The following is a 72,089-nucleotide window of genomic DNA, read 5'->3' as shown; positions in this document are numbered from 1 at the left end:
AAAAAAATAGGAACAGTTATGTTCATGGGCAAAGTTGCCATCATGAGCCCTGGCTCTGAGGCATTGCTAAGAGACAACTTACAAGGGTTAAACGTAACTGCACTACTTTGGATGACTATTATCAAGAAGCTGCCATAGTAAAAACAAACCAATGATTAAAGGTTACAAGAAAAATCATATTGAAAAGGAGATTAAAAGAATTGCAGAGATAGATAGAAACAAATTAATGATAGATAGACCAACACACTCTAGTAACAAAAAACAGATACAGAAATGTGAACATGCCTTTACCACTAGGTACAACACTGACCACTTCAAAAATCAAAACAGCGATTATGAAATATTGGCCTACTCTTCGAGAGGATAAGATCATCAGATCCGTTTTGCTAGAACGACCTTCCATTATTATTAAAAAGAATCAAAATCTTAAAAATAAATTAGCTCCACGTTACGGGATTAAACATATTGACAAGACAGAGAATCACACTTCGGATAAAGGATTCAGATACTGCAGAAACTACAAAGCATATAATAAAATCTCTATGTCTATGGTAAAGAACTTCACTAGTAACAGGGAAACAATACACAATCAAACACAAAATAGATTGCCACACGGATCACGTGATATATTTATTACAGTGCCATGTGGCAAACAATAAGTGGGCAAAACAAAAAGAAAACTAAAAATGAGGATCCTAGAACATTTTGGAAACATCAGAAAGAAGGCCATCAACCACACAGTCCATGTACATTGCATGATAGCATGTGAAAGCATCCATTGTATGTGCGATTATAGGCACTTAACTCTTTTTAAAGACTTCTGCTATCAAGTACACCAGGGGATACATGGTTATTCTTTCTAACCCTTATGTCTCAGTGCAGATAGCTAGCTACATAACGAGTTGTTATTTCTAAACTGTTTGCAACATTGTTTTATCAGTTAGATACTTCTTAGCAATAGCCACGAGTTATGCACAGCTTGTGAGGGCAAAACGCTTTGTAAATAGGTAGGCTGCTGCTTTTTATTATTGTACATATTTAGTTTTCCACTTTTTTTTCACTTGTTTCATTATTATTATTTTTGCTTGATTTTCCCTAAGAGGGATTAATAAAGACATTTATTATTTTCACACTACTTTTCCAGTTCATTTATGTTCTAGAAATGGCACTCTTTTGCTATACATAGATAGAGCAATTTATTTTGGGCTATCGAGTCTGAAGTTGGTTAACCCACTCCGGTCTCGTTTTAAGCTACTTCAATCTCTGGGTTATGCCTTAATACCCTACAACCAATACAACTCCGATGAGGAATCTTATTGGTCTCTCATTGGTGCTGTTTTGCTCCTACATTGCAATTCCTGTTCACACTTTAGTTGGAATGAATTCTCCTTCTTTGGAATAGAATATATTCAATCACATTGGAGAGGAGGAAGCAGAGAAGACAGGCTCACACAACGGGAGACCTTTTGGATCCATCAGTTGGGTTCTCTGAATCCAGGTGGTCTCAAAGCAGACATAGACATAGTGTGCTTTCTCTAATGTATTATTCACATACAGGGCTGATTTCCAACAAGATATTCTTTTTAAGAGATCTATAACCCGTTACAATGGACCTTTAAAGTTTTCTTTATATATAGATTGTTTGGATGCAATATTTATTCCCTAAGTGGTTTCTTATATTTAAAAAAAAGTTTTTTTGTTATTAAATATCCACACTACATCCACCAATGTGAGGGGTTCAGGTTCTGTGGATATATATGCTTTTTATGTTTTTATGTGTTTGCATGTTCCACATTTATTTAGACAATTATGTAGTAATACTCCTTAGTATTATAAAATATGGTAATCAAAACATATCAAAATACATATCAAAATATACCATATAAGTACCGTAATATATCTTTGGATTCTCATTAATATTCATACTCTCTATTCTATTAACGATGAGACTAATTATTATCAATTATTATGTTTTACTATGTGTGATGTGTGATGGATGTATATTTATATGCACTGATTTTGAGCCTTGCAGGCTTTCTTACAACTTCAATCACGTTTATATCAACATATGACTGGTAATACACATTACCGAAGGTGGAACGCATAATGGCCCCAGTTGGAACACATGCGTCACCTGGAAGTGAAAACGGGAAGTGACATGCTGGATGTGACATCATACATGTACAGCACCCACGAAAATCCACTTAAAAATCCTCTGAAACAGCTGGACAGTGTGGAAGATGCCTCCTGGATCACCTATGGGAAGAGGTGACAGCCATATATAAAGAAGGACCGGGGAGGGCAGGGTTATGCTGCTATTTTGTCCTTTTGTTAGGATATTTTATATGTACAGATTTATTTTTATTACTGGGTCCCTGAGGAAGTCGTATGTAAGATGAAACGCTTAGGACCAGATTTGTTTTTTATCTTTTATACTTATACAAATAAAGCAGATTATTTTTACCATTTCCTGCGTCCGGACACCAACCAGCTGAGAGGGAATTCTGGATATACCCCCAAACATCTAAGGGGAGGCACCCTGAAGCAATCTTGCTATGTACATCTTGTGAGTTCAATTGATATTGGCGCAGTTTTATTGTTTATTTACAGTATCACACTATTGTACTGTTTTTCTTTCTCAGCTATACTCCTCAGCTATCCATATACACACTCTATTTGTACGGGATAAGCTCTGGAACATCCTGAGAGGAAGCTTTTATATTATAACGAAAAATTAGTAACAGGCATGCACAGCACATTGAAGAGAAGCAGCGTGCAGGGGACACAGTGACCGAGGCGATCATCTGCAAAAAAGCTACTGAGCTCCTGGAGGTCATGGTTTCAGAGGGCTACCTACCTCAGCAGGTCTTCAACTGCGACAAGACTGGGCTTTTCTGGAAGAGGATGCCAAAGCGAACCTTTGTCACGGAAGAGTAGACCTCATTGCCTGACCACAAGCCGATAAAGGACCATCTCACCCTCATGTTCTGCGCCAAGCCTCTGCTCGTCTACTATTCAGAGAACCCACGGGCCTTCAAGAAACACAAGGTGAACAAGGAGCAGTTGAGCGTTTGGGGTGGTCCAGCCTAAAGGCTTGGGTCACACGCCTCTTGTTTGTGCAGTAGGTCAATATGGTTTTTGGTCCTGCTGTCAAGCACTCCCTTGTGGACAATAACCTGCCGATTAAGGAATTGCTGCTCATCCTTCAGGCCTCGAAGAAGGCTTACTGGAGAATTTTAACTTCATCATGGTCATGTTCCTTCTGCCTAACACCACCCCACTACTCCAGTCAATGGACCAGCAGGTCATCTCCAATTTCAAACAACTCTACACAAGGGAGCTTGTCCGGTGATGCTTTGAGATGACAGATCGATCAAGCCTCACCCTCCGTAAATTTTGGGGAGACCATTTTGACATCGTGAGCTGTCTGCAGATTATCACAATTGCCTGGGCCAGGATCAGCCAGAAAAAAACGAAATTCTGCTTGGTGCAACCTGTGGCCAGACTGTGTTGTTACACCTGCCTCTGATGCATCTGCACCTGCACCAGAGTCAACAGTGTTGGAGGAGATTGTTTCCTTGGGGAGGACCATGGGACTGTAGCTGACTGAGGAGGAAGTCTGCGAGCTGGTGAAGGGACACGACCGTGAGCTAACCACTGAGGACCTGGTGGAACTGCAGAAGGAGGGGATGGAGGAGTAGATCTCATTTGAGGAGGAGAAAATAAGTGAGGAACAGCTCTCTTTCTGGGAACTCAAGAAGGCATGCCAAATGTGGGTAAACCTACAGACCCAGATAAGGCTCTAGCCCAGAGACATGTGAACAGTTTTGACACCGACATTATGTTTCCTTTCCAAGGGATGCTTAAAAGGCGCCAGAGGCAGCAGACAATGGAAAGGTTCCTACAAAAACAGCCTAGACATGAAGGAGAACCTGCTAGTGTTAATGCTGCCCAGTTGCTCTCCTCCTCCTTGTCAGGAATAGGGGGAATCCTAACACAGAGTGTAAGTAAAGTAGTAACATACCGGACCTAAGAATGGCCGGACTGATGTTACTGAGAGAAAGAAAATAAACAGGACGAGCCGAGGTCAGGGAAGCCAGAGGTAGGACAAAATGAGAATAACAAACCAGGTCAAATGGATACCAGAGAGAAGAATAGTCAAGACAAGCAAAAGTTCAAAACCAGAAAATGTACCAAGAATATAACGCGCTATCAGGACCAAGAGGAACCACAAAAGGGCAAAGATCCTAACTCATGGGAGCCTTTATATATTGTGACTTGATCTGTCTGGGATGATAACCATGCCCCCAAAACGTCATTTTTCGGATGTTTGGATGATTAATGACATCATTTGGCTTTGCCCCCTTTTTCGCTGCATTTTGGCTCCGTCCCTTTATTGTGGCCGGCGTGAAAATGACTAAAGTTGCTGGAAGATTGCCAGGTCATTTCCCCAGAGTCCTGCAGGTGAACTCCACTGTGACCAGACTCCTGAGTCTCTACAAAAGGTACCCTGACACTCCTCTTCCTAAAAATTGTTGAAATTGTTTTGAAAAGGTTTTTAAATGTTGAACAGTTGCAGTTTGCCATGTTTTTCATGTTGAAGTGTGATTGATGTAGAGTTGAAGTGTACTGTACCATGTTTGAAAACTTTTGATATGTGATGCTTTAAAACTTGTAGTTGGATGTTTGAAATGTTATTGCTTGATTAATCATGTCCCTGTGCAGTATTTATGCCATTAACGTGCACTTTATGAAGAGTTTGGAAAAGATAAAATACTTTTTTTTTTTACTTCCTCCGGAATGGATTAATTGGTTTTCAATGCATTCCTATGGGAAACCTCGTTTTGGCTTACAAATTTTTGACAATCCGAATAGTCCCGGAGAAAGCATTAAATTAGTAAACCAAGGTACCACTGTGGTCCCACTAGGTGCAAGGATATATTTTTTTTAATGCAGAGCAAACCACAGCTGCATCTGATAAATAACTAATAGCATTGAAGTTCCTATAATTTTGCACAGTTCAAAGATTGGTACTATGCCAAGGTGTGTATAATTTTGGAGTAAAATTAAAAAAATAAAAGAAAGAAAAAAGACAACAAAATTTAGTAAATGGATCCAATACAATTCCGCAAATATTACGTTATCTACATTTACATTCTACATTGTTATACATTTACAAATCAGCTTGTCCCATCAATGTTTTTAAATGAATCATTTATTTTACCTTGGGGACATTAATCAGGGAACAGCTGCATTAACTTATAAGTCAATAAGAATTGCAATTTCAAAACGGTTGCATGCAACTGAATATAAGGTTGTTGACTTTTTGTTTTCATGGCTCATTCAAGATACAAAAAAGTTGTAACTTGTAACAGTTGTCTAAAGCTCTGTTTTCTAATAACAAAAAAAACATTGTGGTCATAAAACTGCTCAAGTCTATAACCAATAAGACTCTATTGACAAATGTTAAAGGACCACTATAGTCACCTAAATTACTTTAGCTAAATAAAGCAGTTTTAGTGTATAGATCATTCCCCTGCAATTTCACTGCTCAATTCACTGTCATTTAGGAGTTACATCACTTTGTTTCTGTTTATGCAGCCCTAGCCACACCTCCCCTGGCTATGATTGACAGAGTCTGCATGAAAAAAAAACTGGTTTCACTTTCAAACAGATGTAATTTACCTTAAATAATTGTATCTCAATCTCTAAATTGAACTTTAATCACGTACAGGAGGCTCTTGCAGGGTCTAGCAAGCTATTAACATAGCAGGGGATAAGAAAATCTTAATTAAACAGAACTTGCAATAAAGAAAGCCTAAATAGGGCTCTCTTTACAGGAAGTGTTTATGGAAGGCTGTGCAAGTCACATGCAGGGAGGTGTGACTAGGGTTCATAAACAAAGGGATTTAACTCCTAAATGGCAGAGGATTGAGCAGTGAGGCTGCAGGGGCATGTTCAATACACCAAAACTGCTTCATTAAGCTAAAGTTGTTCATGTGACTATAGTGTCCCTTTAAATGCCATCATTAAAAAAGTGTCTGGCATGGAATCGTAATGTTTCTTCTTTTTCACAAGCATGTATTTAAAAGAAAAACATAAACTTAAAGAAAAAATGGTTATCTTTAGAATAAGTATCCATTTTCACGTGAGCAGATTCTAATGGTATTTTCTTCAAAGAGATTGATAAAAAAACAGCCAGCACTAGTCTCACTCAAATTACCTAAGAAAAAGCAGTGCAGAATTTTCTGTGACCTCTTCTGTATCCTTCAACATTTGATCCATATCTATAACAGCTTTGTGATGGTTTGTTGCCAGACAGAATTTTGTTTGCGACAAAGAATCTTAAAAAGTATGAACAGGTGTTAGAAGATATATTTTTACTGTTAATCTTGTTTTTGACTAAAAACAGCAATTATTATCCTAATAAAAATTGGCCAGCAGTATATAGTGGATATGTAATTTTGTGAAAAGAATAAATAGATAAATTTTAAAAAGTACTAAATTGCTCCATATTTCACATAAGACAGGTGTTTTTTTTCCCGAGCTTTCCAAGTTTTCTAATTTTATTTTTATAGCAGATTTTTTTTTAGTATTATAAAATTGAGAAATTAGACTATGATACTTGTGAAGCCAGAATATAAAGTTTATATTGTGGTTTAAATGATAGAAATGTGGCTGATGTCATTAAAATAAACCCATGTTTTTCTTTTGTCAGACCTTACTCAGCTTATATGACAGTTATATCATTAAAGTAATTTAATGAATTTCAGTTATATTTACTGACGTGTTAACGTTTTAACATGCAGAAAGAAATACCAACAATGTTGCTTAAAAATGTTTAAATACGATTGGGGTGCACAGTCTACACCAATGTTTTCTGTGGAACCCTTTGACATAATGCGCTAACAACGTGGAACCCCATAAAAATGGTATGCTTGGATGTAGTGTTAGCTTTTAAATGTGGATGTACATTTGTGTGTAGTATTAGTGTTTGAGTGAAGGGTGTGTTTGAGTGTTTGCATATTAATGTGAAATTTGAATCCAGGGGTTTTTGTATGTAATGTTGGTGTTTGCAGGAGTGTATTTGCATGTTGTGTCAGTGTTTGATTCCTGGGATATATGCACATATACGTGTTTGATTGCTGGGATGTATGCACATATGATTGCTGTACGTATGCCACGTACATACATACTCAAACAAATTAACACACAGACACACATATAAAATCATTGGCACATACACACACATTCATATACACACAGACACAAAGATACACACCTTGACACATGCACAGACCTTGACACACAGATACACACTGGCACATACACACACACACACACACACACCAATACACACATACTGACATATACACACAGACACTCAGATGCACACAGTGACGCATACACAAACCTTGACACACAGATACACACATACTCTTTGACAGACACACATACAAACACATATACACTCACTGACAAGCACACATACATTCTCACTGACAAACACATACACACTCACACAATCACTGACAAGCACACATACACTCTCACTGATAAGCACACATACACACACTCACTGACACATTTACACTCTCAGTGACAAACACACACACACACATTCCTTGACAAACACACATACAAACTCCTTAACAGACACACACACCTCCCTACCTTTGGGAGTGCTGGCATGGAGTCTCTATTTCCCTGGGGTTCAATGGGGTTGCTGGGCTGAGCGGCTGGCGTGTGGTCCCTGGGGTCCAGTGGGGATGCTGGGCTGAGCGGCTGGCGTGTGGGCGCATAGTTAGGGCGGCAAAGAAGCACTGATCTTCCTGCTTAGCTCCCTTGCGCGCCTCTTAATGATGCCGGGGCTGGAGTGATGTCAAATTCCGGCTCCAGCATCACTGCGGTGCGCTTGAGGGAGCTGAGCAGGGGAGTGCTCCCTCGCTACCCATCTCAATTATCAACGGCAGCCATTTTGTTTCCCGAAATTGCGGCGGAACCCAATTTGGAAAACGCTGGTCTAGAAAATACTCAATAAACAGAAATAATCCTGTCAACGTCACTATTACATTCACTTAACAAGCCATACTGCTTAATACACAGTCGTTAATGTTGTTGTACTACAATTACATACCTCCCAACTTTTCAAAAAGACAAAGAGGAACATTTTACTCTTAAGGGTGTGAGTGGAGGTATGACCAGGGGTGACGCTTTTCTGAGAAATTTTAGGTGAATTGCTAATAACAATTATTACAATTAAATGTAATTTAGAAAAAGAGCTCTGTTATACACTTAGGCACACCAAAAATATGGAGCTCCTAGAAAAGAGGGACATTGGGATAGAAAAGAGGGACAAATGGATTTAGGCCCAAAATAGGGACTATCCCTCCTAAATAGGCACACTTGGAGGGTATGCAATTAACATAATTCATTGCCAGCCAAAGAAAAGCAAAGAATTATGGTATTTGTTTTTGGCCAACAACCTCTAAGACCTTGAAGGTTGACATCCCTGATTAAGTGTGTTGGTTGTATAGTGAGTTATCCTACTCTATGTGCAGGTACAGGTCCCAGTATGTAGCCCACTGGCCACAAGGGCCAGTAGAAAATTTAGTAAAATTTTTAATGGGGTACCAGTGGTGCTACAGATATATGAGATGACAGGGTAGACACAGGGTAGACACACAGAAAAAGAGAAGCATGTCTTCAAAGGACAACTAGCCCAAAGGGTAAGGTAACAGATTAGGGAAGGCATACTGTGCATAAAGGAGTTAGAATGCTGCCCAAGCAGGCACATTGTTACAGAGCTGATGCAAGCATAAGTGAACTGAAGGAGAAATGCATCAGAGCAGTGTATTGGATTACAATGAAGTATCCTGGCTGTTCTGAATTTTAATATTTGTACTGAGCATTTGCAGTCAGCACAAGTCCTATGGAAAATTCACTTCCCATTGATCCTCTGTCATGGCCAGAGGGAGCAAGAAGTAATCTGTGTATTAGAGGACACATATCTTCAGCTTCTCCATAAACACCAATGAGAAACCAGGCAGACCTCCAGATCACTCACCTTCCTGCACCTCCTTACTACAGTAGAGATAAGAAAGAGAGGAGAAGGAAGGTGACGGATGTCATTACAATGCATGCGAGTGGCTAATGTATACGTGTGTGTGTATGTATAGCTAGGTATGTGTAAATGCAGGTGTGGAGTACATGGTCATAGCCTGGGCCTAGGACAGACAGTATTCTAATTACATTACTGCAGAAAGATCAAACATGATATTTGAAAATAATTTAAAATGAAAGACCACTTAAATGTATCTAATTTTTACTTGAAAGTGTGTATTTAAACATTCAATAAACCAGTTGCTGTTTTAAAAAAAATCACACTGTGCTGGGTTTGTTACAACTAAGTACTAACATTGAACTAGAGCACTATAGGGTCATGAACACAAACACGTATTCCTGACCGTATAGTGTTAAATCCACCAATTAGGTGGTTTGCGCCGCCCCTTGCCCCCTTAGAAATATTTAAACGTACCTTACTTCAGCTCTCCACGTGCTTGAAGACTCTGGCCCCACCACTGATCAACCTCTTTGGCTGACATCATCAGAATTGATTATCTCAGCCAATCTAATGCTTTTCCACATTGCATTGGCTGAGATCATCAAGGAGGCGGGGTAGGGGTGGGGCCAAACATCTCCCTGGCCAATCACCATCTCCTCATAGAGATGCATTGAATGAATGCATCTCTATGAGGAAAGTATGAGGAAAGTTCAGCATCTCCATGGGGAGGAATGGCCACTTATGGTAGGGTTAGGGGTAGGGTTAAGGGAAAGGTTAGGCTTAGGGGTAGGATTAGGGTTGGGGGTAGGGTTAGGGGTTATGGTTAAGGTTAGGGGTTGGGTTGGGGGTAGGCTTAGGGGTAGGGTTAGTGTTAGGGGTAGGATTAGGGAATTGCCGAAGTCCTGAATTCCTGAAGTGCTGAATTCCTGAAGTCACAAATTGCCGAATTCCCAAATTGCCCAAGTCCCAAACCGAACCGAAGTGCTGAACCGAACCAAAGTGCCGAATTGCCGAAGTCCCAAATTTCGGAAGTGCCGAACTGAACCAAATTTTTTGACCATGCACATCCCTATTTTCTAGTGATCATAGTGTTCCTTTATTTTTTAAGTACTATTGTCAAGATAGATGTGTAAGATGTAATAGCAAGTTAAAGCTTAAGGCTCACATTATTTTTGTGTGTTTCTTTTTAATTCTAATCATCATGACTGTTTTATGTGTACTTTATATTCATATGAAAAATACACATATACTGATAATTGATTAATGAGCTGATCAGCTTGTCACTCACAGTTCTTGCTGCCACTGAGAACCCTGAGAATATTTTTTAGACAATATGAATTCTACCATGGAATATAAAAATAAATTATAATAGACAATTGTATTAGCGATGTTGTAAAATAGTGAAGTAAGCCATTAAATTATAAAACTACATACTGTAGACAGCAAAACATATGATTTGATTATCTTAATGCAATTTTAATATGTTAGAAGATTAAGCATTCTATGGCATTTCTCTTGCAAAATATATATAGACATCAGGAGACGGATGTGCAGTTTGATTTTCTGTCTCAGAAACCGACACCTCAAGCTGAGCGATATTACATTACATAATACAATGTGGCCATTTCTTAGTCCTAATTGTGTAATTTATATCTATACCTTTCCTCATATTTGCTAATACCTCCATTGCACAGAAACAGTTTTTTCCACTCTACACAACAGGTTCTTTTATAACTTTCATAACTTGCTAGGTTCCTTCATTGCACATAGCAGGTTCCTTCATGATAACCAACATGCTCTATACCATTACTCTGTCTGATGAAAAAGTAGGTGCAGTGACTCGAAATATATCACAAGGTTTTATTGCTAGTAAAGAAATCCTTGAGCAGTAATTATGACAAAACATTTTAATTTATCCAACATAAAATAATAAGAATTTGTCACAATTCCCATGACTATCAGGTATACTAGCAATTAAAAATTTAGAAATTAATTTAAAAGCTCCCACAAGCATTGCAAATTATACAGCACACACTTTGTTCTTAAAATAAATATTACTTTGCACACTCAGCAGTTTTCAATTAATATTAACACTCATTTTATTAGCAGCTGCAATCTTAGAAATTGCTTCTTCAATCATACTCAAGCATTTTCCATGTGTGGCGACCTTAACTCAACTCATTATAAAATAATAATTTATCAATTTATCAATATAGTACCAAGAACTAAAACGGAGCCATTAATTTTTGTGACGATCCGCAGTGTACTACAAATTAAATTTATAAATGCTTACTTGACAATATAGCACAGACAAGGAATGATAACAATATGATTCATTTTATGCAAATTGGTCTTTAGTCCATGGTTCTTTTCTATTCGTGTGGAATATTGTTGCAATTTTTTAAATAAAAATGTATAAACCATTCTAGTACCATTCTCACTAAAGGATTTTTCACAGACATTTTCAGCAAGAATTGAGGAGGCTTTAATCTTGAAAGTAGAATACAGAAGAAATTGTATGTGTGTACGTATTTTTGGATGGATGGATGGATAGCTGGATGAACCAGCTGATGGACACCACTGAAGACAATATAGGCATTTTTCTTTTGGTATGGTAGTAGCTGTGAGCAAGCCTGGACTAGCTTTTGGTCGATCCTTTAACGTGTCCAGTGGGCAATGATGGCCAATGGCCAAGGCCAACTAGGGAGATGAAAGGATTTCCCCATCTAGCCCATGAAGGGTTACTTCTAATAGAGCTCAAAGAATGTGCTTTAATGCTCCAATAGCTGGTGGGGACATCAAAGAAAAAGTTAATGTTACTGGGAGCATGTGGTCTGCAACTCCGACAAGTGCAGACTGCTTGTATTGCTCTTGTGGCACAAGCTTCAGAATCTCAGAGCATTGATGTGGGGTTTTCATTGTAACTCTCTGAACACTGATACTTTACTCCATAATGAGCATCACAAATGGTCCACGGTCCACCGGTGGTGCAGATGACATGTTCCTTCCACTGAATCAATACCTCCCCCCCCCATCCCTGGGAAAAAGTAAGCAAGATGAATGGGGCAATATTTTTTTTCATTTAGATTTTTTAATGCACTCTTTCAAGCAAACAAACGTCATAACATTCATCCCCAGATTATACCACAAACAGCCTCAAACCACATATATAAACACACACGCGTATGTTCACACCCCACCCATCTGTATCTATTCTTTGCTCATTTCACTAATTTAACTAAGGGGAAATAAATCTTTCTTTGAAACATGGCATCATTTTAAAGTCAACAAAGTATATTTTGTACTTTGTGCTTGAAAAAGAGACAGTAAATTCATAAATGCAAATGTTTATAAAAATCGGCCTGAATATAATATTGTTAAATAAGCTTTTCAAATTTTTTAATATTTTTTTGATAGACTTTTAAAATGATTTAAGATTTTTAAGAATATTTCCATATTTAGATTTTTATATATATTCGTGTATATTTATATGTTATATATTTATTGATATTTAAATGTATTTATTTTACGTATTAAATCTTTTTAAAAGCTTATCCAAAAATTTGAAGGCCCTTTTTTTCTATATTAATATTTATTTGTGTTATGCTGTTATAGATGTAAAAAAAATAGAAACATGATAACAACAGTGGTTATCTGCAACTGTGGATGTTTTATTACAATCCTGTAATCCTCAATACCATGGTTCAATAAGAGAGATGGGAGTTGCTGCGGAACCACAGATGGATTACAGCTAATTCAAACATTTGATTATATCACATATATTTCAAGCATATACAGGTTTGATGCAATTCTAGTATAAATTGTGGATCTATAAACAGCTTATAAAAAAATCCAAACTCAGTAGACTCAGCTAAATATTAGCCAATGATGAAGTTCAAAACATAGCACTTTTATAGGGCAGCATTAACCTGGGGAAATTGTAAGATCTCAATGGCTTTAAAATCCAATATATTTTACCGTAATGCTTCAGAAATTGAACAAATAAAACATTCAAACGGCAATATATATTCCAAATGATCTTACTAGGAGTATGGAGCATAATCTATCACTGAATGAATTTTACATAGCAAAAATGATGAGCTAAATCTATTAAATAAAGGGTTGCATCTATATGAAATGAGTGGGTAGAATTGCTATATATATATAGCCACTATGAAAAGTGGCAATAACTACAAAACATTATAAATGTATGCATTCAGCACAATTTAATCAATACATTTCAAGCAGTTTATTATATTTTGTGTAGTGCTTGTATATGGGATATACTGATTCTGTAGAATGCTTAATATGAATTTACTTCGATCATAATTTCTGTCTGTGCCTGAAATTCAGATTAAATCCACGTGTTTCATCTAAACAAAAAATCTCTGAACTGAATTTGTATTGAATCAAATTAGACTACAACTGACTTGATTAATCACCAGCATTATGGCAAGTCGCACAGAAGTTACACAAAAAATAGTTTCAAACTAATTTGTAAATATTTTAAAAATTAAAAAAATCGCTAGTTGAATATGTTATCTGCTGGCAAACTCATTATTAATATAATAAATATTAAAGAAAAAATTGTTAGATGAAGGGGCATATATTAGCTTTGGTTTACAAGTGACTATTGGTGGGGAATGTGCTAAATTTAGGTAGACATGTATTTTGCGATGTCAATATATATAGTTTTTCTGTGTGCAAGCACAATTAAACTCAAAGACTACAATGACTACATTTAATACATACAATACAGACCTACAATGTCCTCAGCCCTTGGCACAGGATGATTCAAATGCATATGCAAGAAATACAATAGCTCGTTATAAAAATATCATAACAATGATGAAAATAACTGTGTTTTTTTAAAACGGCTAATATCTTCTGACAATATGTACATTTCATACATTGTAGAAAACAGTATGTTCGAACTGGAGTTCAATGCTGTTTACATGCTGCCAATGTTAATGTTCTCTAATAATGAATCTTGTTCTTTATACAAATTCAATAGAGTATTCCTGTTTTCTTCAGGTGTTAAAAATTCATTGCTTTAAAATGGGGCATGGAATTTCTCAAAAATGAATATTTCTATTATGTTTCCAAGTGTTTGTATTCCAAGATTTTTTTGAAACAAAAAAAGAAATAATAAACATGAAACCAATAGGACCTGCCAAAAATGGAGTACATTGATGTTGTGGCAATGTATGGGATATGGAAAAACTGGTGAGTATAAATGCTCAATATGTGCTCAAATATCAAACAAACTGTTGGTGAAATAAGTCCTCACTTAACGCGTTTCGCCAGAGGCTTTTTCTAAAGTGGATACACTTTTGAAAAAGCCTCTGGCGAAACACGTTAAGTGAGGACTTATTTTGCCCACAGTTTGTTTGATATTTAGTTTTTTATTTATATAGCTGTTGTTTCCAGCTTTTTACTTAATAACCCTACTATACAACATCACATGTGGAGTACATCCTTTATACAGCCCTCGTCACCCTTCCTGTTCCTTCATATTCACCAGTTCTTCATACCAGAGCAGGACATTGCTCTGTGTGACGTAAGTAGGATATTTCCCTCCATATATATATATATATACTATACCATTGGATTTTCTGTTTTGCTTTCTTCACATATACCTACCTCATCCTGAAAACAAGCTCCAAAGACCCTCCACTTATATCCATAGATGGGGATTATTCCACCTGGACCTTCATAATAGAGCTGGGACAGCTCTAAAAAGTGTGAGTGTGCACTTTTGCCCATTTGTACTTCCTTCAATAACATCAACTGTACTGCACCATAATCTATTTCTTGCTTTGTACTTTTAGATTTCTATACTAGGAACAACATCTGTATCGTAGATATATATATTCTTAAGCACTGATCATCTCCTGTCTGTTATCTTTATTATGCAATGTATGATCATATACTGTAACTTAACCCCCATTATTTTTGCCTAGATTAGGTAAAATCTAAAAAAAAAAAACTAATACTATCTGTGAGCTTTGAAGTTGCTGTTTAGTGGATGCGTAAGTGTTCTGGATCTTGTGTATTGTATTAAATAATAAACATTATATGTTTAAATTGTTTTTAATATTATATCTTTAATATATATATTAAATATATGTTGAAAGTGGAACAACACCATGTTTACGGAAGGGTCTGGCGAACATATAATTAGCCTCCTAATGCTTTCCTATGGGGATTGGCTTTGAATTGGCTGAGATAATCAAGATTGATGATCTCAGCTTAGAAGGTGGAGCAGCAGTACTGAGACCAGCACACTGTGGGATATAAAGTAAGTCATACTTTCAGGGCCGGCCTTAGGGGTGTGCGAGCTGTGCGGCCGCACAGGGCGCCATGGAGCAGGGGGCGCCGTGCGGCCGCACAGCCGATTTAAAAAAAAAAAAAAAAGATTTTTTTTAACTTTTTTTTTAAATTTGCAGCGGGGGCGGAGCTTACCGTGCGGCGGGGGCGGAGCTAAAAGCGCAGGAAAACTGCTGCAGGGGAAGCAGGAAGGAGTCCCTGCTTCCCCACCAAACAGTCACCAGCAGCTGCACTGCCTCCACAATTAACTCCACAGGTAACTGTGTGATTGTCAGGTGAGTGTGACTCTCTGCCTATGTGTATGACTGTCTGCCTCTGTGTGTGTGTGTGTGTGTGTGTGTGTGTTACTGTCTGTGTGTGTGTATGACTGTCTGCCTCTGTGTGTCTGTGTGTATGACTGTCTGCCTCTGTGTGTGTGTCTGTGTGTATGACTGTCTGCCTCTGTGTGTATGACTATCTGCCTGTGTGTGTGTGTGTGTGTGTGTGTGTATGACTGTCTGCGTGTGTGTGTATAACTGTCTGCCTCTGTGTGTATTACTGTCTGCCTCTGTGTGTTTGTCTGTGTGTATTACTGTCTGCCTCTGTGTGTGTGACTATCTGCCTGTGTGTTTGTGTGTGTGTGTGTGTGTGTGTGTATGACTGTCTGCGTGTGTGTGTGTGTGTGTATGACTGTCTGCCACTGTGTGTCTGTGTGTATTACTGTCTGCCACTGTGTGTCTGTGTGTATTACTGTCTGCCTCTGTGTGTTTGTCTGTGTGTATTACTGTCTGCCTCTGTGTGTGTGACTGTGTATGACTGCCTCTGTGTGTATGACTGCCTCTGTGTGTATGACTGTCTGCCTCTGTGTGTATGACTGACTGCCTATGTGTGTATGACTGTCTGCCTGTGTGTGTCTGTGTGTGTCTGTGTGTATGACTGTCTGCGTGTGTGTGTGTGTGTGTGTATGACTGTCTGCCTGTGTGTGTCTGTGTGTGTCTGTGTGTATGACTGTCTGCGTGTGTGTGTGTGTGTGTGTGTGTGTGTGTGTATGACTGTCTGCCTCTGTGTGTATGACTGTGTGTGTGTCTGTGTGTATTACTGTCTGCCTCTGTGTGTGTCTGTGTGTATTACTGTCTGTGTGTATGACTGACTGTCTGCCTGTGTGTGTCTGTGTGTGTCTGTGTGTATGACTGTCTGCCTTTGTGTGTCTGTGTGTGTATGACTGTCTGCCTGTGTGTGTGTGTATGACTGTCTGCTTGTGTGTGTGTGGATGTCTTCCTGTGTGTGTATGGCCGTCTGACTCTGTGTGTGTGTGTGTGTGTCACATACAACCAATACACGCATATCACACACTGTTAATATACCCATTACAAATATCACACATAGCATACATATCACACACAGTCATCACACCTACTATCACATACACAGACAACACAAACATAGCAGCATACATGGATGACAGAGGGGGGGGGGGGGCGCTGTGAAGATTTTTCGCACAGGGCGTCTAAATGCCTAAGGCCGGCCCTGCATACTTTTCTTACCTTTGCAGGGCTGCCCAGACATCTAACAAATGAAAATAACACTATAGTGTTTCTTTAAAGGATGAACAAATCAGTGAAAATTTTAATTGTAAAATATTCTGTTTTATCCTATATTCATATGCTAACTATGCATTCCACATTTTGCAATTATGTATGTTAGTTCTTAGGGTAGTATAGTGCAGTGTATGGGTTATATATCCTATTGCTGCACGAGGTTAATGACATTTACAGTACTGGGCAGCAGCTATTTTAGATGCTCTTTTTAAAATTTCACAACCCACACATGTGAAAAATGTACCAAGAATACGACAAATTGTATTCTTTTTATTTGATAGAAATAATTATTTGAAAACAGTTGGTAACAAATGTAGACAATGGCATAACTACCAGGGGGTGGGGGTGGGCGGGTATGGCTGTCCTGGTTGCAAAAATCAGTGAGGCTCCGCACAGCACCGGCAATGTGATGGATTGACCTCCCACAAGCACAAGCCCATAAGTGCATGGGCCAACCGACGTTCATCTTTGATCTGGGGCCCAGTCAGACCTCGCACCTCTAACAGTACCACTGGGTCCCCTGGTCTGTGTGATGCCACAGCGCTGGGAATAAGTCTCTGCAAGTCACTTCCTTCCAGCTTACCAACGAGCCTCATGGGAGAGGGGATCATCAGAGAACCAGAAAGGAGGGAGATTCAGAGCTAGGACCCGAGATAAGGCAGAGCCTGTACATGACCCAGCCAGATGACACTGGGAAGCCACCCTCCTGCACAGGGGTGGCTGTAAATATATAAAGTGTTATCTTTGTGTGTATAACTTTGTGTGTGTATATGTGTTATTTGTGTGTGTATATATATATATATATATATATATATATATATGATATTTGTGTGTATATGTGCTGTGTGTTTATATATGATGTTTTTGCGTATGTGTTCTCTTTATGTATATATGTGTGTGTATATGATATTTATGTATGTGCATGTATCTGTGTGTATCTGTCAGTGTGTATCTGTATTTGTATGTGTCAGTGTGTATCTGTGAGAGTTAGTGTGTGTATGTATGTATGTATGAGTCAGTGTGTATCTGTGCGTGTGTGTCTGTATGTGTTTCAGTGTGTATGTGTAGGGCAATGTATGTGCATACATCCCAGTAATCAAACGCCTAGTCTACATACAAACATTAAAAGACAAACACTAAAAACAAGTACACCACTGCTTTCAAACAGCAACAGTACATACAAACATACAACTGCAATTAAATGCTAGCAATGCACACACATACATACATTTTCTATGGCATTAAGAAGTGTTTATTCATAAATAATGTAATGCTCTTTATTTAAAAATACTATAGTCTTTCCATATTTTGAATAAGACTTACAATCAGATGGACAGGGTGAATGGGGGCTGGGAGGTGATACATGGGGGATGCACAAATATTGTTTCTGCCCCGGGGGACCGTAACTCTGGTTATGCCACTGATTGTAGATTCATCAGTGTTTAGAAGCAGTGATTTTCCCCATCAATGTATGTCTTTCAGATATCCCAATTACTCAGTGTCAGTCATATTACGGGAAACAAACAGCAGGAGATTAAAAGCAAGTAATGTAATTTATTATAAATAAAGTAAAATCCTACATTTATGCTTAAAACTATCCACGCAGGGGGGTGGGGCTTGACTGCCATGCACAGAAGACGCAGTGGACTTGAGCTCCCCATGCAACTTATAATTTAAGTGCTTTTGATGAGTTTAATACCCTCTTTGCTGACAATACAAAAATATGTAGCAGGGTTGGTGTTACAGGAGGGATAAGCCAAATGGCAAATGATTTAAGTAAACTAGAAAAATGGTCAGAGATGTGGCAACTGACATTTAATGTGGATAAGTGTAAGATAATGCATCTTGGACGTAAAAACCCAAGGGCCGAGTACAGAATATTTGATAGAGTCCTAACCTCAACATCCGAGGAAAGGGATTTAGGGGTAATAATTTCAGATAAAAGTAGGCAGGCAATGCAATAGAGCAGCAGGAAATGCTAGCAGAATGCTTGGTTTTATAGGGAGAGGTATTAGCAGTAGAAAGAGGGAAGTGCTCATGCCATTGTACAGAACACTGGTGAGACCTCACTTGGAGTATTGTACGCAGTACTGGAGACCGTATCTCCAGAAGGATATTGATACTTTAGAGAGAGTTCAGAGAAGGGCTACTAAACTGGTTCATGGATTGCAGGATAAAACTTACCAGGAAAGGTTAAAGGAACTTAACAAGTATAGCTTGGAGGAAAGACGAGACAAGGGGGTTATGATAGAAACATTTAAATACATAAAGGGAATCAAAACAGTAAAGAAAGAGACTATATTTAAAAGAAGAAAAACTACCACAACAAGAGGACATTGTCTTAAATTAGAGGGGCAAAGGTTTAAAAATAATTTCAGGAAGTATTACTTTACAGAGAGGGTAGTGGACGCATGGGATAGCATTCCAGCTGAAGTGGTAGGGGTTAACACAGTGAGGGAGTTTAAGCATGCATGGGATAGGCATAAGTCTATCCTAGACTTAAGATAAGGTCAGGGACTAATTAAAAGTAATTTGAAAATTGGGCAGACTAGATGGACCAAATGTTTCTCTTCAGTTACATTCTGAACCTGGCAAAGTCATCTGGTATCTCTTGGGCAATATCGGTGCTGTTTCCAAGCCCAAATACAAGTACCGTAGTACAGTTGCATCTTTCGTTTGGTTGTGGCCTGGTGCATTTTCTCAAAGGGGGAAGCGGACAATCCCTCTGACCGGGACTGCATGGACTTTCCTGTAATCACTAGAGCCCCATACTCCCCCATCTGGGTTGGTGGGTGTTATCCCTGCCCCCACTTGTGAATAGTAGTGATCATCTTGACAAAAATCTTGAGCTGACTTGTACCCCCACCACACACATTTCCCCACCACACACACTGCCCCCACTGTATCCCCAAACACACACTGCACCCCCATACACACACTGCCCCCACTGTACCACCATACACACACTTTTCCCCCCCACACACACTGCACCCCATACACACACTGCACCCCCACACAAACACTGCACCCTCATACACACACTGGCCCCATACACACAGTGTTCCCACTGCACCCTGTGTATACACTGCACTCCCATGCACACTCTTCACCCCTAGTTCGGACAACTGTATGAGTTGTTTTTTCTAAACTTAAACCTCAGTATTCAGGTTTAATTGCCGTGTAGGTACTTTGAGGAAAAAAGTTGATCTGTATTGCGGTTGGGGCACTCGGGCTCAAAAATGTTCTTCATCACTATGATACACAGTACATGAAACTAGGCATGCTTAGAGTGATGTGTGTTAGAATCAGGTATCAGGTATCATAGGTAAATGATTAGGTGCTGCAGTGCAAAACACACATATGCAACATAATCAGTGAACCAGGGTGCCTGTTCTGTAAATTGTATCTGTACTAATAAATCAAGCATAATGTATACACATGCCAAACTAAAGCATACTTAGGGCAGTGTATATGCTGACCTGAATAATGCCCCCATATCACAAAGCTTCCCCCCTACAGCAAGAACAAAAAGTGACAATCAAATAATGTGCTCAAAAAAACGTGATTAAAATGAGGAAACCAAGTGGCCCGACGCGAGTTTCAGCACCAATAATGAGTCTTCGTCTTGCAGGAAAAACCCTATAGGATCATGAAAAGGTATATGAACATCATAACAAAACATTATTATATTTAATAAGATGGTGACAGGTTCCATTTGGGAATGTAACTTTAACTAACCTCAGGAAGCAAAATATAATAAATTTTCTTAATAACTGATGCAAATGTAATATGTACAATAGTACATCACCTTAACATCACAACATAGAACTTGGAAAACATCTGCCTTGGGTACAACAATTTTAAAAGATAATGTTTCTAAAAATTCAAAGAATGCCTTGCTTATTATGCAAATGAACACAGACAGGCATTATATTTAGTCCATATTTCTGCAGGCACACTTGGCAGTGGACCACTGATTTAAACACAGCTTGTTAAGTCAACTAATGTAGTTTTGGATCGATCAAATACATAAATAAATAAATACATAAATGAAGCTTAATAGAAACTGTTACATATGTAATAATGTTATTGGCATTAAGTGGCATAGCTAAAATTAATTTTAAATGTTTAAGTGATTGCATGTAATACTACATATAATCAGCTAACCATGTCATATGTTGCCACAATTACATGATGTGGACAAAAAACCCTCCATAATGATTAATTACCTGAATATACCCCTTGGGTGAGAACGTATCATTTACCTGGAGGTTGAAGACAGAGTGGATGAACTGGGAATATAAAGCTATTTTTAATACACATTCCTTATGTTCTCTATCTACTTGCAATGTCTATTAACTGACCATAAACATTGAACACAAGAAAAAAATGTTGGATTTTTTTTTTCTTTGCTAAACATTTTTTTAGTCTTTTGCTGAGTTGTGTAACAGGCAGAAATGAAATGTTGTGTTATTTATTACCCCCTTCATGGATGGCTGGCTTTCTCTCTTATTAGAACATTTATCAATGTGTTTTCTCTTGGGGACACTCCTATCAATAGAAGCCATGCTTGGTATCTGCTGATTTTGCTTCAGCACACTAAATATTAAAGTGTTTCTATAAACTTGCAGATCACACACAATTTTCTTTAAACACTGTCTATACAGTTTCTGCCGATGATATGAGTAATTCTATTTTAACTTGGCTACCCATGAATTGACAGGCTTTTGCCTTTTGATATAACATGTGTTATATTTAGTACGCATTGCATTAACAAAAAAATGAAAAATAATATATATTATATAATAGAAATATGTATATTTCTGAGAACATTCTTAAAGGACCACTATAGGCATGCAGACCACTTCAGCTCAATGAAGTGGTCTGTGTGCCAGGTCCCCTAGTTTTAACCCTGCATCTGAAAATATAGCAGTATAAACTGCTATGTTTACACTGTAGGGTTAATCCAGCCTCTAGTGGCTGTCTCCCTGAGTAAATCGCACTTATTTGACACTGGACATCCTCACAGACCTCCAGCGTCTAAAAAGATCCCCATATGAATGCATTGAATAATACTTTCCTATGGGCAGGATTGAATGTGTGCGCGCCTCTGGCCGCACATACGCATTCGGCTCCACTCGGGAGCTGATGTTGAAGGAGGAGGAGAGGTCACCAGTGCCGAAGGAGCCCGGCGCTGGATTAAGGTAAGCAAATAAATGGTTAATTAACCATTTGTTCGCCGCGGAACGGGGCCCTTATCACTGTCTAGGTGACTAGGGCTCTCTAGCATTAGGAATACATATTTGTATTCCTAACGCTTTAGTGTTCCTTCAACAAAATTATCTAATAATATTACTATTAACTTTATTTTATTGTCCAGACAGGAGCATACATTTCTCAGGTGTACTAATGTGCAGGCTAAGTAAATTACACCAGCACTGTACCAAGCAAACCTATCAGCCTTTCATTCTTTTGTATATTTTTGAAACTCTAAGTTTTTAGTATTTCACTTTCCATTAATTGAAAGAGATTTGACATGTTCCATAACTGCTATATCTCACAGTAATATTTATGGTGTTAAGTTGTTTCATAAAAATCAGGGCTCTTCCAAGCACCCAAACTTTCCTACAATTGATTCCATTCTCCATAGTCTATAATTACCATTCAAGGAGGGATGGCTTTGGATGAACAATAATAGTTCACGCTCCAACATTAGAACCCCAACACATACCAATTTTGGACATTATTGGCTGAGAGTATTGGTGCTTAGAGTGTTCATTTAACTCAAAATTTATTATAAAACATATAAAAAAATAATACATTTTCTCAGTTTTGTGTATACTAATTCCAACACAAATGGTGTAACTAGTAAATGTAATCATTTGTCTTGAATTGGGAGATACCTAACATTATTAACAGTCATGGAAGCCAAAACAATAGCACAAAAGTATATATTTTTGAAATACCTAACTGTTAGATCTGTGAGCCATTTTATCACCAATCTCTTTATACGTTTGAGTTTTCAAGTCTTATTGCTGGAAAAGCAAATCATTTATTTTCAGCTGTATCTCTCTCAAACAGCAATCCACTTCATAAATATGTTTTAATTGTACTTTTAAATTGCATGGCCTAGTTGCAGGCTTAATTTCAGTTTCCAATAGAATATTGGCACACTGTTTTTGTTTCCACGTTAAAACACCTCTTCACCTCTACATATAAGGGGCCTTAACCCCCTTAAGGACCAAACTTCTGGAATAAAAGGGAATAATGACGTGTCACACATGTCATGTGTCCTTAAGGGGTTAAAGGGACACTCCAGGCACCCAGACCACTTCTGCCCATTGGAGTGGTCTGGGTGTCAACTCCCACTACCCTTAACCCTGCAAGTGTAATTATTGCAGTTTTTTATAAACTGCAATAATTACCTTGCAGGGTTAACTCCACCTCTAGTGGCTGTCTACTAGACAGCCGCTAGAGGGCACTTCCGTGTCCTTAGCACACGCTGTGTGAGGACCTCCAGCATCGCTCATTTCCCCATAGGAAAGCTTTGAAAAGCATTTTCAATACTTTCCTATGGGGAGCTCTAATGCGCATGGGACATCGTCGCTGCCTCAGGTAAGTTACTGAAGGGGTTCTCACCCCTTCAGCAACTGGGGGTTGGTGGGTGGGAGAGAGAGGGGACCTGCAGTGCCAGGAAAACGGATTGTTTTCCTGGCACTGGAGTTTCCCTTTAACCCCTTAAGGACACATGACATGTGTGACATGTCATGATTCCCTTTTATTCCAGAAGTTTGGTCCTTAAGGGGTTAAATGAACCACACAAAAATAAAATATTTCACCATACTTTACAGTTGGTACTGCTCAGTCAGACAGGTTTTCCTGGCAAACCATGTGGCTTATGTTTGTAGCTCAGTTGTTGTTACTACTAGATGTTTCCAACGTAAAAGCACTAACAATGGACTGTTAAAACTTTAGAAGGACAGGCATTTGATGACCTGACTTATTGGAAAATGTGTGAGTGTATGTGTGAAAAGTCATATCTTCACCATCTTTGAAAAATGTATGCAAATGCATTCTTACTGGATTGGATTTAAAAGCAAAATTACATTTCTTACTATAGACTTCTTGGTAAAACAAGTAGTTCACTCGAGAACTTATTGAAGCCCATTTCTGTTTGATTTCAGTCTGACTCTTTCTGCTGTAAATGCAGTGGCTCCAATCTCGCGCAGCCTTAATTAAATCCACTAAGTTGTTATATCCCAGCGAGATGGGGAAACTTGAAACAGAGGACTTCAGAAGCTTCACTTAGTAAGCCGATTTCAGACTTAGAAAGGGAATCTATCATTAAAATTGTTAGAACCCTACTTATTTACCTTTGAACACACATTTAAACTGTGTAATGCAATATTCTATTCAGGGCCTTACAAGTCCCAATAGCCAGGGAACCGTGATTAATAGAAATATTACAGCTGGCACCTTGTTTTACAGAGAATAAAGCATAATGGATGTACGGTATCTCTCTATGATTCCTAGAATACAAATTTTGGCTACTAAATTGATCTCACTGGTTTATAGGTTGCTGTGAGGAAATCCCACTCTTTCACATATTGTTTAGATTTAAAACTGCTGTCTTTTTCAAATATCCGATTTCATTAAATTTCACCATTGTTATCTCTTCTGAATTACAAGTCTAATTTCAGTTTTTATTAACATGTTTAAATTATTAACATGTCGAACATATTTCTGGTGGTATTTTTTGGGCAAAATTAGCTTAACTTTTAAATAGGGTTTTACTGAACTGATTCCATTATTGGAACTTGACTTTTGGTTCTTTGTTTTATTTTAATAGATACTTTATCCAATTGATTTTTTTATTACTTCTAAAAAAAATTGCAAATTCTGTGAAGATTACAGAAATAGTAAAAGTAATAAAAGAAAGTACGTTAACTGAAATAAAAGCGAAAAAAAAGCCAATAATTATATAACAAATGTTTTAAAGAAGTAACTGAAAAGCCTTAAATAAAAAAATGTATGTAAAATATTGTGACTATATACATATATTTACTTGTCTATTGTATTGTGACTCTTTACTCTTTGCTGACACTGCCCCGCTGCTTTCATTTTCTGAGGTTGTATACAATAATTTTCATGATTGGCTATAACTTCTCTTCAAGGGCAGCCTGCATGTTTCAGACCAGAGGGCATGTGCAACTGATGACAAAAAATAAGGAAAAAATGGGCTACATGTGTCCAAAAGAGACAACACACCGATAGCAAATTAATGTCATAATATGCAAATTAGCTATATTGTGCTCTCAATATATATTTTCTATTCAAATATGTTTTATTGAATATTTATGTTATAACAAAATAAACATCATAAGAATACAATGAAACTAAGGGAAAGGTTAAAGAAGAAAAGAAAGGGATATAAAGAAAAAAAAACATTTCTCACACACTAAATGTTAAAGAAAAAAACAATATTCACAACAAGCAGACCCTCAGTAGGAACTTTATATCACTGTACCATTAGTATATGTAAAAAAAAAAAAATGTAAAAACAATCCACAAAATAAAATGGGGAATAAAAGAAGTATATACAAACCAAAGTATGCCTTGGTAGGAGAAAAAAACAATAAAAGGAAAAAAACTATTTTCAATATTAATTTTCTAATGCTCAGAATTTACAAAATAGTCTACACTATAGCAATCATATTTAGAGTTCTTTACTTACGTATAGTTATAGCTCTTAAATGAAAATGTACTAAAAGCCATATGGAAAATTTACTTAACTGTATAAAATAAAAATGTAGACGTGCACTTTAAGGATCATTATTTTTAATTTATATCAGTCTTCCACAAACTATGCCTCGACTGTTACATTTGGCATAATGAAAGGAAAATAAATGGGTTGCAAACTGATTTGATAAAGGAACAGTTTAAAATGCCAAACATGGCTTTTGAAGAGACTTCCTGGAGCCAGGATTTCTGAAAATACATTTCTCTTATCTCTACAGTCAATTGGATTAACATTACATTTCTTGAAGTACACAAAAAAGCACTTGTGTCATTTTAAAACAATTATTATGTACACATAAAAGAAGAGTATGACCAATTACAGATTGAAACTATAAAGATCAGAGCTGAATTAAGGTTGCCCTAGGCACAGTGCTAGATCTCCTCATAGAGCCTTAGGTCATGTTACCGTGAGTCGTGTGTGTCAACTGAGTACTGTGTGTGTGAGAGTTTGTGTTGTTGATGAATGTTGTGTGTGGAAGAGGCTGAGAGCTGGATGGGAGGGTTGAGTTTGTTTGTGTGTGTGCTGGTTGAGTGTGGTGATTGCATTTTGTGTGTGTAGGGGAGTGTTTTGTGTGTGTGTGTATTTTTCTGTCCCACTTCCCCTTCTGCATACCCTTCCAAATGGTCTAATGGAGGGTGAGCAGGATCCCTGGTATACCAGTGGAGGGTGAGCTGTATCCCTGGTAAACTAGTGGAGGTTGAGCTGGATTCCTGGTGGATCCCTATCGTTTGTACTGATATCAGGTACAGACCACTTTATGAGAACTCTCGAGGTTCCAGTGCTCAGTAACTGACTCTGTGTGCTGGCTGTGGTGCTCTCAGTCATCGAGAAGCACCAGGTGTACTGTGAAGGTGCTCTTACAGTGGTTTGTGCCTGATATTGGTACAGACAACATTGCTCTCTTAATGAAGTGAGAGAGAGCAGGGCCATGCAAAGAGATCTTGTGATCTCTCTATAGGCCCAAGAAGTTTTATGCTTAGACAGGTAATCCAGCTCTGCAAAATATGTCCTTTAGCTGGCAGAATGTGACGATGTGAATTGTATTCCACTGTACCTACATTCTGTTTGTCCATAAATGTGAATTTTTCTTTATTTACGTGTAAGAAAAATGAGAATCTTCTTCAGTACTGTATACCAGTAGGGACTGGGAGGTGTAGGGTGATAAAATATCCCTTTTGGACTTTATTGAATTACCCCAACAGTGCCTAGAGACGGCAAGGAAACTTGCATTATAGCCCAAACTGTGCTTTTACAGCTTGACATATCAATTCAAAAATTATTATTGTTTGCTTTTGTTTAAAAAATAGCAGCCAATGTTTAGTCCGTTTCTGGTTTATTAAATATGACAGTTGCGTTTGCACCGAAAGAATCACTGTAAGTCAGTTGAATTCGGTAAGAGAGCCAACTTAAAAATACTTGACAAGAATCTCAGTGTATCCATCTTAGTAAATTACGTTAGTGAATGAATGAGCAAATAAAAACATAAATTAACATTAAAGGTTTTCTCCTGTGATTTCAACTGACATTGGCAACATTGGTTGCTTAAATGAATAGGATCCTTTCACAGGGCCAGACTGTGTGCAGCAGATTTTCTTTTCATTATCTACTTTTACCATTCCAAAATTACCTATGATTTTCGATTAAGGTACTATATGCTTTAGTACTTTAAGATGAGAAATATAAATATATTGATGTCATAATTTCAGGCAACTTGCTAATATAGCAAAAAAATAAAAATAAACTACTCATATATATATATATAAATATATATATATATATATATATATTATTTTGTAACCTGTACATTTGCTCAGCAATGTGACCTGTATATTTTTCAATGATAACAAAATGCTTATGCATAAGCAGTATGGTTACTATAGTTGTCATGGTAACAGTGCTGCTTTCTATAGAAGCTCAGTAGAACATCGCAAGAAACCATTAACAAAAGCAGAAATACATTCTAATGTAACCAAAGCATGATTGCTTTTACTGACATGTAAGGACTTAATGAATATTTCCTACCACTAACTGAACAATTGATGCAGATCAATTTTTGTAAAGCCAAATAAGTTGTAGTATATTTAGATGACTATTACAACAAAGGTCTGTGATATTATTGCTTGAAATGTGATACCTTAAATAGACCCGATAAGCACCAGCACCACCACAGCCTAGTGCAATCATCAGGATTGAGAGTCTCAGCTGGGAAAGCAGGGCAACCGTGGCAAGACCAGTGTGCTAAGGTAGTAAAAGTGGGCAATTTTTTAAATTCTTTTTTTATTTTTTTATTCTGGGTGGTTAATAATCTACAGAGTTAAGGTAACACTATAGAATTAGGGATGCATGTGTGTATTTGTAATGCTATATTGCACCTTTAAAATAACAAAATAAATCAATCTCAGGGTCCTTTGCTTAAAAACTCTGTTACCAAGCTGAGATAATTCATTCACATTATCTACATTTGCTAAAAGAAACTCAGCTTCATCTCTGAACTACCCATAGGATGCGATTGATGCTAGTTTGACTATGTTAAATATCTCTTCTAGCACTATAACCACCTGCAGTTGACCACATCCATCTGTAATTGCATAGGTCCTGTTTCTTCCCATGCCATTAGGTTAAAATGGATAGATATCATATTTTTATGGTTGCCCACATTTATTGGTTGCCTACATCGAAAGCTCTGTTCCATATCATTGGCTGTTAGTTTAGAATTTTAGTTTTTTAGTTTTTTTAAAAAACTTTTATGACTCTAGCTTTAGTGCAAATTGGAGTGGCACTAATATTTCTTATTCATAAAGTGCATTTCAAGCACTCCCACTCTTACCACCTTCACCATAAAGCAGCTTCTCAGAAGAAGTGTTGAGCTACGCATTTCTTTTCTTTTTTTATATCTTTGTTTCCACACAGATTCATCTGACTACAGATCATTGAGTACATTACCTACTGCCTCCTGGCTGCCATGGAAACAAAACCAGCTTTCCCAATTGCAATCTCTCCCTCATAACAGAATAAAATAGTTTATATAATATAGCACAAATTTTCATTATTTTTCTTGTTGTCAACTTGGCGACATCAACTTGGCGTGTTTAGAGTTTATTATATAACACTTTATTTGAAATCTCAATCTAGTATTTTTTTATTTTACATGAATTAAAATATTACAGACGGGACTCACCCTTATACTGAGCTTTTTTTCAATATAAAATTATTTTTTTTCTTAACGACCTTTCCTTAGTGTTGCAGTGCTGTGGGATATACTTGTTCTATATGAATAAATGATAGTTATAATTCTAAGAGAACAGAATATGAAAGTGTTTTTTTTCACTTACAAGGTTAAAGGGATTCTATAGCGTTAGGAATACAAAGTGTCTTCGGGTCCCCATTTCCTCGTGACCCCACCCCCCTTGCTTTACATAAAGGGTTAAAAAATTATTTATTTACTCACCTGATTCCAGTGCCTGACGTCCCTCGGCACTGAGTCAGTGCTCTGCCTCCTCCAACATCAACCGTCGGGGGGACCTAAAGCACATGCACGGTAAGTGCCACTTATCTCAATGCTTTCCTATGGGGATTTCACTGAAGCTGGATGGCCTCATTCAGAGTGTGAGCGTCCAGCATCAGTTAGGCGACCCTGAGTCCGGTAAACTCCTGAAAGCGCCTCTAGTGACTGTGTGGTAGACAGCCGCTGAAGGCAGTCTAAATGCTGCAATGCAAACAATGCAGTTGCTCTAAAATGCAATGTTTTACATAGAAGGACTAAGTGGGACAGGGACATTGCACCCAGACAACTTCAATGAGTTGAAGTGGTGTGAGTGCCTATTGTGTCCCTTTAAGCATTATTAAATTGTTTTGCCTTGATGTCTAAAATTACGAAGTTTATTATTATTTTTATTTTATGGATATTCTGAAGCATTATTCAACCATTATTGAAACGATAAGATAAGCATGGCATAATATTAACATAATTGCCAAACTCATGCCCCGTAACAAGTTATAACCAAAAGGTTAAAAACACAAATGATGCGCTATGGTAAAATATATTCAAAGATATCATTAACTGAAGAGCTATTACTGTAGTGAAATCCCCCCCCCCCTTTCTATAATAACCCCAATTTAATATGTTTTAGATAAACTTTTATAATGATTTAATATATTGAAAACTATTTTAATAGTTTTATATTTTTAAATATTTTTATATATGATGTTTTTTTTTATATTTTAATATTCTGAAGAAAATATTTTAAAAGTTTTTCCAAAAATATTAAATACTTAGAAAAATGCGATGTTTTAAAATGACTGGTCGAAAACATGTTGGCCTTTTGTTTGCGTGTATATATTTATACATGTATCTAGGATTATATATACCGTATTTATCGGCGTATAACACGCACCGGCGTATAACACGCACCTCATTTTTAGAAGGAAATTCCAGGAAATTTCCCCCCCTCCCATAGTATTCCCCCCTCATCCCATAGTGCCCCCCCCCTTTCCATAGTATTCCCCCCTCATCCCATAGTGTTCCCCCCTCATCCCATAGTGTCCCCCCCTTTCCATAGTATTCTCCCCCCCTCCCATAGTATCCCCCCCTCCCATAGTATTCTCCCCCCCTCCCATAGTATTCTCCCCCACCCCCTTCCATAGTATTCTCCCCCCCACCCCTCCCATAGTATTCTCCCCCTCCCCTCCCATAGTATTCTGCCCCCCTCCCCTCCCATAGTATTCTCCCCCCCTCCCCTCCCCTCCCATAGTATTCTCCCCCCTCCCCTCCCATAGTATTCTCCCCCCTCCCCTCCCATAGTATTCTCCCCCCTCCCCTCCCCTCCCATAGTATTCTCCCCCCCTCCCCTCCCATAGTATTCTCCCCCCCTCCCCTCCCATAGTGTACTTTCCCTTGTCCCATAATTACTTACCTGTCTTGAAGCGTGGGCCGGCTACACAGCGTGCACCGCGGTACAGGAACTTTAATTTCAGGTTCCGGTTTCCGGCGGGACTGAAAGGAAGTGTGCACAAGAGTGCACACTTCCTTTCAGTCCCACCGGAAACCGGAACCTGAAATTGAAGTTCCAGTACCGCGGTGCGCGCTGAACACCGGCCCACGCTTCAAGACAGGTAAGTAATTATGGGATATCGGCGTATAACACGCACACACGATTTTTCCCCTATTTTCAGGGAAAAAAAGTGCGTGTTATACGCCGATAAATACGGTATATGTCTATATGCGTACATGCAATGAAGGACACTTTGACAGGTATCTAGGATTTGCTAATCTCTCACTCTGAAAGTATGAATGGTAGTATGTTTGTTATGTATATGGACTGTAATGCAGGATATTGGTTGATATATTCTGATATAAAGTAGCAATATTTACTTCGTACACTATGTGAAAACAATTATTGATTATACATATTGTTAACTAGAAGTAAGGATTGCTAATTTATTAATGTCTCACATGATGTTGTTTGTTTGTAAAAATGAAAAACTTTTTGAATAAATATTATTATAAAAAAAAATGTATCCAATAATATTAAATTGAGGCCATTATATGGAGCATTTTGATATTCTATTGCATACACTCTGTCTAATTATTTACAAAGCAGACAGGTTCCTGTCAATAACATTGAAATAATATTACTGTTTTACCAGCAGGGCATTATAAAAAAGAGCTATATGTTAAATGCTAAGTATATTTCATTTCATAATATTTGTCCCTGCAATTTTCCAATAATTTTTCATTTATACATAGGTTATTGATTTTGGTCCATTGCTTTTTTTCTGTATGATCTTGCTTAATGTCCCATGTGCCGTCAATATGTTTCGTATTTCAAAACATAAACTCTTTTCCCATGCACATCATGTATGCTAAATGCAACACATCTGAAATGTATATGGTTATGGTGTATTGAACACTCCTTCAGAAAGTATATTGGAAACTGAGAAATTCCCATTACAGAAATAAAATTGTGGATATCATACATTGAAAGGTCACACAACATTATCTATCATGATTCAAAAGTAAATTATAAAACATTTGACTCTTTCCTGTCTGGATCACAGACTGTCTGGAACATAACGTCACTTGCCTAAAATATTTGTACTATGGGGATTTTGCACCAGTAGGGGTTTTGCCCTAGTTGGTATAGAGAAGATCAGAACATCTCAGACTTCCTGCTATCAGCTGGGGCCTTACTTTATAACACTACTCTTATCTTATTTGTACCCATGTTCTTATCCTTATATTCTTTTTATTGAAAAACCCCAGATTCTCCATTTTTATCCATAATTTGTGTGAGGGATTTTTCTGAAATCTGTTGAAGGAAATACATTGTGGGATTCATGTGTAGATTAACATTTATCTTAAAGGAACACTATAGGGTCAGGAACACAAACATGTTTTCCTGACCCTATAGTGTTAAAACCACCATCTAGCCCACACCTCTCTTGTCCCCCTAAATATAGTAAACACTTACTTTTATTTAAGTCTGCAGCTGCTGGCTCTGACCCTGATCAGCCTGCTTGGCTGACATCATCAGAAGTTATTCTCTGTGCCAATAGCAATGCTTTTCCAAAGGATTGGCTGAGCTTGTCAATGAGGCAGATCAGGGTCAGAACCAGCACAAGCCAAACACAGCCCTGGCCAAATTGGAATTTTTTAAATTTCTCTTTTGGGAGCAGCAAACATTCTATTGGTTTACCACTAGTAACGCAGGTTTATATTTACATAATATTCAAAATACTCTTCCCCTTCTGGGTTTGGACATTTAAAACACTCAGAGCATTGGATCTACTGCTTCTTCTTTCTTATGTTCTCCACACCCATTCCATGGGGGCACTGATCTAACCAATCAGTGTCCTATCTCTAGGAATGCTGGAAAAATGCACAGGGCATGATACTGTGTTTCTATCATTAGTGGACTGATCTAAAACTGATACAGGTTGGTAAGAGGGGGAAGGCTGAAAAACCTCCCCAGCCAAGAGGCCTGTCCAACATTGCAATCTGACTTCCAGTAAGTTTATGGTTATTACATACTTTCCAATTTTTTTCTTGTTATTTTGGGTTGTATATTTGTTTAGAAGTGTTTGATTGCTGTTTTATAAAAAAAAAAGAAAAAAAATGTCAAGTAATGCAATTCCCTTTAAATGTGATTACAGAAGACAGTCTCATCTCTAGTTATAACTATGGCAGGATTCTCACTCACAATGTCATGATCTTGATGATAGACACACAGGGGTAATTTCACTTAAGAGTGAGTTGTGCGTTAACAACCAACCTGCATAATTTATGTCATTAAAAATAAAAAAATTTAAAATTAAAAATCATATTTGTCTGAAACTGCCGAATTTGTGCCCTCTGTTTTTCTATATTGTTTAAGCAGATGGTCAGTTTATCCAGCTCACTATCTAGGGCATATACCCATGCATAAATAATCCCAATTATGATTTGCATACTCAGATAATTACTTTTATATACATTGATTATGGCTATTAAACAAATCAGATGAGGCCATTGACAATTTGATGATTTTTCCTAATATGTTAAAAAAAAACACTCCAAACACCATAGCCACTACAGCAGGCTTTAGTAGTTATGGCGTTGAAGTGTTCCTTTAACATATTGTGGGATGATGCCAGCAGTGCCTAGACACCATCCCACACTAAGTAGTCAGCAGTCAGTTAAGAACTTACCTGGTCCTGCTGGGCACCGGAGGCTGCTTTACCTGTAGCACTATGCTCATTGCCTGAGTTCTTCAGCTGAGTGCACACAGTCAGTGAGCGTGGTTGTGCATGGTCTTCCTTATCTTTGTAGAATTACCTGGGATTCTACTAAAGAAGGAAATGAGAGCAGTTGCAACTGGGGGAATATAGCAGGACTAAGTTGTCAACTGCACTAAAATGGTTAAAATATGTTCCTAGAGAAGGCACAAGGGAAGTCCCCGCACCAAAACAGCTACTGTACGCTGTAATGATTATTGTGCCTATAGTGTTCCTTTAAAAAAAAAGCAAATATGTGAAATAAGTGCATTCTCTTTAAATGTAAAGCTACAGCTAATGTAACTCGATTTTTCCGGTGCAATTTTCCCAATGTTTTCACCAGTCACACATTTTGACTCTTGTAAAATGGATATAGTATATTATTTATTATTACTGTCCTTTTCACATTTATCTAGGCTTCTTTTATAATTCACTATACATGTTTTCCTCTTTATTTACTTGGAGTGTGTTAACTATTAGAATGTGAAGAAATATGAATATAAATGCTAACAAATGACCCCAGAACAGTGAACCTATTTCAAATTCTGCTTTCCTAAACACAGTAATTGGAACGCATTTATTAAATTATTCTTGCTGCCCGTGTTAATTCTCTTAATAATGTTTGAATGAAACCTTTTTAAATGTACAACACAAATTACAAAAGAATTCAAAGTGTTCCACAACCTCATAGCATGAAATTTTCATTTTCTCTGTCGATGGGTATTTAAGAATTTGACTTGCAGCAGTTTAGAATAATAGTTGTTATTAAAAAATATAATAATTAATTACACAAAAGGTCTTCCTGTAGTAATACATAAGAACAAATAAAATTATATGTCATTGGAACCCAGTAGATGGGAAATGAACAGTTAGGATAAACAACAAAGTGTGTTCAAAAAAATCTTGAATGAGATTTGCCATTAAAAAGGCTCTGATTTATAATGTACCGTATTTTTCGCTCCATAAGACGCACTTTTTTCCCCTCAAAAGTGAGGGGAAATGTCTGTGCGTCTTATGGAGCGAATATGAAGCTTTACTTACCTGTCTTGCAGCGTTGGCCGGCAGCACAGGGCGCACCGCGGTAGTGGAACTTGAATTTCATGTTCCGGTTTCCAGCGGGACTGAAAGGAAGTGTGCACAAGCTGAGTGCGCACTTCCTTTCAGTCCCCCCGGAAACCGGAACATGAAATTCAAGTTCCACTACCGCGGTGCGCCCTGTGCTGCCGGCCAACGCTGCAAGACAGGTAAGTAATTATGGGACAAGGGGAGGGGGACAGTATGGGAGAGAAGAATATGGGGAGGGGGATGAAGTCTATAAGGGAGGGGAGGGGGGGATGAAGTCTATAAGGGAGGGGAGGGGGGATGAAGTCTATGGGGAGGGGGGGAGATGAAGTCTATGGGGAGGGGGGGAGATGAAGTCTATGGGGAGGGGGGGAGATGAAGTCTATGGGGAGGGGGGGAGATGAAGTCTATGGGGAGGGGGGGAGATGAAGTCTATGGGGAGGGGGTGGATGAAGACTATGGGGATGGGGGGATGAAGACTATGGGGAGGGGGTGGATGAAGTCTATGGGGAGGGGGTGGGTGGAGACTATGGGGAGGGGGTGAGTGAAGACTATGGGAGAGAGGAGAAGACTATGGGAGGGGGGGGGGCACTATGGGACAGGGGAGAAAAAAAATATTCTGTACAAACTGTCCCATAGTAAGAAACACTATGGGACAGTTTGTTCAGAATATTTTTTTTTCTGGGTTTCTTCCTCTAAAAACTAGGTGCGTCTTATGGTGAGGTGCGTCTTATGGAGCGAAAAATACGGTATTTTATTTTGTCAATGTGACTCTACCACCACATTTGCTACTCTGAGTTATATCGATACAGAAAAAACAGATACCCTTAGCACAGGTGACTGTTTCAAGGGAACAGCTCAAGCACCATAACCACCACAGGCTGCTGAACCTGTCTACCTCCCATAGTGAGTAGTCAAACTTTGTTTACAAATAATTTGACAGCTTACTGATGCTGTGCCAAGCACCAGATACCACCTCTCCTGACTCCTAGCTTTTAGCAATGCAGGGCTGCCTCATTGTCTGAAAGTGTCGCCCTTCGCCCATTATTAAACGCTGTGATTACTATGAAAGGAGCAGGCTGAAGTAGTTATTGTGCTTGCAGTGTTCCCTTAAACCTTTCGTAGAGACCGTAACAACACCTTGAAAGAACTGTCTGCGCTGCAAACTGGAAAGCATTGCATTCGTGATGAATGTCCATTACTAAAGAGCTTAGGGCATGTAGTTTAAAAATCAATTGATATTGGTATGCATGTCTTCAAGCATCAATAAAAGAACTTCAGTTGACAGGATTGCTCAAGATTTCTGTTTGCCATTTACATTTAATTTCCTTGTAGAAGGTTAAACTAGTAAACTACTTGATAAAATGTAAGCTTAGCTGCTCAGCCTCATTAATTAAAATGACATTATAGCACTTCACTGATTAATAAAGAGCAAAATGTTTCTGTATTAATTGTAACTAAAGCCGTATAACCTACTCTCAGTAAATATTATAATAATATTTTGGGGAAAGGGTTAAATATGAGAGTAGGAGAAAAATACATAAAAATTAAGAAATAAGACATGGATATACTCGACTGAAAGACATATAAGATATGATTGGTAGAATATTTTTAAAAAATTATTACATTGAGAAAATAGTGAAATTGAGGAATAAGATATCATAGAAACATGCATTGTGAATTGACTGAACCAGGGTAGTATCCCAGGTAAATATCCAGCATTTTATAAGATTTATATACAGGATTTATTGAAGAAATACATACATTGCATGATGGGTAGATAGCGTGTTTATTGTAACATCAAATGCTGGTCATATTAGTCAAAACGTTATCTAGATGATGCACTTTACTTACCAGGTAGTTGTCACACTGGGTGCTTTCCTGAGTCCGATTTTATAATGTACATAAATGAGGCACACTTTAAAAAGATGCTATAGTCACCAAAACAACTTTAACTTAAAGGAGTGGTTTTGGTGTATAGATCATGGCCATGCAGTCTCACTGCTCAATTCTTTGTTATTTAGGAGTTACATCACTTTGCTTATGCAGCCATAGCCACACCTCCCTTGCATGTGACCTACACAGTCGCCATGCACATTTCCTGTGTAGAGAGATATCATGTTTGCACATTCAACTTTGCACATTCTGTTTAATTAAGAATTTCTTATCTCATGCTACCATACATGAGCCTCCTTTGTGTGATTAAAGTTCAATTAATAGAGCAAGAGATAAAAACTGACATACTGTAGAGGCTGAAAATGAAACAATGTTTCATGCAGGCTGCGAGTCACAGCCAGGAGAGGGGAATAAACAGAAACAAAATGTATTTGATATCATTCCTTTAATATCGGTGCTGCACAAAGTATACACATGCAGCAACCAATGTCCATACTTTTACGACTGCAATTGAGGCAAACCTTTCATTTGTCTTTATACTCTTTTAACTTTTTCATAGCTTTAGATGTCTACTGCTGTGTGTTTGTTTCTGTTGTCTGGCTTGATGGTGCTCTGACCATGCCTTAATCTTGATATTGACTGCTTTCCCATACCACCCTTTTACTGTCATCCCTATTTTGGTTACTGAATCCATAACATATTGGTTAGTTATTATCATCATCCATTTTTCATCAGCCATGTCTCTTAGTCCTTCAATTATAAACGATTACCTAAATATCTGTTAGTAATGCTATCCCTGTTTCTTTGTGCTATATATGATTAATAAAGAGTCCACACTTCCTTAGGAGTCTATAACAGTAACCAGGTAAGTGTTCATTGGAATTTGTGTGATGTGTTTATATGATGATTTTTTTGTATCTGGATAAATAATTGTTGAGTGTATATCTCCAAAAAGTTATTTATTTATTTACATGGATTTGGGCAGTGGAGTGTCCCTTTAAGTGTTTGCATGATTTTTTTACAGACATGATTTTAATAAAATTAATATTTTTCACTGCCTATCTTAGCTACAATTACTATTACGCTTTCCAAAACATTTTCCACAAAATCCTTTTCACAAGGTATTACATTGCTCCTGGAAATCATCCATAGCAAGAATTTGCTTTGATCTTTAGGAACTGGCCTTGGGTTATTTTATCTATCCAAGCATGAGCTTTATAAGTTCTTGGCAATTGAATGTTTTACGTGTGATCTTACGTATTTTTTTATGAATAATTAGTAACAGTTTAAATGTTCATAAAAGCTGAAAAATATATAGAATGAAAAAAATAGAATCAGACAAAAATAACTAATGTGTCAGTTTGTAAAATGGACAAAATACAAAGAGGTTCAGGCACTCCAAGGTTTATTGAAACCCAATGTCACACCACAACGTTTCGACCTACACGGTCTTTGTCAAGCTTGAATAAATTGGGGTTCTGAACCTTGGAGTGCTTGAACCTTTTTGTATTTTGTGCATATTGTATCTGGGAGCTGGTGCTGAGTCCTGGTTCAGTTGCACCATGGCTCAGAGGGATGGGATTGAGTGCAGTTCCTTATTTGAATTTGTGAAATGGAGCATATTATTTTACAGTTAGTATAATTGTATTGTTACAGTAATATAATAAGTAAATGAAGATGAATATGTTTAGGAACAATAACATGTAAGGTCTGCCCTGATAACATGGGATTCTTCTAAGCTTGGAGATGATGGGGGTTAAACGATTGTCTTGTATGAGTCGATTTCAGTTTTATGTGAAATGAATCCTCGGTTTTATTTGACGTGGACCCTATTGCTCTGCTGGTATGATGTACGGATGAATTTTTTTTAATAAGGCAAATAAAAGTTAGGTTTCACCACACTACTGCTGTCTTTAAATTGTAATGCATGTCACAATCTACAAACATTTCTGAGAGCTTTTTGCTGCCTGTCCTGTTACTTCTCGTGACGGTGAGAAAAATTCCCTGTGATGCTTGACTTTAGCTTCATAGAATGATAGAACATACAAGCAGCAGTGCAACCTTCAATAACCTGTACCTTTGTTTGGCTGTGTGGGAGATAAGCCAGAAAGTATGGGGGGGGGGAGGAGCCATTTAGCGGTAGTGATAGAATAGCAAGACAGCAAATATTAATGTATCACTTTTATCCAACATCAATAGTACAGGGAATTATTATTATTATTATTATTATGTTATTATTTATATAGGGCCAATAAATTCCGCATCGCTTTGCAGTGGGTGGACAAACAGACATGTAGTTGTAACCAGACAAATTGGACACACAGAAACAGACACAGGAAACAGGACACTAGCATGTAAGCTCAATGAGCTTACATGCTAGAGGGAGTGGGGTAAAGTGACAGAAAAGGTAAGGATAGTATAAGACTAGTGACAGTTGCAAGAGAGGAATCAGTTGGGAGCTATTAACAGTTTAATTGATAAGCTTTTATGAGTAACTGGGTTTTTAATGATTTTTTTTGAAGGAGTAGAGACTGGGTGAGCATCTAACAGAGGAGGGAAGTGAGTTCCACAGGAACGGTGCAGCCCTGGAGAAGTCTTGAAGGCGAGCATCAGAGGTGGGAGTATTTACAGAAGATAGACGTCTTCAGTAGAGCATAAGGGCCTAGACAGGACATACTTTTATAGCTACCACTAAAGGGCTTTTGTGCAGGCAATTATTGCACAGGCATATTGCACAGTCTGTTGCTCTACATAATTCATTTTCTGCACTTTCAGAGTGTAGTGGTGTCGTGGAGAGAGGCACTGAGGCTAGTGGTGTTGTGCAGAGAGGCACTGAGGCTAGTGGTGTTGTGCAGAGAGGCACTGAGGCTAGTGGTGTTGTGCAGAGAGGCACTGAGGCTAGTGGTGTTGTGCAGAGAGGCACTGAGGCTAGTGGTGTTGTGCAGAGAGGCACTGAGGCTAGTGGTGTTGTGCAGAGAGGCACTGAGGCTAGTGGTGTTGTGCAGAGAGGCACTGAGGCTAGTGGTGTTGTGCAGAGAGGCACTGAGGCTAGTGGTGTTGTGCAGAGAGGCACTGAGGCTAGTGGTGTTGTGCAGAGAGGCACTGAGGCTAGTGGTGTTGTGCAGAGAGGCACTGAGGCTAGTGGTGTTGTGAAGAGAGGCACTGAGGCTAGTGGTGTTGTGCAGAGAGGCACTGAGGCTAGTGGTGTTGTGCAGAGAGGCACTGAGGCTAGTGGTGTTGTGCAGAGAGGCACTGAGGCTAGTGGTGTTGTGAAGAGAGGCACTGAGGCTAGTGGTGTTGTGAAGAGAGGCACTGAGGCTAGTGGTGTTGTGCAGAGAGGCACTGAGGCTAGTGGTGTTGTGCAGAGAGGCTTGGTGAGGCCTAATAGAAAGCAGTTGTTGGTGGGGGATTCCATCATAAGAGGTGTGGAGATGGACAATGGTGGTCTTGTGAGGTGTCTTCCCGGAGCTACTGCTCACAGAGACAGGAGACGTATCGGTAATATTGTTAAGCAAGCAAAGCAGGAAGGGGAATTGGATGTACTTGTCCATTTAGGGACAAATGACTTGGCTTGCAATGAGGTTTCAAAGGTTAAGGAAGTTTTTAGTGTTTTTGCCAATGATATACGGCAGGTTGCTTCCACATTGTCATTCTCTGAAGTTCTGCCTGTGCATAACACTCAGAATGACAGGCGGATGCGTATTAGGGACTTTAACTTGTGGCTTGGTGAATGGTGTCGGGAGCAAGGATTTGGCTTTATTGCTCATGGTAGCTCTGTTTGGAATGGAAATAAACTGTACAAAAAAGATGGTTTGCATCTTTCTCAAAAGGGAACAAATGTTCTCAGTGAGCAGTTCAGAGGTTTTGCTAGGATGTATTTAAACTAGGAGGGGGGGGGCAAAAGGGTGATAAAACATCAATCCAATTGTCCCCCAAAACAAGGACAGAAGGTGCCTGTAGCAAGTGTGTTAAAAAATGATAAGCTTAGAGTCATGTCTACAAATGCTCGCAGTTTAGGGAATAAGATCCATGAACTTGTGGCAATAATGGCAACTGATAGTGTAGATTTAGTCGCTGTTACTGAGACATGGTATAATGAGAAAAATGACTGGGACATAGCAATACCAGGGTACTCTTTATATAGAAAAGACAGGGAAGGCAAGAAAGGGGGAGGGGTGGCCCTGTATGTAAAGAATAGCATAAAATCTAGCCTAATAAAGGTTAGTGAGGCGAACATAGAGTCAGTTTGGGTTACGTTAGAATTTGGTAATCACACAGTAACTCGTGTAGGTGTGATTTATAGGCCCCCAGGACAAATTGAAGAGTTAGATAATCTACTAGTTGAAGAAATAGCTAAAATGACAATGAAGGGGGAAGTTATCATCATGGGTGACTTTAATCTTCCTGATATAAATTGGAAAACAAAAATAGCTACTTGTGCCAGGAGCACACATATTCTAAACTCCCTACTGGGATTGTCTCTAAAACAAGTCGTTGAGGAGCCAACTCGTAAAGAGGCCATACTAGATTTAGTGTTAACAAATGGAGATTTGGTATCAGATATTACTGTAGGTGAAAGTTTAGGATCCAGTGATCATCAGTCAGTGTGGTTTAATATAAGAACAGTGACTGAGTCACACCACACAAAAACAAAAGTTTTAGACTTTAGAAAAACAGACTTTTCCAAAATTAGAATATGTGTAAAGGAGTCATTATCAGACTGGAGCAATTTAAATGGAGTCCAAAAGAAATGGGATTATTTAAAAGTTGCACTACTGAAGGCAACAGAAAATTGCATTAGGCTTGTCAGTAAAAGCAAAAAATTCAAGAAACCACTGTGGTACTCCACAGATGTAGCCAAAATAGTAAAAAACAAAAAGTTAGCATTTAGTAATTATAAAAAAACCCAGAGTGAGGAAGACAGAATGACCTATAAGATTAGGCAGAAAGAGGCTAAGCAAGTTATAAGAGCTTCCAAATCACACACAGAAGAGAAAATAGCACAGTCAGTAAAAAAGGGGGACAAAACCTTTTTTAGATACATAAATGAGAAAAGAAAAGTAAAACAAGGATTAGTTAGATTAAAAACAAAAGAAGGAAGGTATGTAGATGAGGATAAAGGTCTAGCTGACTGCCTCAATGAATATTTTTGTTCGGTATTTACAGATGAAAATGAAGGAAAGGGACCTCAGTTAAGAAAAAGGATAAATGAGTCATTTATTACACGTGAGTTTACAGAGGAAGAGGTTCTATTTCAACTGTCAAAAGTAAAGACAAATAAGTCAATGGGACCTGATGGAATACACCCAAAGCTATTAAAAGAGCTTAGTGGTGTACTAGCAAAACCATTAACAGATTTATTTAACCAATCATTGATAACAGGAGTAGTCCCAGAAGATTGGAAGTTAGCGAATGTTGTGCCCATTCACAAGAAAGGTAATAGGGAGGAGTCGGGCAACTATAGGCCAGTAAGCCTAACTTCAGTAGTGGGGAAAGTGATGGAAACCATGTTAAAGGATAGGATTGTTGAACATCTAAAAACACATGGATTTCAAGATCAGAGACAACATGGGTTTACTTCAGGGAGATCATGCCAAACTAATCTTATTGATTTTTTTGATTGGGTAACTAAAATTATAGATCAGGGTGGTGCAGTAGACATTGCTTACCTCGATTTCAGTAAGGCTTTTGACACTGTTGCACATAGAAGGCTTATCAACAAACTACAATCTTTGAGTTTGGATTCCAATATTGTTGAATGGGTAAGGCAGTGGCTGAGTGACAGGCAACAGAGGGTTGTAGTCAATGGAGTATATTCGAAGCTTGGGCTTGTCACCAGTGGGGTACCTCAGGGATCTGTACTTGGACCCATTCTCTTTAATATTTTTATTAGTGATATTGCAGAAGGTCTTGATGGTAAGGTGTGTCTTTTTGCGGATGATACTAAGATATGTAACAGGGTTGATGTTCCAGGAGGGATAAGCCAAATGGAAAATGATTTAGGTAGACTAGAAAAATGGTCAGAGTTGTGGCAACTGACATTTAATGTGGATAAGTGCAAGATAATGCATCTTGGACGTAAAAACCCAAGGGCAGAGTACAGAATATTTGATAGAGTCCTAACCTCAACATCTGAGGAAAGGGATTTAGGGGTGATTATTTCTGATGACTTAAAGGTAGGCAGACAATGTAATAGAGCAGCAGGAAATGCTAGCAGAATGCTTGGTTGTATAGGGAGAGGTATTAGCAGTAGAAAGAGGGAAGTGCTCATGCCATTGTACAGAACACTGGTGAGACCTCACTTGGAGTACTGTACACAGTACTGGAGACCCTATCTTCAGAAGGATATTGATACCTTAGAGAGAGTTCAAAGAAGGGCTACTAAACTGGTTCATGGATTGCAGGATAAAACTTACCAGGAAAGGTTAAAGGATCTTAACATGTATAGCATGGAGGAAAGACGAGACAGGGGGGATATGATAGAAACATTTAAATACATAAAGGGAATCAACACAGTAAAGGAGGAGACTATATTTAAAAGAAGAAAAACTACCACAACAAGAGGACATAGTCTTAAATTAGAGGGACAAAGGTTTAAAAATAATATCAGGAAGTATTACTTTACTGAGAGGGTAGTGGATGCATGGAATAGCCTTCCAGCTGAAGTGGTAGAGGTTAACACAGTAAAGGAGTTTAAGCATGCGTGGGATAGGCATAAGGCTATCCTAACTATAAGATAAGGCCAGGGACTAATGAAAGTATTTAGAAAACTGGGCAGACTAGATGGGCCGAATGGTTCTTATCTGCCGTCACATTCTATGTTTCTATGTTTCTATGTGTTGGCAAGGGCAATAAGGCCAAGAGGTGAGTGGTAAAAGGCTATGAGACAGGTTGGGCTTTGTTTGTCTAAACCCAGCGTGTGGATATGCCTGAAAGATGGCTTTCCTATATAAACTGATATGAAGAGGTGAAGAAAAAGAATGAGACATTAAGGGGGAATTCTTTTTAAGTTAGAAACAATGAGAATACAAAGTCCCAGTGGGTCTGATAAATTATATTGGATACTCTAACACCAAAGTGGGGTCACAATACAGTTCAGCCCACACCAACAAATACACAATACAAAAATACACGGCGGGTATTCAACCATTTAAAAGAAAGTTAGTGAGATGGACTGAACTACAGCAACTGAGGAAGCCACTTTAGAGGGGTGAAACACATTTTGCACAATTGAAGGACTTAACACTTATACAGTAAGGACTTTTTATTCTTAAATTTACAGTTTTTTAACCTTTATGCACTTTTTGGCAAATAAAGCACATGTATGAATCACTGAAGTGGTGACTACTATCAATGATCTGAAATTACCACAACATACAGAAGAGAGAAAGGGACCCTAAAAATATTCCACTACGTTGATGTCTTGAGTCGAGAACGTACTGGCGCTTTATTTGTGAGTGTAAATACGTATTTCTATTATCTCCAGTTTTTCCATGCAGGCAATATAGCGCTAGTGTTTGTTTTCCTTTTTTTTATTATAGGATTATAGTCTTTAAAGTCGCAAGCACTCAGAAACCATATGTAAGATACTCCACCTTGTGTATTTTTGTATTGAGGATTATTTCAGTTGTACGCTGAATGGCTGGAGAAAGTGATAGGTAGAAATTTATATGCATAACTTCTGCCACAAGTACAGGCTAACTATCCCTGATATTTTTCATATGCTTCATAATATCTATTACTTTTTATGTTTAGAAACCTTTTGGATGTGCAATAAATTTCTCGCACTATTGCCGGTGACATTGATTCACTCAGGTGCGAAGAACCCTTAGGGCCCCTGCTGTCACCAGCCATTATGAAATATAGTTACAGTCATCATGGGGCCCTTCCTGTCAGCACTGGCACCACCAATTCTGCCCTACAAAAGAGGGAGGCAGAGCGGCAGACAGGCTGGAATAAGACTTACTGGGAGGCTCAGGGGAGACATTTATAGCCTGCACAGAAAAGAGAGCTGGACTTGGAAAGAAGATGAATGGATCTATGTGTGTCAGGGTTTACGGATCTGTGTGTGTTTGTCTGTGTGTGTGTGTGTGTGTGTCAGTCTACATGTATGTGTATCTCTTGAAGTATATCTATGTGCGTGTGTTTGCATCTGTATATTCAAACACCAACAATGTACATAAATATACAATCAAACACACAAATGTCAACAATACACACAAACACTTCCCTGCAGTCAAATAACACTACACACAAACCCCCTCCCCCCCCCCCCGCATTTAAATGAAAACACTACACATAAACACAAAGTTGAATTTTAAAAAAATCTTTCGCAAACACATCTCATGTATCAACAAATTGCCATGCAAGGTGAAATGCTCCCATTTTTATCCTTAATAAACCCTTATTTATAGTTATAATAGAAAAAATTTACATAGCTTAGTAAAGAATGGAAATAGCTTAATTGCTAGTCCTGTGGAATTTTAGAATTCAAGACTAGTCTCCTCTGTGTTCAAAATGTATATTTTGGCCTACCAGAGCTACGCATTAGGACTAAGTTAGCTTGCTACAAAATGGAGCAGGCTTGACAATAACATGGAGTTTATTTAACTTAAGTTTTTCAATTTCTTTCAAATGACAAAGTATTTTCAGTGTGCATCTTCTAGCATTTCCATAGTCCTCTCTGACATGTCCATCTCAACTTCCTCAGCTTTAAAAGCTCTTGGAAACAAATCTATTCTAGATCATTGTCATTTACCCTATTATAATACGCTTGACAGATTCTAGAATGTAGTCAACCCTCAAACCTGACTTGCACCCTAATTATTAATCTATGGTACCTACTCCTAATATGGTCTTTCTGTTCCAAGTAGCTCCCTGCTTTCTGTCATTGTTATCTGCAATTCCCTAAACTAGATTGTAATTTAACAAGAGCACAATTTTTTTCTGTGGTAGTATTTGTGTGACTATACTGTAGCTTAGGCGGTGCTCTGAAGCTTCTGGTACCTCTTACAAATATAAATCTTTTCTGAAAAGTGATTATTTTTCTGGGAAATGAGGTACCCATGTGATGCATTTTCATTTATTAAAGTGAAATCTCAGTGCTTTATTGCATTTACTGGAAATATATGGACATCTATTTTAATCTAAGGCTAATAACATATACCATTATTTTACAGATTGTGATAACGATGAACCTCTGATAATTAAATATGTGCCTAATTATACATTATAAAAATCATTAGCTATCATTTACAAAATGCATTTGGAGCAAGCAAGAGATATATCCAATCAATAAAATAATCTTATGTCTGTATTGGTCTATCTGACTATCTTACTGCTACCTTTATAAATATATAGTTAGGATTTAAAAAAAAAGATTAACTCCTTAAGGACACAGCTTCAGAAGTAAAAGAAATGTCCATCATGTGTCCTTAAAGGGACACTAGTCACCAAACCAACTTTAGCTTAATGAAGCTTTAAGTTTCAACTCTCAGCTGTGACTCACAGCCTGCAAAAAACAAAACAAAATGGTATAATTTTTACTTATTACACCTGCTCTGTAAATTGAACTTTAATCACACACAGGAGGCTCCTTCATGGTCAAGCAAGCTATTAACAGAGCAGGCAATAATAAATTCTAAATTAAATGGAATTTGTCGTAAAGGAAGTGTAAATATTAGATGGCTCTATACAGGAAGTGTTTAGGAATGCTGCATGCGGGCACATATAGGGGGTGTGTCTAGGACTGCATAAACAATCCAGAGAGAAAACAAGGAGAACACAAAACAGGCCAAGGTCAAGGGTAGGAGAGATTAGGATAAATAAGTATACTGATCCAGGGTCAAAGAGTCCATAGATAACAATAGTCAAAATAAAGAGTTAAGTCAAAACTAGAAAATACACTAACATTAAAACACAATCTCTGGCTACTGAGCAGGCCAAAGAACTGTATGGTTGAGGAACAATAATGGAATAATTGTACTTTGTTTTAAGTGTTTGCCCGCAACAGTTTGGGCTTCATTAAGGGTATAATGGCAGCAGAATGGGAACATGCCTGTAGTGTAGTGTGCTTGCAAGGAGGAGTGGACGACAAGCACTTGGCGTTGGATGAATGCAAGGGAGCAGCATGCAAACATTAGCCATCAGCCAAATGCAGAAGAGCTGTGCTGCGACTTTGCAGGCCAGATGGAAGTAAGACAAAATCCCTCTGAGTTAGGATTAGATTTACTGTTAGGGTTAGTGGTAGAGTAGGGTTAGGATTAGTATAACTCTAGGGTTAGGGTTAAAGCTCGGCTAGGGTCACATATAGTGTAGGATTAAGGTTTAACCCCTTCCCGACCTCGGTCCGTCTGACAAAAAATTGTCATTGACAACCTCGGACGTACCTGGTCCTCGTGATCACATGGCCGGAATAGCCAGCTTGTGCGTGCCTGCAGGGGGCTGCCTGAGCTTTCAGGCAGTCCCCCTAATGCCGGCAAAAAACTTTTAAAAGTTTAAAAGTTATTGAAAAGTAAAAAAAAGGAAATAAAAGTACTTAGATCATATATATATATATATATATATATATATATATATATACATATATATATATATATATATGATCTAAGTACTTTTATATACACATACATAAATCATTATTAAAAGTGTATTTTAATATTAATCTATATAATTATATATTTGTGGTCGGAAACAATAGCCGATCGTGAATAAGTATTATTATACCATAAGTCGGTAGTGGTGTGCCGGAACCGACGAGTGGTTAGGCCTGTAATTAAGAGGGCCCACCTGATTAGAGTGATGATATTTAAATATTAACCAAAAGGATGAGACGGGAGGGCAAAGCTGGAACTCGTGTGCAGGTAAGAGTAGGAGGTACGGGTTTAAATAGGCCAGACAACACCTCCCACAACTACAGGCTAACTCCTTTACATTTGTGGTCGGAATACTATAGCCGATAAGTATTATTATACTATAAGTCGGTAGTGGTGTGCTGGAACCGACGAGTGGTTAGGCCTGTAATAAAGATGGCAAAAGTATAAGCAATACTTATTAAAGCAGAAGCGATACTTACAAAGTCATGGTATTAAAACATTTTAATTTCCTTTCTGGACGTGGTATGCACCTGCAAAAAGTGTCTGATTACCAGCAGCCAATTTCTTTATTATGTGAGTTGGAACCAAAAGACTGGTTGCAGATGAAGCTGCTCCTATGCAGAATTAATGACCAGAATAATAAGTTGGACTAAACCCAACCTAACTAGCAGAGTTCGCAGGTATAGGACGAACTTGTGCGTTGTTAGCGGTTTAACGTGTAACTCAAGTATGGTAGAAGCATTTGACAAGTCTATAAGTGATGAGGTTTGTTTATTGTTCGAAAGGTGCAGTGTCAAGTAGGTTTGATATGTCTCAAGATTTAGAGCTGACAATTGGCAATTGCTGTGGGTTTTGAGAAAAGATTAACTTCTAAAGTACTCTTTATGGGATTAAGATAACAGGAAAGGTGAATCATTAAGGAATGTAATAAGCATATGGTGTTGTATACCTATAATGTATACCTTGAAGGTATTGTGTTCTAGTTTTAGAGACATGTGGCAAAAGGTAGCGAATGCGACCAATGATTCAATAAAAAACTTGTTATAATCTGAAAGTCTGCCACAAATTTGGAAAACAACTTGAACACTCTGTTGTAAGTTTCCCTGGTGTTATCCGACAAGCCCAGAACATTTTTATGAATTATATACCGGTTTAAATTAGTTCTAATTGTATTTTGATATTAATATACATATATATTAAATTATTTAAATGTTATGAATACATATCCCCTTAATGACCGTGGCCATACTAGGTACGTCCGACAAAAAAATGTCATTAAGGACCGCGGACGTACCTAGTTCGTCCGTGGCAAATAGAATCCCTGGACTTCCCGGTCAGGGTGGACTGCAGGAGACCCCATCAGTCCCACTGCAGCAGCTCCGGCCACCCCGGCCCTCCAGGGCCATGTGATCACCATGATCACCATGATCACATCGCCGCAATAGCTGGAGATGCCAGCAGGGGGACTGTCTGAGCTGTCAGACAGTCCCCCAGGCTGCTAAAAGATAAAAAAAAAATAAACATATTATATATATATATTATATATGTATAATATATTATAAAAAAATTAAGCATTTTATAATATATTATATATATATATATATATATAATGCATGTATATGATTTCATTATAAGCGTACTTTGATATATATATATACACATATATTTCAAAATACACTTATAATGAAATCATATATATGTGGCAAACACCCCTTTTTACCCGAGTTTGCCACAAGCTCCTGGAAAAGCCTGCTTGCCAGCCTCCTGCCCACAGCCCTGCAGGGAAACCTGTAAAAGACACCAAACTTGACCGACTGTTAGCACTGATTTCCCTGGAACTGTTTTGGGCATAGGACCATGTGAATGGTCAGTCAAAACTATGACTTCCAGGAAATTCCTGAAACCCTGAACCGATCTGGGTGATTTTTGGATACCGTATATACTCGAGTATAAGACGAGTTTTTCAGCACATTTTTTGTGCTGAAAAAACCCCACTCGACTTATACTCAAGTTAATCTCTGTATTATGGCAACTTACATTGCCATAATACAGACCAGGACCGCTGGGCTCATTACAAGCCCGGCGGTCCTGTTGTGGGCTGGCAGAGAGCTGTACCTTACCTTCACAGCAGCTCCGGTCAGCTCCCTTGCAAGTCTCGCGAGAGCCGCGGGGTCAGAGCGTTGCCACGGGTTACAGTGGCAACGCTCCGCGCTGCTCTCACACCGCGAGACTTGCAGTGGAGCTGACCGGAGGAGAGAGAAGGGAGCAGACAGGAGCTGCAGGAAAGGTAAGTTACAGCTCTCTGCCAGCCCCCCTCCTACACAGTGCACACCACTGGACCACCAGGGAATGAGAGCCCCCCTCCCTGCCATGTATCAAGCAGGGAGGGGGGACGAATAAAAATATAAATAAATACAAATTTAAATAATAATAATATAAAAATAAAATAATAATATTGAAAAAAATTATAATATTAAAATAATAATTAAAAAAAAATGCCCACCCCCCCACCAAGGCTCTGCATCACACACACACACACACACACACACACTGCATTCATACACACACACTGCATTCATACAAACACACTGCACTCATACATACACAAACACTGCACTCATACACACACACACACTGCATTCATACAAACACACTGCACTCATACACACACACACACTGCACTCATACAAACACACTGCATTATACACACACACACACACACACTGCATTCATTATATACACACAATTAATACACACAATTCAATTAATATAATTTTTGGGGGGTATAATTTTATTTAGAAATTTACCAGTAGTAGCTGCATTTTCCACCATAGTCTTATACTCGAGTCAATAAGTTTTCTCAGTTTTTTTTGGGTAAAATTAGGGGTCCCGACTTATATTCGGGTCGACGTATACTCGAGTACATACGGTATGTTGTTCACCCAGATCGGGGCTATCAGGGGATGTAACTCTATGGGGTTTTATTTTAAAGGTACTTTTTAGGGTTTCATAAAATTGTATGTTTTTTTATGCTTGGAGATAATTGGGTTAAATTAGTACAACTCCTGATTCAATCATCTCCCAAGCACAGAGGAGGGATTCTATTGTTTGTGTATGGGAGTGTCTCACTGTATGACTCTGTTTTTATTGGTTTATGCACTTTGTGTCCCTGTGCTCCATTACAATATATATATATATATATATATTTGTTAGTAACAGATAACAAGCTAAGAATGTGAGAGAAAAATAACCCCAAAAAATTACTACCCAAACGTTTGACAAATACTGGTGGTAGAATTAATGCATGAAAAGTGTTAAAATACCACCATTTGAAATACTCTAGGGCAGGCATATGCAACCTTCTGCACTGCAGATGCTTTGGACTAAACCTCCCATGATGCTTTGCCAGCATTATGGGTGTAAGAGCATTAAGGGAAATGTAGTCCACAACATCTCGAGTGCCGAAGGTTGCCTATCCCTGCTCTAGGGTGTCTACTTTTCAAAAATATATGGTTTAATGAGGGTAAGTTACATTGGCCGGCATAAAAAATGTCCCAAATAAGACATGGGTGCATGATGACCAACTGTTAAAATCCCAAGTTGGAAAACTGGAATGCGCACCCTCCAAATAAGGTATTTTAGCCCCCAGAGAACCCGACACACCTATACATATGTGGTATCACTGTACTCGGGAGATGTTGCTGAACACATATTGGGGTGTTCTTTGGCAGTAACCCTTAAAGTTCTCAGTACATGTATTCAGAAATTGCTATGTGTGTCACAAAAAATCGCCAATTATTTAATTTAAAAAAAATTGGGCATAGATTGGTGGTAAAATGGTTGCATGAAAAGAGTCAAAATACTCCAAGTTTAATACCTTAGGTTGTCTTCTTTTAAAAAAATATATACATGTGAAGGGTTATACAGGGATTCCTGACATATATCAGTGTTACAATGTAAGTTGCATTAATAAAAAAGTGCTACTTGTACTTATTGCCCTATAACTTGCAAAAAAAAAAAGCTAAAAACATGTTAACATTGGGTATTTCTAAACTCAGGACAAAATGTAGAAACTATTTATCATGGGTGTTTTTTGGCAGTTGTAGATGCTCAACAGATTTGGGGGGTCAAAGTTATCAATAGTGTGTTTTTAAAAAAAATTTGTACAATTTAATGACAAGAAAAACAGTATATAATATATGTGGGTAAAGTAAATGAGTAAGAGGAAAAATACAGCTAAACACAAACACTGCCGAAATGTAAAAACAGCCCTGGTCCCAAACGGTAAGAAAATTACCAAGGGGTTAATCACCAAGGGGTTAAAGGAAAGGTCAGGGTAGGTGTATAGTTAGATTTAGTGTAAGCATAGGGTAATAGGTATGGTTGGTGCAGGGTTAGAGGTAGGGTTGGTATAGGTTTAGGGTTAGTGCAGGGTTAGGCATTTCACAATTATGGCTGATAAGTGGAACTATATTGTGTTCTTGTTCTTGATATGTAACAATTATTATCATCAAAACTGTGAATTTATGTAAATAAAGCTCTGGGGCCTGACGGTATCCACCCACGAGTACTTAAGGAGCTAAGTGGGGAAATAAGTGAACCTCTGTATTTAATTTTTCAAGATTATTTTGTTTCAGGTATTGTACCGGAGGATTGGAGGAAGGCAGATGTTGTTCCTATATTTAAAAAGGGTTCAAAATCCTTGCCTGGAAATTATAGACCTGTGAGCTTAACTTCTGTGACTGGGAAATTATTTGAATGGCTATTAAGGGATAATATTCAGGAATTCATTGGGAAGAACTGTGTTATTAGCAATAATCAGCATGGTTTTATGAAACATAGGTCATGTCAAACTAACCTAATTGCATTCTACGAAGAAGTAAGTAGAAATATAGATCAGGGTGTTGCAGTGGATGTGATCTACTTGGATTTTGCCAAGGCATTTGATACGGTTCCTCACAATAGGTTAGTCTTCAAACTAAAAGAAATTGGTCTAGATGAATGTTCTTGTTCTTGGGTAGAACATTGGCTTAAGGATAGAGTACAACGAGTTGTCATAAATGGTAAATGTTCAAGCTGGACAAAAGTGGTAAGTGGTGTCCCTCAGGGTTCTGTTTTGGGACCGCTTCTATTTAACATATTTATAAATGATCTTGAAATGGGCATTGAAAGCCATGTATCAGTGTTTGCAGATGACACAAAACTTTGTAAAGTAATAAAATGTGAGCAGGATATTGCCTTGCTGCAGAGGGATTTGGATAGATTGGGGGACTGGGCACTAAAATGGCAGATGACATTTAACGTAGAAAAATGCAAAGTTATGCACTTTGGGGTTAAGAATGCACAAGCAATTTACACCCTAAATGGTAGTGAACTAGGGATAACCACACACACGAGAAGGATTTGGGAATTGTTATAGACAACACATTAGGTAGCAATATGCAATTTCAATCTGCCGTTGCTAAGGCCAGTAAGGTTTTGTCATGTATAAATAGGGGCATAAATTCTCGAGATGAAAATATAATTTTGCCTCTTTATAAATCGCTGGTAAGACCACACCTTGAATATGCTGTGGAATTTTGGGCACCTGTTCTAAAGAAAGATATCATGGCACTAGAAAAAGTGCAGAGACGAGCTACAAAATTGATAAAAGGAATGGAGCATTTTAGTTATGAAGAAAGGTTAAAAAATTGAAATCTCTTTAGTTTGGAAAAACGGCGCCTGAGAGGGGATATGATAACATTATACAAATATATTCGGGGCCAGTACAAACCATTATCTGGAAATCTATTCATAAACAGGGCTATACATAAGACACAATGTCACACATTTAGGCTTGAAGAAAGGAGCTTTCATCTAAGGCAAAGAAAAGGTTTTTTTTTTTACAGTAAGAGCAATAAGGATATGGAATTCTTTGCCTGAATAGGTGGTTTTGTCAGAATCTATACAGATGTTTAAACTGCAATTGGATAAATACTTGCAAAAACATAACATACAGGGATATAATTTCTAATTAGTGGGGAAATAGCTGCTTGATCCAAGGAGACATCTGACTGCTATTTTGGGGTCAAGAAGGAATTTTTTCCTAGTTTGTTGCAAAATTGGAAGCACTTCAGACTGGGTTTTTTGCCTTCTTTTGGATCAACAGCAAAAGCATATGTGAGGAAGGCTGAACTTGATGGACGCAAGTCTCTTTTCAGCTATGTAACTATGTAACTATGTAACATTGTTGTCTTACTTAATATTGAATAAGGTATACATATAGGATATTAAAATAAAGTCAATGTGTCCTTGAAAAATAACATATAGTATGTATATATGCAGATATAACCTTAAAGTTATGGTGGAACACACACATCACGCAAATTCTTGGTTTTGTTTCAGTTTAAAAGTCAGACAATTGCCTCTGTCCTAAAAGAGACACTGTAGGCACCCATACCACTTCAGCTAATTGAAGTAGTCTGGGTGCTGTCTCCCTATTGCAGTTCCAGAGAAGTCAGCCCTCTACCAGACAGTTGGGAGTGTTTCCGGAATCCAAACGAACCTCTGGTCCGCCATCTGATGCTGGACATCCCCACGGACATCCTTACAGACATCCGGCGTCAGATTTTCCCCAGAGGAAAGCATTGAATAATGTTTTCCTATGGAGAGGTCTAATGCGTGCGCGGCCATTGCCGCGCATGCGCATTAGGTCTCCCCTGCCAGCTGATGTCAGCGGGGGAGGAGCGTGGGCGGAGTCTGACCCAGCACCGAGGGGCATCGGTGCTGGATTTTGGTAAGTGGCTGAAGGGGTTTTAACCCCTTTAGCCCCGCAGGAGGGGGGTCGCGAGGGAAGGGGGCACTGTAGTGACCTATAGTGCCAGGAAAACGGGTTTGTTTTCCTGGAACTATAGGATCCCTTTAAGTGGTTAAAACCATTTTATTGTAGGCATTTGCTTTGTAAACATATTATTTATAATACTGTTCAATATTTGCCTTTCTGTGGGAAGAAATGTCAATGTTTATTTAGTATATTCTTTGGATGTGAGGGGGTAAAAATATGTAGATTCATTTTAATTAAATGTTCTCTGTATTCTTTAAATAGCCTGTAGGAAAGAAAAATATTAAGATTATTCACGCTTGTTATTATTCTTGTTAGCCTCCTGCTAAACATGTGGTCTAAGCAAATAATAAGCTCTAACTGATATTATTGAATTGTACCACCCAAGTACCCTTACATATGCTTCACGCTATACACTATGCACACGCTGCTCACATACACAAACAGAGCTTATTCACACAAACGACACATTCTATGAACTCTCTTTAGCGTGTACATAATTTAGTTTCAATGCATTCTATCAGGTAGTTGTTTGGTTTGCTTTTTTTTAATAGCCATACAACTAGACTTTTCAGTCCTTCAAAGAAGAGGAATATGGAGTGCTCTTTGACTACTCCCAAGGAAGACTGTCCAATTCACACATAAAACCAATTTAATTAATATGATGTATGTCACATCAGACGGTGCATTAAGTTATGAAATTGATGTTGACCAAAAAAATAATAATCATGTTGTGCATAAAGCTGCATTATACTCTATAAGTAATGGTAAAGAAGGTTCCAAAGGCAATGTCCCAACGTTTTTGCAAATTACACACCTGTACACAAAGTAATGTCAGATAAAGCGGTTGTCTGTCATGACTGGGAAAAGAATAGAAGCATGCAGGTGATAATGCAGGTAACCGCCTAATCCATACTTCCAATGTATTCAAATTTCATTGGGATAACACAAGCTAACGAATGACAGGTAATTAAAGATCAGAATAGTACAAACAGAATTAAGTGTAAGTGTAAGAATTAAGTGTAAGTTTAAGGCTGGGAGCATTTAATCTCAGGAAAGTAAGGAAAGTAAGAAATTTGTGTCAATAGCATTAAACTAGAACTAATAAAGCATGCTGAATCTTACAGCAGAGTTAAAAAGACCCACGAAAGAAAAACCAAAGGAAAATAAGGGAAATTAAAAAAGAACAGGAATACTACTGCTATAAGAGCATTAGAAGGAAAAATATAAAAGAGAAATAATGACTGCGCCTTCAGCCTTCACTTTGTAGCCCTTTAAGACAAATTGCTGACAAATATGAATTTGGACCACTACTGATCGGTGTTACAAACAAGTGAAACAACTGCTTTGGCTGTTTCATTCATTTGTTCCATATGGGTGAATGACTAAATGTAAAGAGGATTGACAATTGAGAAAATTCACAAAATAATCAATCATTTCCATGCTATGTTTGCTAGTAAACTGCCTAAATCACAACACAATCTGATATTTCAGAGTAATGAATAACAATTGGTTTTGATTATGATGAATATTAATTGTACGCCACCAATCTATACAATTAAGTCCTGTGATTAATTGCAATTCCTTTTTAAAAGCACACACTGACGTCATATCCAATTAAACAAAATGGAAGCAATATACTCTTCAATATTATCATAATTCGCTTACTATTATCCGTTAAAATGTTTACTTCTCTAGTCTTCTAAGGTTCTATTATCCATCTTTTATTATACTTCTTGATTGTCATTGTCTTGACATCTGGAGCTGTCTAAATCATGTACAGAAGTTAAAATATTAAATATTTAAATATGTAAAGGAATATATTTTGTCTATTCTAGTGTCTTGTCTATAATACATTTTTAGAACATGTTAATGACATTTTTGTTAGTACAAATCTGTAACTGAGTTTTTTTTTTCATTCTTTTTTTCATTTTTTCATTTATGCTTGAGAAAGTAGGTACAATGACAGACAGTGACAATGAATTCATAAGACAAATGCGAATGTTGATAATAAACACAATAAGACATTTTGAGAGATACAGCTTGTGTAGACAATAGGTCGAAGTACTAACTGTTTCAAATCAACATCGGTACAACATATCCAGAGAAGAGATCCATGTGCATACGATTGAAGATGGACAAAAACATTGGGGGCCATGTCACCACCAAAATATAAAGAGGCCCACTACTAAATCCCCCACTGTCACAACAACTATTCAGTAAAACATTATATGTACCCATTCCCACAAGGATTTTCTCCTAATCAGCAGAGAACCTGAACAGGAGATGAAAGTGGAGAGAACGACAGAAAAGAAAGGAAAGAAGAAGAAAAATAAATCTAAGGCGAAAAGAGGGTCTATGCAGAATTTTATAACTGAGTTTTTAATGCAAATGTTTTCACTACACCATATGTCAAAGAGGAAACACCTCACAAATCAGAAAATTGAAAATGCCTTTTATGCCCTACAGTCAAGTTGATGTGAACCCTACTATAATGATATACCTACCCATTCATTGATTAACTTAATAAGGCATGGTGGGAATTGTGTAAAACAATCTATTCTCTACAGACAAAGAAGCACTATAGCTTGCTCAGAGCTCACCTAAATGTCAGAGTGCAGCCATATAATTTGGCCCTTAAATGCTTCTCCGTAAAGTGGAAGAACAAGAGAGGCATCACTTTCAGTCTCTCGTCAAACTTGTAGAAGGTTTGTACAGATCATTGGCAGATAAATGGGTGAAGCCTGCCTTTTTTTATTTTTTTATTATTCTTTCTTTTATTTAAGGCATATGAGATGGGGTACAGAAGATAGAGCAGGGGAAATGTATGCATAGGTACAACATGGGGTCAATACATCGATAGCCTAAGTGCAACACATTTCTAGGATAGAGATGCCTCATTTTTAAATTGTGTTGTTTAACAAGGGCGAAACCACAGTAGATTTAGATTAACTAGGGCATTATAGCCCAGTGATGATAACATTAAGTAGACTTATAACACATACATAGCTATAACGTAGATTTGTCAATGCCTTACGACTGCTATTCTAATGACAGCACAGTTAGTGTAAGAGTAATATGCTAGGTATAGAAGCAGACTAGTGTGTGTAGACTATATAGCGCTCTATAGAGCTGTTAGTCGTATCATGCTAATATATATGGCGTAGGTAGAGTTAAAGAGCATAAGTATTTTCGGCATGCTTTGCATTACAGGCATAGCAGGTGATAACCAAACTAAACATGCTATATAATTGAGTCTGAGCATTAGAAGCATGACTTGTACATTAGAAGCATGACTTCAGGTGAAGTAAATAACAGCTATTCCAACTGCACAAAGCTGGGCTGTTTAGCTCCAACAGAATCTGGTGCACAACTAGTGTTAAAAATACAAGAAAAATGTCAGGTATCAGATAGAGGGGGATGCACCGATATGCTTTGGTTCTAGCAGGCATCAAACTGTACAGGTTGCAAAAAGGAGTGGATGGAAAATATGGTACAGATAACCCCCTCCGGTCCATAGGGGGGGGAACGTGGGATCAGATGCAAGCTGGTAGCTGTCGAGGGCGATGGGGGAGCGGCCGCCTCCCCCGCGCCAGCCATGCTGAGAGGCCTCGGTTTGCTGTGCCTGGGTTCGTGCGTTTGGTGCCACCTGCTTGGTGCCATCGCATAGCAGCTCCTGGTTGGTGGTCCATTCAGCTAGTTTTTAGACGATTTAAGTCTTTTAATCTGGAAAAGTTTGCTGCAAGGAGCAGGAGCAGCTCTGCCTTGCGTCCGCTCCGCTCTGCGGTCAGGCCCCGCCCTCCGAAGCCTGCCTTTTTGCATCTTCTTTGTAAATGCAGTTTAATCATATCATATGAGCTAATATCCATGTTATTCCCCTCTCCTAACTCTGCTGAGACATTTCCACGTTTGTCAAAGAGGTTGCATTACATTAATGGACATTAATTAATAAATATGCAAAATGTGAAATGCTAACTTATACATCTCTTGCTTTACAGTTTATAAATGTAAATACACAGAAATGTAAATACGCAGAAATGTGTGCTAGTTGCAGTGAAATATTAACATTTTTATTTATTTTTATTTTAAATAAAATATGAAAATGAATGCAAACCCAGCTTAAAAGAAAATAGTTCTGAATTAAATTATTAATTTTTCAGGTGGACTTGAGTGTGTGTGAATATTTTCAATTATTTCTGAATGACAGTGAACTACTCCTGAGGCACTCCTTGACTAGACAAGTCCTCTACTTGCTTTAATTAGTTCATATAATGTTTTTTTCTCTGCTTGCCATGAAGGTACAAGCTATAATCAGCTGGCTGCCTACACAAAAGCTGCAGATAGTATCAATTAATCTACAATCTCAAAGGAAAAAACCTAGATGCATCTAATGATTTTGTTTTTTTTAAAGTTAATATACTGTATTAAGAATTTTTTTTTTAAAGTGCTCTGTCAAAAAGACACACCACTGAAATATATTAACAGATTAATGCAATATATTATTTAATAATAGAACTGAAATTAATTTCAATTATCTAGGTACCTATGTCCCTCAAACATGATATATGTATTAAGTGAATTTATTCCTATACATTGACTAAAAACACATCTAAAACCATAATGCATTATACCTCCTCTAATATCAGTATATATTTGTGTGTATATATATATATATATAATAAACAATACACAATACACAACAATGCAACCATCCCCCATGTTTCATATATATATATATATATATATATATATATATATATATATATATATATATGTGTGTGACATTGATATACACTACAATAATTACAGATAGGTCTGGAAAATTTGAATTAAATAATAAATATGGGCTTAAAGTGTAATATATATATATATATATATATATATATATATATATGTATATATATATATATATATATATATATATATATATATATATATACACACTAATGCATTATACCTCCTCTAATATCAGTATATATTTGTGTGTGTATATATATATATATATATATATATATATATATATATATATATGTGTGTGTGTGTGTGACATTGATATGCACTACAATAATTACAGATAGGTCTGGAAATTTTTAATTAAATAATAAATATGGGCTTAAAGTGCAGTCTCTCAGCTCTAATTTGAGTGTATTCACATGCAAATTGGAAGAAGTGTTTAATATGTAGCCCCCTATTTTTTAAGGGACCACAAGTAATTGGACAATTGACTCAAAAACTGTTTCATGGACAGGTGCGAGCTATTCCTTCGTTATTTCTTCAGCAATTAAGGAGGTAGAAGGTCTGGGGTAGATCCTAGGTGTGACATTCACATTTGTAAGCTGTTGCTGGGAAACCTGGTCAAAGGGGCTCTCAATGCAAGTGAAACGAGCCATCCTTAGACTGCAACATAACAATCCATTAGAGAGATAGCAGGGACATTAGGAGTGGCAAAATAAAAAAATCTGGTACATTCGGAGAAAGAAAAATGCACTGGTGAGCTCTGCAACACAACAGTGGTGGAGGATCGTAGGAGCCTTTCCACATCCAGCGAAGTGAAGAACACTCTACATTATCCAAGTCTACCATGAAGAGAAGACTTCACGAAAGTAAATACAGAGAGTTTACCACAAGGTGCAAACCATTCAAAAGCCTCAAGAACAGAAAGGTGAGATTAGACTTTGCCAAAGAAAAAAACATCTAAAAAAGTTAGCTCAGTCCTGAAACAGCATTCTTTGGACTAATGAAACTAAAATCAACCTGTACCAGAATGATCGGAAGAAAAAAGTATGGAGAAGGCTTGGCATGGCTCATAAACCGAAGCGTACCACATCAACTGTAAAATACGGTGGAGGCAGTGTGGTGGCATGGGCATGCATGGCTTATACCCATTTATTAAGGGTTTAGACAAACATATTCATAGACAGATGTTACAGCAAAAGCCACATGACAAGATTACATTAGCTACACTCTATATTGCTTATTCAGCAACCAACAACATGTATTTCTGGTAGCTAGGTTAAAAGGTTATCTCTGAGGGTCTGAAACAGGTTCCCTTTAACTGACTTTTTACAATTGCTATTTCTAAAATAGTCTGTCCATCTTCTGTAGTCAAATACTAAAATGTTAACCCTTTCAATCGTCTACACAGATTCAGACAAATTCAGCAAAGTTGATTGGACTGCGCTTCACTTTACAGATGGACAATGATCCAAAAAATACTGTGAAAGCACCCCAGCAGGTTTTTTAAAGGCAAATAATTAGAATATTCTGCAACAACCGAGTTAATCGCCTGATCTCAATCCGATTGAGCACGCATCTCAGTTGCTGAAGACAAAATGTATGTCAGAAAGAACCACGAACAAACAACTGAAGAGAGCTGCAGTAAAGGCCTGGCAAAAACTTCACAATTAAGGGAACCCAACGTTTGGTGATGTCTATGCATTCCAGACTTAAAGCAGTCATTGCCTGAAAGGATTCTCAACAAAGTAATACAATTTTACATTTTATTTATGACTGTCTTAAATTGTCCAGTTACATGTAAGCCCCTGAAATAAGGGGACTGTGTATGAAAATGGTTGCAATTCCTAAACGTTTCATATTATATTTTTGGTCAACCCATGAATTAAAGCTGAAAGTCTGCACTTCAATTGCATCTTGGTTGTTTCATTTCAAATCCATTGTGGTGGTGTGCAGCGGATAAATTATGAAAATTGTATCAGTGTCCAAATATTTCCGGACCTAACTATAATAGCATATATTTATATAAATATTACACATTTGTGGAAATATTAGCATGCAGGTGTCAATATATAACAATGGCATTCCAGGCTGATATCTTGCAAAATTAATGAGACAGAGAGAATGCATGCACAGATTTTAATTAAAAAAGAAAATACTGATTGATATTCATCATCTATGGAATTGAGTGGAAATGTGTTGTGATGTAGCTAAATATATGCTTCAAAAATACAAATGAAGGTTTCTATAGTTACATCAATCATCTGCACTAAACGTAGAGCTTATGAGAGTGTTTGCAGTTTGAATATTAAGAGGTTTGCCAGGAAATGAAAGTCCCTAAAATTAATCCAAAAAGAATGTTAGCAAGAACTGTGAAGATTACAGAAAACTTTACAGTGTCTTATTTTCACAAGCTAAGTCAGATGCATATTTTAGCCGTAACACATCTAAAAGAATTATTACAAAGATCTTCTAGCTGTTGGCTCTCCTAAGTTGCTCATACTGTACATGTCCATTTCTAGGTCCACTATTCCTAATCTTTGCGTCTGCGTAAATGTTGGACAATGCATGTCTATATGAAGAATGGATAGTGAACATCTTCTGAGATAGCACACCTCAGGCAGGTTAATAGGTAAAATGACTTTTTAATTTTTTTTACCATTTTTACAAATATAATCCAAAGATGTATGCTAAAGAAATCCAATTTATTCAGTATGCTGCTGCTTAGACCATTGCTCAGCAAAACATTAATTTAAATTGCGTCATTACAGAAAAATCTTAAAATACTGTATTTTACATTTATTATTTATGCATTTAACCCTCTGAGGATACAAGAAATGTGCAAAAATGTATTCCGTGGCATCTTTCAAAGATCTTCAGCATGATTGCCTACTGCCTACGCATTCAGATCAAGAAGTTAATTTAATAGAAAGAGAGATTGAAGTAACACTTCGCTGTCCATGGTAACATAGACATGAGAACAGATTTCAAGAATCATCCTGTGTCTATGGTAAAGTATGGTGGCACTTTGGGAACGTTTTCATGTATATCATCCTAATAATTATCCTAATACAAACCCTATGGGGTAAGTGACTTAAAACCTTGAGTCTGTGCTCAATGAAGTGGTCTGGGTGCAAGTTCCCTCTAGTTTTAACCCTTTAGATGTAAACATAGCAGTTTCAGAGAAACTGCTATGTTTACACTGAGGATTATCCCAGCCTCTAGAGGCCGCTTCCACGATTCTCACTGTGAAAATCACAGTGAGAAGATGCTGACGTCCATAGGAAAGCATTGAGTAATGCTTTCCTATGGGCGTTTTTAATGCGCATGGCTCTGGCCGCGCAAGCACTTTGGCTCCACTCTGGAGCCAACATTGGAGGGGGAGGAGAAGTCACCAGCGCCGAGGGAGCACGGCGCTAGATAAAGGTAAGTGGCTGAAGGGGTTTTAACCCCTTCAGCCCTGCGGGAGGGGGACCCTGAGGGTGGGGGGAACCTAAGGACTACATAGTGCCAGGAAAACAAGTTTCCTGGCACTATAGTGGTCCTTTAATGGCACTTTCATCAGGTGTTACACTGTCCCATAACACTTTGCTATGTATTTGTAGCTTTGGAAGGTTTTCTTTTATTCATTTCTAATGGATGATTAAGATTGTTGGTTAAATCCTTCCTTTACCAGTGCTAGTTCTGGGTTAATATGAAAGAGGTCCAGGCACGCCTTGGTTCAAGACAGGCACTTTATTGGAACCACAGCAGATTGATATGAGTAAGTGCAGTTCCACACATACTACAACTAGTTCTGGGTTAGACCTAACTTTTTTGATACATATAGCAATGTGCACTAGTATTTGTAATTATGTACATAAGGGTTGTGGTGCCAAGTCCATAAAATATGTCTGCCTAGTCAGCCCTACCTTCTGCTGATATAGATGGTAAGATGACTTGTTTTTCCATTTTGCACATTTTGTTTTACTAATAAGCATAGGCGTGCACAGCCTATTGCATTACAAACAATCAGAGAGGGATGGTAACCTACATAGCTAGTTTAACCCTATAGTGACCCTACTGGGGAGGTCTGGAGGAGGAACAAGTCCATCCTTCACTATGCAGCGATACCGCTTGCATAGTGAAGGATCGGATTGGAGGATAAAAGATGGCAGTGCAGCACGGAGGTGGCAGAGCCAATGCTAATAAGTAAGATTATATGCTGAGACTCCTGCATCATTTATTTTTTTCCAGGATGTAACTGCAGTTATCTGGTGCTGCATGTGATAATAGAGAGATTGCCTAACTCTAAGGCTAGGGCTAACCCTAGCACTGACCATCTTGGAGGTCTGGAGACATTCAGGAACCACTCAACCTTAATTCTCATAAATTATTATGGTGTCTCCAAAACCATTCAATTGGAATTATCTTCCAATAATACACACTTCCCTATTATCTATATATGTATACACAGATAGTGAAAACGTATATTTACCAGACATTCTGCTAATACAACGTATAAAATAACGTTTATGTTCCATCTTCAAGAACTGGAGATGTTCCATCCATCCCCACATTTGTTGATATGAGACCCACTTTTATAGCACCTCGATTTGTAAAATGTTTTTTGCTACCACACAGTACACATAGCAAACTGCTGCATTCGTCTGTCGTTAAACTAACCCAAATAATAACACACTGAGTACAATGCTGGATTACATTGAGTACAATTCTTCTGGGTAAATATGTTTGTTAAAATATTCATTGCAATGTCTGAAAGGGGATTATCACAATGACACATTGTAAATGTGGGTTAGAAATGTTTGTCTACCAATTCAACTTTTCAACAAAATATGTACAATCTCATAATCAAATCTGGCAAGGAAATTTCTACTGCAAAGAGGCAACTGTGCTGTTCATTACAGAATAAATCACATGTAACGCTTTGAAATATTATTATTGGCATTTCAGTAATCTTGCAAAAAAGTATCCATTTTATGTACCCTGGCGCTGGGAAGTTCCTTTGGCTTCTATTAGAATATCATTATGTAGAGGTCAGTAGCTGATAATACACAGAGAGCATATGATAATAATAGCTTTTATAATTTTTTACATTTGGGTTACAATATTTGAAGACATTCAGAAAATGTTAGTACATTGAATTTTTTTTTTGCTGTGCAGCTTAGATGTACTGTTTGCAGCTATTATTTAAAAAAAATATAAATGATTAGATGAAAATAATTTCTGTTTTATTTTTTTTATTTTTAAAGTGCACTTGTTATGCAAAAAGAAGTACACAGTGTCCATTTTTAAATCTAGCATGTTGTCGGAATTTGTACAAGCCATGCTGCTGTAAAGTACATGGAGCAGACTAAGCAGTCGGGCATTCAGTCATTAACCAAGGACTCAACAGCAGGAGGGGTCCAGTGACTTGGCCTAATGTGTTGCCAGGTGCAGGAAATTAGTTTGCTGTCTCTTGAACTCTGGCCAATTAGAGCATTGATGTGCGTTAACAGGGCAATGCTCTGATTGGTTAGAGCTTGTAAGACAGTTATTTACCGTCTGCATCCAGTGAAGGTGCAGACCAGAGGTCCCAGATCCCTCCCCTGGCAGTGACCAGCACACTGGACCACCAGGGATCAGAATATCCACCATCTCTGCAAGGTAACAACAAGGGGAGGAAATAATTGTATTTTTAATGTAATAATTATTAAATTAATAATAATAACAATAATATAGCCCCCATCCTATCCATATACTCACAATTGACCCAAAAATACACACACACACACACACACAATACCCCACTATATACACACTAACTCCCAATACACACTCACTACAACCCCTATGCACAGTGCTCTCCCTGCTGCCAGTGGGCAAATAGCTCACATTTTTTTTTTTATATCAGGCCCGGATCATTCTGGATTTAAGCCATCTGGAGGCATTCTGTGCAGCTGATATCTGGATCACAGGCTTGAATAGGAAAATTTGGACATTGTTGAATAGTGTGAACAATGTTCGCATTCTGCAATCCAAATGGGACTATGCATAGGGTCCCATTAGTCTCTCCCAGTTATTCCCTAAAGTGAGAATAAAAGGGACATTCATTTAGTGAATTTCAGAATTTAGTCCAAAATATAATTACTTTTCAGTTTAACTGTTTTAGCCTTCAACGTGAAATTTACTTTGCATTCCAAGCAATGCCCACACTAGTAAATAAACCAACATCCAAAGGTCATATAAAGCTTCTGCTTGCCATTTAAGAGCATGGAAATCAATGTGGCGGGTTGTTTTGAGGCAATACAGATGATTTGTTTAGTGACTTCATAACCGTTCTATAGTTATTTATCAATAAGCAAATGTTGTCTTTGACTGAAAAGCCACACCACCACTGACTGATTTTGAAATGACCTGTATGTTCTTTATCTAACTTCATCTCAAGTTGTGGACTGCAGAGAATGATACCGATTGCATTGCCTTGCAAGTCCATTGCAGACAAAAATCATAGACGTGATCATGCCAGCAGGCATTGTCACATATGTCAGATGACCATGGGTCCTTCACTTCTGAAGTGGACAGCACCGCTAGTGGAAGCCTTGATACCATCTTGGGCTATTATTCTTCAGATGTATTCCTTGACTTTGTTGGATCATCTTGTAGAAGACACAGCAATACAAATATTATGGGTTTTTTTTCCCTCATGGGGGCCAGGAACTCCAATATGTGACTTTCACAGCATTTCCATGCTTAACCAATCACAAGCAGATACCTGCACTCATAACATTGTCATTGTATCTGTGGATTTATTGTTTGGGATTATTTGCAATTTACCTGGATATTCTCACAGTGTTTTATTTCAGTGCTCCATTACTTACTCAACTGCAAAGTGGTTTTCAATATAGCCTATTATCAAGCTTTTTATTTCCTCCTAGTACCTCTATTATTGGTTTGCTAATGTACATAACTGGTGGGTTTTTTTTTATGAGTGATTATAATGACTGTGATTTGCATTTTGTTTGAATAGGCCTTGATTTTTGTAGGGACTACCGGTTATTTGGACTGTAGGGTACAGTTTTGTTGAAACTTGCTGTACATTTTTATGTAATGTAGCTCATATTCTACAATGAGTATTATTTGTTGCTTCAACGCAATAGATGGAATCCTTTATACAGACATGGGGGGAAAAAAATTTGAGTTTTTGTACGGACGTTTAAATTTATAAGGATAACCGTCTCTTTCAGTCAACATTTCCGACTTACCTCCTGCCATTTTTTGTTGTTTTTCCATTTACTTTATTGTATGTTCTGCAATAAAAGTGATTTACATTATATCAATGTTTCTGCTACCTGCTCTTTACTATGACCCAGGCACAAGTTATAGTCACAGGAATGATGATACTCCTGTCACACCACTGAGTTATAGAATATTTTCAGCTTAGCTGATGCTAAACAATTAGCAATACTCAAGTAGCACAACTGAATTTATTTATTTTTTATAATTAAAATTTATGACAGATTATGCTGCAGGAATATAATATGAGCAAATAAAATACACAAACAAAAAAACAACTGGTAATTCTAGTCAGCACAGTGCCATTATAAACAATAACTGTATTGGCATGATAGTTGTGGACAATATAGACTATATTGGTCACAACTGTCATGCCAATAAAGTTATTGTTTATAATTGCACTGTGCTGACTAGAATTACCATTTTTTGGTATTTTGTTTCTTCTATTATTATTAACTTATATTATGTAGCACATTATAGCATCTTTTCCAAATTATTATTAACAAACGTGTAACATGGTCTCATAAAACATTGAAAATAAGATTGATATACTGATGTACCAAACCTGTTAATATCTAGCTGATAATAACTATTTTTTAAGGGACACTCAGAGCACCAATGGAAGTTAATGCATTTCAAAGGGTGTGGCCTCATTAAAATGCTGTATGTTTTGCATGCTTAAAGGTTTACTCCAAGCGCCATGACCACTTCAGTGATTTGAGGTTGTCATGGTGCCTAGAGTCTGTATGTGCAGTGGTTTTCTTTGAAACACGGCACATAAAGAGATTAACCCCTTAGCTACTGGCTCAGAGAGGTGATTTAAGGCTTCTGCTGCTCTGGACCACCAGTAAGCATCAGAGTTTGTCAGGGACCCAGGTAAGGGGGCAAACCATTGCTAAAAGGTTTGCCCCATTACCGGGTAACCTAGCCAGAGTACTCCTGCCATCATAACCACTACACCTGGCTGTAGTGGTTATGATTCTTGGAGCAACCCTTTAAATCTCTACAGTTTCTGCACTCAAAAATAAATAAATAAATTGAAGGGATTAACCCCTTAAGGACGGAGGACGGTTCAGGACCGTCATCGCCATTTTTGCGTTGCCGACCGGTGACGGTCCTGAACCGTCCTAACCATCCAATGTACTTACCCGATCGCCGTCGTTCCCCCGGCGGCGATCGGCGGTGCTCCCGGTGTGGGGAGACTGCCTGCAGCCCAGACAGTCTCCCCATGGCGGTTTAGGACCCCTGTGGCCATGTGATCGCCCAACAGGGCGACCACATGGTCACAATAGGTGTCCTAGTCTCTGCCTGCAGGGGGACTGTCTGTGCTGACAGGCAGTCTCCCTGCAACTGTAAAATCAGTGTAAAATCAAAAAAAAAATTTAAGTTATAGTTAATAAAAAAAAAAAAAATATTATATATGTGTATATATATGATATATAGACATATATTATACCTATATAATATATGTCTATATATCATATATATAATGTCATGCTAAGTGTATTTTTATATTAATATGTACATATATTAATATAAAAATACACTTATAATTAATTTACACACGTATATATATATATATAATATATATAATAACTATATATATTGTATATATATTATTATAAAATACGAATAATAAATAATTTAAATGAAATTTAAAAAATTAAAAATAATAATAAAAATCAAAAAAATTATATATCTATACGAAATTTTATTCTAACTGTATTTTGATATTAATATATATATATTTATATCAAAATACACTTAGAATGAAATTGTATATATATCTATGTATATATAAATAAATAAAAAGAATGCGAACTATTCATATGTCCATATACAAAATTACATAAATAATTATATAAATATACACGTAGACTTCAAATATATAAATATGCATATATATTTAAATTCTATGTGCGTATTTATGTAATATTTTTACATAATTAAGTTATTTTATTGATTGCAATTTAAGGGACCTGCCTGCCAACCCAGGCTGAAAGTCCAGAGAATTTAATTTGCTATCACTGTATTTTACCCTGTAACGTTCTACGACACACTAAAACCTGTACATGGGGGGTACTGTTTTACTCGGGAGACTTCGCTGAACACAAATATTAGTGATTCAAAACAGTAAAACATATCACAGCGATGATATTGTCAGTGAAAGTGACTTTTTTTGTATTTTTCACACACAAACAGCACTTTTACTGATGATATAATTGTTGTGATACATTTTCCAGTTTTTAAACACTAATATTTGTGTTCAGCAAAGTCTCCTGAGTAGAACAGGACCCCCCATGTACAGGTTTTATAGCGTTTTTGAAAGTTACAGGGTCAAATATATGGGTCAAATATTTTTACATTGAAAATGGCCAGGTTGGTTACGTTGCCTTTGAGAGCGTATGGTAGCCCAGGAATGAGAATTACCCCCATGATGGCATACCATTTGCAAAAGAAGACAACCCAAGGTATTGCAAATGGGGTATGTCCAGTCTTTTTTAGTAACCACTTAGTCACAAACACTGGCCAAAATTAGCGTTCAATTTAGTTTTTTACTTTTTTCACACACAAACAAATATGAACGCTAACTTTGGTCAGTGTTTGCGACTAAGTGGCTACTAGAAAAGTCTGGACATACCCCATATTGAATACCCTGGGTTGTCTACTTTTAAAAAAATATGTACATGTGGGGTGTTATTTAGCAATTTATGACAGATAATAGTGTTAGAATGTCACTATTGATACATTTTAAAAATGTATGTTTTGAAACCGCAATATCCTACTTGTACTTATAGCCCTATAACATGCAAAAAAATAGCAAAAAGCATGTAAACACTGGGTATTTTTGAACTCAGGACAACATTTTGAATCTATTTAGCAGGTTTTTTCATTCGCTTTTGTAGATGAGTAAAAGATTTTTCACATAAAATTCAAAAAACTTGTATTTTTTTCAATTTTTCATCATATTTTTTCATTTTTTTTAAAATTAAATTACATGAGATTATATAAATAATGGTATGTAAAATGGTATGTTTTTGTCCTGAAAAAAACAATATATAATTTGTATGGGAACAGTAAATGAGAGAGCGGAAAATTACAGCTAAACACAAACACCACAAAAGTGTCAAAAAGATGCCTGGTCGCAAATGTACAACATCGCAAAAAAAGTCCGGTCCTTAAGGGGTTAAGTTTTTTTTTTTTTTGAAAATCTGTTTATTTATGATAGGGGAAGAGAAAGAGTACATAAAGGATCGGCTCGCAGGCCCACAAAAAACATAATTACACTTCGGTGTGGCCGAGTAAGTGTAGTTCAAGATTGTCTATATCAAAAGTAACATTGCATTTATATGAGTTGACTTACAATATAACTGTTCAGGTTTACATATAACTGTAGGCAAAAGCCTAGTAAGGTTTAATTAGGTTACTGAGTATACTAATCGAGGGGTGTCAAGCACCTGGACCTACATATATTTTATTGAGTACAAAGCAACACTGTGCACCGTGTCAAAACCAGGCTGGGCGGCAGGTCGGAGATAATGATGAGACGTTGTAAGTGTGTCAGAGGGAGTATTAAATGGGTAGATGAGTGTGCACGTCTACATTCTTGGTCGGGTTATTATAGCCGGTCAGCCTTTGAGCGAGTACCCGTGTCTCTCGGCTCAAGGTGTCTAAAGTGATGTTGCTATCCAGTGTTCCTGTTACAGTACTTTGTTGTCAATTATTTCAGTACGGTTGTGTATCATACAATAGGAAAGTAGAAAGGCAGAGATAGGGTGAATTAGGGTGGCCATCGTAGTGGGCCCCCCCCCAGCTCCACGGAGCGCAGCCCGCGCCCCTGCCGGCGTCGCAGACTCGGTAAAAGTGAGGGACTTTTTAAGTGGGTATCGTGTTTCAAGCCCCGTGGGGTGTGTGCGTGTGTATCAGGTCGTCGGGACAGTGTCGATTCCGTCAGTCCAGTGCGTTGCCCTTATTGCTGTGAGTGTCTTGCCACCCATAAAGTCAGTGGCGTGGAGTAGTAATTGTCGTTTGGGTCACAGTCTTCCCCCTGTTACTGGAGGGCTATCGACTAGTAGCTTGGTATGCGAACCACGGTTGCCACCGTTCCACGTGCCTGGTTCCCCTACCCGTAAGGGATGCCTGTAGTGCTTCCGCCAATTGTATGTCTCCGACCCTGTTTAACCAATCCTCAACCGTGGGGACCTCGGTCCGCTTCCAGTACGCAGGTATGAGGGCTTTGGCTGCGTTCAGTAGGTGACGTAGGATGGACTTCTTGTAGCCAGAAATAGACCGAGTGGCGATATGTAGGAAGGCCAGTTCCCTGGACCATTCCGTGTCGTCTCCCAGCATTGTTTTGATTTCAGATTTGATACTATTCCAATATGGAGTGATGAGTTGGCAGTCCCACCAGATGTGCACGATCGTGCCCCTCTCCTCTTGACATCTCCAGCATGTGGGGGATGTCGTCGGGAATATCCTGTGTAATGTTACTGGTGTCCTATACCACATGGATATTAACTTATAGTTGACTTCCTGATAACGGGAGCTGGAGGAGCTCTTGTACTGCCAGAGGAGTGCCGTGTCCCACTGTGGTTGCGAGATCGGGTTCTCCAGTTGTTGTTCCCATAGTCTCCTGAACGTGGTGTTCGTCGTGGTGCTTCCTACCAGCAGGTGTTGGTAGAGTAGTGATACCGCCTTGTTAAGCGTGTCTCCCCGGTGGCATAGTCCTTCAAACCACGTAAGATCTCTGTGAAGGCGTTCCTTGTGCGGGAGAGACCTATAATAGTGTGTCAGTTGTAAATAGCGGAGAGATACCATTGGTGAATTAGGTCTATCGGCCAGTAATGAACGGAGGGGTCGAACAGTGCCCCCATGGAGGACCGTTCTAATTGGGACGTATTCTTGTTCTTCCAGGAATATCCAGGCCTTGGCTGGGATGCCACCAGCAAGGTTTGGGTTGGGAACAATTGGGAGAAGGGGACTAGGAATCGGGGATACGTGCGTAGTTTTGCGCATCGAGTCCCACGCCTTCAAGGTTTGTGTCGTCGGAGTCTCTAGTCCTTCTCCCGTGCGACAGCTTGTTCCCCCTTGCCATACTGCTGCTTTAAGTGCGGCAGGTGATTCCCCATTGTTCAGGGTAACCCATTGCTTCGGGGAGTCAGCTACATGCCACTCCAGAATTCGTTGTAGGGTGGCGGCTTGATGGTAGCGTTTGAAATCCGGGAGTGCCAGGCCACCTCTGAGTCTAGGTAGGCAGAGAGTGTCGTACCGTATTCTAGATCTCTCCCCCCTCCAGACGTACCGGATAATTGCGGATTTTAAGGTGGAAAAGAAATTATTCGGTGGCGTCAGGGGTATTGTCTGGAACAAGTAGAGGAGTCGCGGGAGAACATTCATTTTTAGCACTGCGACTCTTCCGTGCCAGGTGATGTGCGGGTACGTCCATTTATCTAAATCTGAGATAACCCTTCGCAGGATAGTGGCAAAATTGTGGCGATAAAGCTCCTGGGGGTTCGTGGTGATCCATATACCAAGATATTTCATCCTCTCCGTGCACCAACGAAATGGGAAGATAGTTCCCAGTTCCTCGTATTCTTCCGGTCGAAAAGTGAGGTTGAGCACTTCACATTTGGAGAGGTTAAGTTTGAAACCCGAAATCTTTCCAAATTTTTCGAACTCCAGGAGTAGGCAGGGCAGCGTGACTCGTGGGTGGGAGATAAAAAAAAGGAGGTCATCCGCATATGCGGCCACCTTATGTTCTGTCCCCATCCAGGTGTATCCCGAGATGTCCGGGTGGTGGCGGATCGCATGTAGCAGTGGTTCCAGGGTCAGTGCAAATAAAAGTGGTGACAAAGGGCATCCCTGTCTAGTCCCGTTCCGAATTTCGAAGCTGGGAGTTAGGGCCCCATTCACTCGGACGGCAGCACGTGGTTTATCGTATATGGCTGAGATCCACGCCAGCATATTGTGTCCCAGTCCCAAGGCCCGCAGGGTTTCCATCATGTATGACCAGTTGACACGGTCGAAAGCCTTTTCGGCGTCCGTGGAAAGAAGTAGGATTTTATCCCGCGTCTCCCGAGCCCTGTGCTGGATGGAGAATAGGCGCAGCGTGCTATCTCGTGCCTCCCTCCCTGGTATAAATCCCGTCTGGTCTGCGTGGACCAGGCTCGGTAGTACCCATTGC

The sequence above is a fragment of the Pelobates fuscus genome, chromosome 2, assembly GCF_036172605.1.
Source record: "Pelobates fuscus isolate aPelFus1 chromosome 2, aPelFus1.pri, whole genome shotgun sequence".
Lineage (NCBI taxonomy): Eukaryota > Metazoa > Chordata > Amphibia > Anura > Pelobatidae > Pelobates > Pelobates fuscus.
The sequence above is the reverse complement of the archived record's forward strand: the minus strand, read 5'-3'. Positions refer to the sequence as shown.